The sequence below is a fragment of the Aplidium turbinatum genome, chromosome 6, assembly GCF_918807975.1.
Source record: "Aplidium turbinatum chromosome 6, kaAplTurb1.1, whole genome shotgun sequence".
Taxonomy (NCBI): domain Eukaryota; kingdom Metazoa; phylum Chordata; class Ascidiacea; order Aplousobranchia; family Polyclinidae; genus Aplidium; species Aplidium turbinatum.
In genome coordinates, this window is record NC_137477.1 from 17,516,472 (window position 1) to 17,588,560 (window position 72,089).

General features: G+C 37.0%; 2 protein-coding genes and 1 pseudogene across 2 annotated transcripts in view; 1 reads left to right on the forward strand and 2 right to left on the reverse strand.

Moving 5' to 3' along the window:
• LOC145772639 (uncharacterized) overlaps positions 1–5,081 on the reverse strand; it is a 14,221-nt gene extending 9,140 nt beyond the window's left edge. Inside the window, exons 1-3 of the mRNA XM_082584506.1 lie at positions 4,844–5,081; positions 4,252–4,313; positions 1–32 (exon numbers count right to left, since the gene is read on the reverse strand). The exon at positions 1–32 is cut by the window's left edge and continues 77 nt beyond it. Of these exons, the coding sequence (XP_082440632.1) occupies positions 1–32; positions 4,252–4,313; positions 4,844–4,982 (233 nt within the window). The 5' untranslated portion in view covers positions 4,983–5,081. The remainder of the gene's footprint in view (positions 33–4,251; positions 4,314–4,843) is intronic.
• A 10,239-nt stretch (positions 5,082–15,320) lies between these two features.
• On the reverse strand, positions 15,321–49,601 carry LOC145772454 (uncharacterized). Its single transcript, XM_082584332.1, has 5 exons — positions 49,468–49,601; positions 22,538–22,644; positions 18,948–19,120; positions 18,490–18,567; positions 15,321–17,769 (listed from the first exon to the last, which is right to left on the reverse strand). Exons 1-5 carry the CDS (start codon positions 49,599–49,601, stop codon positions 17,596–17,598), a joined length of 666 nt encoding a protein of 221 aa, XP_082440458.1. The 3' UTR covers positions 15,321–17,595.
• Positions 25,835–25,923, forward strand: LOC145773096 (U6 spliceosomal RNA; annotated as a pseudogene).
• Positions 49,602–72,089: the final 22,488 nt, after the last annotated feature.

Sequence of the window (72,089 nt, forward strand, 5' to 3'; positions counted from 1 at the left end):
GTCTTCTGGACAAAGTGATGATTTCCGAGAATCTGAAAATAAGCAAAATTGACAAACTTAATAATGAATACAGTACTATAGAGTATTTTCTTAAAGTGCCTCTGACAGAAAAATAAATTTGCTAAATTTACCTAAGATACCAAAGAGATGACACTAGCAAACTTCCCTGACCAGCAAATCGTAAAAAATATCAACAGGCTACTAAGTTACACGCTTGTAAACTTTCGTTCACTTTCGGCAAATCCAGCACTCATTCAATTGCAAAAATAAAAACGGCAACACCACTGTGACGTCACCATGGGTGGGAAGGATACTTTCTTTCTCTGAGGTGAGTTGGTAAGGTATGATACGACTACTGCAAAACGTCAATGTGTGGGGCTCTGTTGGTCTAAAGAATGTGCAAAATGAGAATTACCGAAATGAAAAAGTCAACTTATTATTATATTGCTATCAGGTTTAGATCAAATAGGTTGAGTTTATTTTTATCAAACAACATCTCAATTCAATTAAAATTGCAGTTTTTCTAAACTCTTGTAGGGCTACAATTTTGATAATTTTTTATTTGTCCTAATCTGGCCTGGCTATAGCCATTTGCAGTATAACAGCAGTAGGCTATCTCACAAATAGTACCCTTAATTTATGGTTGAGGTAATGCCGGCAAATTGCTGTGTATGTGACAGTGTCGTGACAAAGACGTGTGCTATCTTTTCGCGCTTTCAAACAAAACAAGGTGCTGAGAAGAAAATAGTCAAAGTTTTCTTCAAAAGTTCGAAAGTGGGATGGGCCGTACAAAACCAGTCGTATATGTTCTCTTCACTTCAATGGAGATTATTTTGTTAAAACAACCAACCAGATTTGGATTTTCCCAGCAATGAGTGGCGTGCTGCTGGGAACTCTAGGTGGTGCGTTTGCCACAAGTGCGAGTCTATGCCCCAGCCCAATGAATGTGTATGTTGCCATGAAGTGCCATAGACGAAAGAGCCTTTGAAGAAAGACAAGAAAGACGCATCTAGCTGTGTTACCAATTTGACTGATTTTGAGGCACACTTACACCCTGCAGTTCTGAGGACTTTTTTATGAGGAGCAGGAAGAACTGGAGAAAAACTAATAAACCGAAAGGAGAAAACGGAGACCTATCAAAAGAGTAAGGATGTTACATTAGGCTAAAAATACCCTAAACGCTAAAGAATGCACACTAAAAGAAGTGATTTTATTTCCTTGCAGGCAGTATCAGTAATTATTCGCTTACGGGCATGTATTGGAGTGGATACTACAAGGTGATGCTCTCGGAAGCAACAATCGGATTGTGCTGCCGTCATGCATTGTTTGGCAAATTCGAAACAATTTTCCAAGTCCAGATGGACGTTACACCGGATTTCAATGGCCAACTGGAGGCACATTATGAGAGAGAGAGAAAGAACTTTTATTTGTTTATGAATAGTGATGAATTAAATATGAATGATGATTCGCACGATTTCTTCATTTTTCACTTCAAGTATATTTTAGGTTTTGTAGGAACGTATCCAGTACAGTTTTATTAAACTGCAAAAAACAATAAATCTTTGAAAAAAGCAACCGCTTGTATCAACTCCGACCAAACTGTGATCCACCAATTACATATAGAAAGCATTTGTTGTATCCGTCGCTAACGACGCCCACCCAGTATGACGTAACACCACCAAAGTCGTCCCAGAGCAGTGAAATATAGAGTTTCGTCAGTAGTGGCGCTGCGAAGCAGTCGTTTTGTATAAATTTCGCCCTAACCAGTTGAGCTTCGAGGTTAAGATTAAAAAGTTTGCTAAGCATAATTCTGCGCTAGGAAATGCTTTAAAAAGTTACTGTACTTGGGTCCAACCTGTCAGGGGCACTTTAAGAAAAATAGATATACATAATAGCCTAGTGTCTGTTTACAAAAACAAAAGGACTCGATTGATATAGCCTGTTCAATATTTGTTTACTAAAATTACATAAAAGGCAATTGGTATTGTTATAGTGTCCGCCCGTTTAGCTCAGTCCGTCCAGTTAGCTCAGCGGTTACGCGCCCGGCTCAAGATCATGCGTGCTGGTTCGACTCTCGGGGTGTACGCTTGAGCAACGCATTCTAAGGACTGCTCTCCATTCAGCGGCACCTAGTGAATGGAATAATTTCCCGGCAACAACACTTCAACGATCGGAAAACTTCACTCTGTCAATTTCGGTAACCGGCCCTACGTCAAGAGCCTCTACATTGTAGATCCCTGTAGAGTCTACAAGTATGCGAAACTACCACGAAAAACCTATCAAGGCTTTGTCAGTCCGAGGATAAAGATTCAAACCAACCAGATGACAATATTTTGTATTTTGTTTGCCAGAAGTCATCCTCATCAGACGGTTCAAGAAAGAAAAATGATCTTTGATCAGCTCTGACCGCTGATCTTGAAACAACATCTCGCTTATCGCAAGAAGCAGTATAACCTTATGTGACGTCACCTCATTGAAGTGCATGGTTGCATGGTGCGCGCATTGTAATTTCTAACTCTTTGACGGTCAAACTTTTCTAACTACAGCTCAACACATCAAGAGCTTTCTTTTGTACACTGGAAAATTTTCAAAAACATGTGTTACAAAGATCGAATTTTTTTAAAGTTTGTAATCTTGACATGAAGATTTTTGAACAGAAAAAATTGTTGTGCACAAATGAACCACTGTATGGCGTGATAAGCTAAAAAGCACAAACTGCTTCAAGAAAAGTCAAAAAGGGTCATAAACATACGGAAACCACCGATTATCTTACAGTCAAATGTAAGTGCAATTATAACTTCTGTACAAACAGCGCTGGAAGACTTAAGCAAGATTACTCGGATAACTCAGTTGGGATAGTTGAGCGCCAAACTTTGTGAATGAAAAATAAAAAAACGGACAAATCAAGCAGCGCTGGTTCGACTTTTGGGGCGTGCATTTGAGCAATACCCACTAACAGCTACATTTTAAGGACAGCTTCATTCAGCGACATACAATGAATTAAATTGTGTTGGAGGCAACACTTCAACAACAAGCCAAAAAGTTACTCTGTTTGTCCGGTCTACTATAGTGGCTGAAAGCTTGTGTAAGTATGCCAACACCAAGGGTTAAATCTTTTAAAACGGCTTTCTCAAAGTAAGGATAAAGATTTCTACAATTGCAGAATCAAAATTACCCTGCGTTTTGGAAATAAGCCATGAAAACAACTTTTCAATGTTGATCGATCTTTGTTGATGAAAATATAATCAAAACGTTGAAAAGCAAAGATCAATAAATTTCAAAGACCACAATAAAAATAATGAAAGCTGTTTTGGTGCTTCGCCGATTTTTTGTCAACTATGTTAAAATATATCGAAAAAATATAGCATAAACCAAATTTTCAAGCAACTCATGGGTCAGTAAAAAAAATTTTTAATTGGATTCATTCTTTTCTACAGAAATCTATTTTGTTACTAGACATTTCCTTCACTTTACAATTTGTATGACAAGTGTTTATTAAAAGAATGAACAGATCAGAAAAACAATAAAAATGTAGATAATTTTTAATCAAGAAAGGAATTGAAAATACATAAAAACGTATGAGCTTGTGTATGTATACATTTTTGAAAAGAGGGAATGAACCGCATCGGAGTACAAGATTTACATTTTGAGCATCGATCTCTTTCGTAGATCTTAGATTCTAAGATGAACAAGCTATACGAGGTATAACAAAAATATGTTATTGATTGCTTAAAATTGACAAACGATTTATAATTCTTTATTTTATAGCTGAATGTTCAGCAGTTACGCGAAATGATTTTGACTCGGTGATTATACAATACAGTGGGTTTCAGCTTGAATGGAAATAACCTAAACATGAGGCAAAACTAATTTGTTGAAAAGCTTTGTTTGTAGCCTACGTAGAAAGTATATCGGCGTTTGCGTAAAAAGCTTTTTAGAGGTTATTGGTTGGGTGGATTGTATTTCAGATTATTTTTCAGAAAACGTTTAGATATATTGAACTATATGGTAGGCTATATAGGCTAACGTTATTTTATGGCCTTTAGTTGGTAATTGATTACAAGCAGTAACGCTATTTTTTTAAACAATAAGTTTAGCTTTAATTACAATCTGTGAAGTTCTTCGCAGGAAAACAATATTAAAAAGTTTTCTAAAACCATACGACTTTGAATTTCTAAATGGCAAAACGTAGCTGAATTTACTAGTTACTTTTCAACAAAGGAACAAAAAAGGAACAACAAAGTTTCTCACCAGTTCAATGCATGCTGTTTGTAAAACGTCTTTACATTTCTTGTGAACGTTCACTTCGCAGCCTGCAAGTGCAAAAGTTACTTAGAATGTAAACGTCTTCAACATGACCACTCCTTCAGCTCAATTTTAAATGCAAGATACAATATTCCTTTTTTGCTATTTATGAACCTTGATTCGAGTTGAAACTAAGACCCCATACCTACATTATAAATAAAAATGCTTGTCCACATGTAAACATTTGTATCTTAAATTCTGTCGTCATCGAGAAACTCCTGATTTTTGTACCCTTCGCATTGCTTCACTTAGATCGGCGGTTCCTAAATAGGGGTGCACAAACCAATGGCTCCTTAAAGCAGTTATACCTTCGACTACTACAATGCTGCTTTGCCCAAGTAGAAACCCAACCGTCCATAACCATTGTTAAGTTTTCGTTATGAGCCTACTTAAAATCGAACCTAGGCACAGAAACGGTGACGGTAGGCTACATAAATCACAACGTCACAGAATCAGTGAAAAGGTGCAAAAATAAAAGTGCAAACACAAATGAATTATACTTTAAAGCAGAAAAAACACAGAAATAACAAAATCGTACGCTTGCATTGAAGTCCTTGCTTCACTAGGCCTTTCAATAACTTCCCGCAGTGAGCACAAAATGCAGGCGACATGTAGTTGTGCTTATAAAAGTCATGCTTTCGTATTGAACGTACAGGCGGGCCGAAAAATGAATCCATCCTCTCTTTCAAAGTATCATCAACAAAGTAACTTTAACAACATTTTGAAAAGCACAACTTTTACACAAAGTCTATTTCTATTTTTAATATATTTAGCCTTTTTCTGATGAAAAAATTAAACAGCTAAGCTAAAATTACAAAACCAGTTTTCATATCGTCTTCATAGCTGATGTCTGGAAAAACCAGAGGCAATCTCACTTAAAAGCAAAATCTGCTGCTGCAAATAGAAATTCATTTATATTAGCCCCAGTTAAGGATTTTTTGCGTTTGTGCATGTTTTTGTAGCAAGTTTGTATGAAATTTACAGTCGCGCTCTTTCTTGTTCTATAGTTTCGGGAAAGAGTTTGCTTTCTTGTACCAAAGATAGGCAAGGCACAACAATACAACAGGGTTGAGCATTATAACAATATATTTACATATTTTACAAATAGTCGAACGTTTTCGACTTAACTGAAGCCCTCATCAGGAATCTGAAAATATTTATAAAAATGCAATAAGTTTCAACTTCTTGAACGTAACTCGCTCACTGACTATAATCATCAAGAAATACGCAGCGATTAAAAGCAATAGTGTGGAAAACAGACGGAAAACAAATTACATTAGGAAAAGGCAACTGCATAACTACAAAAGAATTTGCTCCACTTGTTCTGGATAGTAATAAGATTTAATCAGTAAAAATTTAAAAAGTAAAAAAACTATAACGGAGGGCATTTTTGTATCGCGTTAATACGACTCGACGTGAATTAGTTTTGTTTTTACCCACACACTGCAGTAGCCTACCTATAGCCTCTAACTAAAAGAAACTTTTATTGTTTTGGGAACCAAAAGAAGTTGAGGACACGCTTCATTGCGTTTTTGTCACGCTTTTTGTCACGGAAAAATTGCCAAGAGTAAGTAATTACAAAGAAAAGGTATAAAATTTCCAGCAATACAATACAAGGGGATTTTTTGCTTTAACAGCAATTCTACAATTCACTTTGGTAAAGCAAAAAAAATCGCTGTAGCCTACCTAAAGCTGCTGTCGCGATAGGCTGCTTCATCAGTTTACATGAGCTTCCTGTTTGCTAATTTAAATGTTTGCGAAAAAGCGTCGTTATATTTCCTGTCAAAAATGTAGCAAACCACCCGATTATGAAACTTGTGAAGCTGCTTATTGATCGCATACAGGTAATTTTAGCCGCTTTAGTGGTCACAGTGCATCAGATGGCCCACCTTCGTAGCCTAGCCTAAATGTTTTACAAAGTTAATCCTCGTTTGACAAAGCAAAGCAGACTACCTGCTATTTTTTTAAAGTCTGTTATTTGAAATATACAGTATCATTCTTCTCGTAAAGTGTAGCTAATAGGCTACTGTTACTGAAATAGTTCATTCGGAATTGTTAACTCCAGTCTTTACTTTAACAAATGAAAGACAACAGTTCTTTGTAAAATGGTGTAATTAGCGATGCAAACATGCTGATATGTTAGATAGGCTATTAGAATGTGGATATTTGCATATATTTAACAATAGCGTATTAATACGTGATACAGTATATAGGCCTGCTACTTAAGCAGAAAATACATTTGTATTCTCCCAATATTTCTCTATCCATCTAATGAAGTATTTGTCGATCTCCATTGTCATTCAACGTATTTCTGACGGCATGCTGCGTCGGCTCGTCATCATCGATTAACCAATCAATTCCAAAAGCTTAGGGAAGTATTTTAATGGCTCTGACGGGCTACAGGTGATGGACGGACCACTTCATCTCTTACCAAATTTATTCCTCGAGCGTCAACTATTTCTCTTGTTCGTTCGACGTCTTTATTTATAATGATTACAATCATATTCGCGTGATGATAGTACTGTTAATTCTGAAAAATCAACAGCTTTGGCATTCACGAACGCATTCTTGCCTCCTAGTGATAAAAGGTGTCGTAAACATTGTTGTGGAAGTGGTCAACTTCATAAAAGCTGGAAGCTCTATAAAATCTAGAGCGCATAACAGACATATGTTCAAGCTTCTGTATAATTACATTTGATGTGAACATAAAAACATAATTTTATTAATTTTCCCTATACATTTTCATAATATATTTCAATGATCGCCTGAAAGTGAGTGCTAAAGAATCTTTATCAAATACTTTTTTACACCGGAGCAGAATGTAGAAACTTTGGCCATGTGTTAGTCCTCAATCAACAGCTCTTCGAAGAGCATCAGTTTCAATTTTGGACAGCTTCAAAGTACTGAATACCGTCAACCTCATGCTTCAGTGGAAAAACCTCAACCTATGCAGCATCATGACATCATTATGGTGGTTCATAGTCAAATTCGATCTTTAGAACAAGTGGTCTTTAACTTTTTAAGAAGCGACCACAATTGAAAAAAATGAACGTAGCGTTTACACGCGACCCTACTTTGTTTTTCGGAATGGGAGAAAATATTTTAAATCTAATTATACATAATTTGGATTAAAACCCCAACCATGGCGACCCCACGTGGGGTCGTGACCCCCAAGTTAGAGATCGAAACTCAAAAAGAGTCCAGGTAAATAAGGAAATCTAGAAATCTTCAGTGACGTGGATTCTGCACTCACGGATGGCATCTTTAAGCTGAACGAATCAAATAATAACTTATGACATGACTGGAAAGTAGATTAATCACCAACAGTAGATTATTCACCGATTCAACTAATCTGCTGATAAACCAACTTGTTTCACTGACTACTTATCTTTTGTATGTGTCAACCGTAATTCGCTGATTAAAATCAAACGGCTAGCTTTAGACTGCTTAGAAAATTCGTAGTTGGCGGGTCTAACCCTTAAGATCGTTGTTTAAGTTGCTCCTAGTAGAACATACATTATATGTTAGTTACTGACACGTTGCAAGCCAGCTTTTTGCGAAAGGCAGTGGACGACCTTCAATGACCGACTGTGTTAGCTAATTTTAACTTCTCTTATTGAATTAAAAAAAAAAACATCATTTACACCAGAACACCACCCAAAATGGTAAGAAGTATTTTTGACTATTCTAAAAAGTATGAACTACTAATAAACAACAGAAAAACAACTTCATTTGCTAGGCCACGCTGTGCGAAAGGGAAAATTAAAACATCTCTCTCTCACAGACAAAATTGAAGGGAAACCTGCCTAAGGCAGACAAAGATTAACCTACTTAAATCAACAAATCGACAAAACCAACACCTAAACATACACATAGCAAAGACCGAGGATCTTGAAAACTTTTCATAACTTACAAGAGGCAGTCAATGGTTGGAATCAAGTACGACAATAAAAGAAGAAAAAGTAGAAAACATGTTGTAGGCCTAATCTAAAAGATGCAGATTAGCCTAACTTATGGATTTCACATAGCTTTCGAAGGACAAACTTTAAAATTTGACGCTACGCTCCTGTCTTTGTCTTTTCTTTCATTGATACGTCATGCATAAACTTCTACACATTCGTCACGCATGAATACTCTGCCAGCAAGATATATTGTTTTTTAATCCTTTCAAGTAAAGGATGAAGGATGTAATTATAAAGCATGAAAAAGCCTTCGTATTTCTGGCTTAAACCACCGGCCACCGGACATGACCACTATAACGCTTTTGGTGAAAGGAAACTGCATGAAGTTTCCCAGATAGCCTAAGGTTATGAAGTTCACTGCTGAAAGGGCATTCCTTACAGTAGTCAGTTAGCCTACGAGGAAGGCTCAGTACAAAATGCAACTTAATTAAACTTTCCAACTTCCATCTGACTGGTTTACGTATTATCGGATTGTAGCAAAGGTTAACGGATTTTCATTAAACAAAAATAACATTTACCACTGCAATCTAAAGTTCAAATGTTGAAGCTATTTTCTGCTCTTTTGTGTTTTCTGTTAGCTGTATTTAGTGTGCTATGAAAGCTATATTTACTCCCGCAACTATTCCCACACGTCGACTTAGCCCTATACCTACAAGTAGGCCTACAAAGAAGACAATACTTCTAAACGCAATACAGAGAAGAAAGAGTAGATGTTTCTCTCCCAACAGAACAATACTACACATGACGGAATTCTAGAAGACGATCGAGGAGAACGGATACCCCAAAGACTTTTTTAAGCAACTACCCAGACGACGACAACACCAGCAAATAAACAAAACCTCCCAAACACCATATAACCCGATACATTTTGAATTTCCTTTTATGAGCCACGACGCAGACCGTAAAGTAAAGAAGGTCTTAAAGACTTGGATTTGCCAGTCTTCCTCTTTCGACGCTCAAGAACCTTATGAAACACTCTTTAAAAAATGACAAAATCCCAACCTTGCCGGCTACAAGACTGCCCACTACGGAACGACGACATGTGTATCACCAAGAACTAAGGCACCTGCAGCTAATAAGGCCCGCTAATTTTCAAATCTCAATATTTTTGTAAATACCGCATAATTTTGAACGAAACTTGGAATAAGGATACTTTGGGTCTATCTAAACAACATATCTATGAAACAAGTTTCTAAGTAAAAGGGGTTGTAAATTATTAAAAAATTAAAAAAAATCTCAAGCGGGCCTTATTAGATGCACGTGTTGTGAATGAGGCCCGGTTTGAATTAGCACCAAAAGTGATGGAAAAGGTGTATTTTCACAATAACAACACCACAAAACAACTTCTAATCGACAACACAGGCACATAACTAATAATTAAATACACAGAGACAACTATTCCCTCCCCAGTCCCATGCTCCATTTTTTAAAAAGCGACATGGTGTTTTTAGATAGGCTATGGTAGGGATGATAAAGTGTTTTGATTCTGAAATTATGATATTTCCATTGCAATAACAAATTGGATTATTGGTGTAACAAGATTTGTTTAGGTCACTCAAGTCTTTAACCTTCACTTTCTTAACCAGGGGTGCACAACTTTACCCCAGGGGCCCATGGGCCTCATTACCAAAATTAGCCTAGTCTGATCATCATTATCAGTCTTGCTTTAATTAGAAAAAAAGTTCAAATTTATTGGTTTTACTGCATCAGCATGCACATATCTTTCACATAAAATGCAAAAAAACGGAAGTCAAAGCGGTTTGTTAACTGCAGAACAGTCTAAAATATGTGAAAACTAATAAAACCACTCAATTTCGGTCCCCCCACACTTCAACTTTCCGTAACTCAAAAAGTTCTCAACTTTAGACTGTGAAACTTTACCAGTTAGTCTCAATTCACCATAGCAGCAATCAGAGCTTCCAATTTTGTTTAAAAGATTTGTAACAACGGAGATCCAGGGGGTGGGCCTTATTACTATAGCCTGGCCTTATTAGCTGCAGGTGCCTTATGTTTACAAGATCATATGCAAAAAATGCAGAGAAAGCTACATAGGCAGCACGATCCGCCCACTCCACTCCCACCTGAAAGAACACCTTAGCTCAGACAAAAGTTCAGTCTTTGTCTTTGATCATCAACAACAGTGCCTCGACGATTTTAAGTTTGCAATCACTGCCAGAAAAAACGATGCGGTACAATTGCGCTTCACAGAGACTATATTTTTCATAAGTAGACAAAATCCAAAAAGCAACAACCGTGCCAAAAGAGAAGAACTACGTCACCTAATCTATTAATCAACTGATTCAACACAATTTCACAGCAATAATACCTAACAACACAGAAACTCACAGACAGCAGCCTCAAGCTAAACAAAAGAGCCGCATAAAACAACCACTCACTGACTTCAACACCATTCGTCATTGCACATGAGTGACATGACTAAGGAACTGTGTTCCGAAAGCTAGTGCACTCTTCGCTATTACCACAGCGAGCATGCAGTATAAGCCTAAAACAGGCTGTTAATATCTACATTGTAAAGTGAGCAACAATCAAGCTGCTAAAAGCGAAACTCAATCTTTTGTAAAGCCGTATTTACTCTTTATCTAATGCTGTCTCTAAATTGACCTAATTGCAACTTGAGTGTTGAAGCTGAGCTATAGCATTGCTTTTGTCTACTAAACATATTGAGTTTAGTAGGTATTTTTAAAGTACACTTGTCTCGTTAGTGACAACAAACTGCTTGAAACAATACGCAATAAATATTAAACAACCCAAAAAAATATTTTTAACCTTTGGAACTTTGTTTAATTATTTGTACAATGTTACCATTATTTCCGTGCAGACTATTGAAATCAAGCAGTCAAAATTACAGGAACTTTTATATAAAAACTTCCGCTTTTTTTATCGCAAAATCCGCTTTGAGGTATGCTGTGTGATTTGTTCGTGATGTGAGCTTGCAAGAATGTGCGGTATGAGATATAACAGCATTTAAATAAAGAAAGCACCTTTTGAAATCTACAGCTGTGGATCTCACCATTCAAGTGGAACGAACGAGAAAGATAATATAAGTTGATGGTCCACTTAAACCAGAAAATTTTATTTCTATTTTCAAAAGGCTAACCGTTCTTATTAATTCTTTTTATGCAATTATTTATTGTCCTAAGTCCGGCCTGCGGCCAAATCCGTCCTGCAATACGTTTTTCTGTGACCCAGGTATGTTTTTGCACTTGCACCATGTGTTATGTTTAGCCTGCACCAAACAAAAATCATACCAATTCAACTTGCAGTTTTTTAAAAACAAAAAATGACTTCAGAGACAGTTGTCACTAATGGAGTCTTGCACAACAGATTGTCCAGCTTTGCGTGATATCACTATTGGCAGTGGGTGTGTTGAGACAGAAAATATGCCACAGTCTTAGTATCCCTTGCAAGTGAATTTAGTGACCACTTTCAAGATGTTGATAAAGACTTATTGCTATTCACTTCTCCCTTCTGCGTATTCCCTGATGAGGTTTTAGCTCACCGGCAGTTGGAGCTAATTGAGCTTCACTGCGACGCCGAGTGCCGACGCCGAATGCCTACAGCAACATCTTTTTCTCGTGCAATTTTACCAGCAGCTGGATGAAAACTTCCAGAAATGCAAACGTTTGCAAACAACATCTTGTTTGTTCGGCTCAACATACAGTATTTGTCTATATCAGTTTCATCTATCACATTAACACAGCTTTGTTTTACAAACTTTCTGGGTGTTTCAATTTGTGGTGGAAAGCAGATAACTTAGGGTTGAATGTAGAAACTAAACTTAACTAAAGAACTGCTTAACGCTAAGAAGAACTTAGCTAAGCATTGTTTAAGTCCTGGTCGATTTTTTGTTGCAGAAAGTATTCTTAATCTCTTCTTAGTTAAGTTCTGTTTAAGTTTTCAATCAATGACTTAAGTCTACGTACGTGACGCATTGCGTAAGAATTTCTTACGTCGTCGCTGATACATCACCGACACTAGACTTGCAAAGCAGCACCTGCTCATACGAAACTTCTAATTCTGGTCATTTGTATGCTGTAATAACCCTTCCTAATAATAAGAATTAAAAACAATGTATAAAGCGATCCAGTTTTGACATAGTACTGCAAATTACATACTGGTCACTGGGAGCGACAGCCGTTTGCAGTGGTGGATATAAGAATGGGCAAATTGGGCAGTTGCTCAGGGCCCTCCCACTTTGATTTGCGCGCTTTCGAGCCCCCCCCCCCCCAATTTGATTAGCGCGCTAAAAATTTACTGCGGTGAAGTATTTTTCTCTTGTATTTACATAACTGAAGTCTACAATACTTGTGCATTTTTGCAAATTGTAGTTACCCCTTGCAGTGAATTTACATGCCTCAGTATTAAATGTGGTCAACTTTGCTGAACCATCATTGTAACCTCTAAAGGTAACGATGATAATAAACCACTTCAATTCCCTGATACCAGTTTTTTATTACCATGAATCTGAGTTTTTTCAAGCATGCATAGTCGCATAAACTCTTGCCAAAGGGTCTATTAACTGAAAGTATTGGTTTATTGGAAGTATTGGTTTATTAACTGCAAGCGAACCGCACGTCCTTGTAAGCTTGTTGCTGAGGAAGATAAAGGAGCAGCATCATCTACTTCTGGTCCTTGATTGTGGTCATCTTGTTCAACAACATCTTCTGGAAGTGGTAGTCCACGTTTAACTGCATAATTGTGCAGACAGAATACTGCTATTATTATTACCAAGGAGTTACTGAAATGTGTCCCCAGTGGAACGCGAAGACACCTGAAGCGTTGCTTCAGGACACCAAATGGCTGTTCGATTCGAACACGTGTGTTAATGTGACTCCTGTTGTATCTTCGTTCCCTATCGTTAGCTGGGTTCAGCACTGGCGTCATTATGTAATGCTTACATGCATACCCACTGTCTCCTAACAGGAGACCGTTTATTTCATTGGTTTCGAGTCTGTCCCGTATGACGCTGTTTTCAAGAATTCTGGAGTCATGAGTTGACCCAGGCCATCGCGCAACAACATTCGTAAAAATGCGATCTGCTGTGCAGATTGCCTGCACGTTTACAGAAAAGTAACCTTTGCGGTTTCTGAAAACTTCGGCGGTGTCTCCACCTGGTGACTTTATGGGTATGTGCGTGCAATCGATTGCACCCACAACTAAAGGAAACCCAGCAATATTGTAGCAAAAAAAGCTTGCTTGACTTCCGCCAAGTTGGTAGGAAACTTCATAAAATTAGATTTTCTTTTAGCAATACACTTTGAAATCCTGTGAACTGCTCTGCAAACAGTGCTTTGGTGCAATCCCATGAGGTCGCCGTCGGTAGTTTGGAAATTTCCTGTAGTTTTCTCAAAACCATAAAAATTCCAAAGAAAATCAACCAAAAGCGAACGGAGCAACTCTACCAGCATAAAAGCAATCCCCCCATCACCTCGTATCAGCCTAACGTGTACCATAACTTTTAGGCATTGCCAGAAATAATCACAACTTAAGACTGGTCAGTAGCAGTCTTACCTTTTGAACATTTTGATAAGAACTTAAGTATTGCTTAGTCAAAAGTTTAGTTTCTGCATACAGTTTTAAGACATGATTAGTACTTAAGTAGTTCTTATGGCTAAGAACAGCTGGTTTAGTTTCTACATTCAACCCTTAGTCTTATAGCCCAACTTATCACATTTAGTAATACAGTGAGTATATGCTTTTGTAGTTCGCATGCTATGTGAACGTTTGATTTAACATCAACATGTTTCACAAGCATATGTAAGAAGGGGAAGAACAAGTGTTTGATATAAATTAAGTTTTAAAGATCATCGGCGTATGAGATGATGTTTTAAAGATGATGATTAATTACTGTGCGATATATTGTGTAAATCTGCTTTTACTGCATTTGCTTTGTGTTGTCGATCTTAAATGTCTGAGCCAGGTCTTCTAATTTGTGATCCAAGACGTTTAAACTGATTTGTAAGTTGTATGTTTAGTCTATTGATTTGTAATGAGTGTTCATTGGAAATATTAATGGTCAAATACAAGTTTGTTTTTTTCACATTGATTACAAGTCCAATCACTTCAGCTAACTCCTGCAGTCTTTCAACGTGGCTTTGGGCACTTTTGATGTTTTCATCCAGCAGGGCAACATCATCAGCCAATGCCACAAAAGGATTTTTGCTTATTTGAAAACCATTTGTGACCCTTCGAGATCTTTTCAGTAGGTAATCCACTACTGTTATATATAAATATAGAGCCAAACTATCATTTTGTATGATTCCTCTAGTTACAGGAAATTCAACTGATTCTTTTCCGTTTATTAAGACAGAAGAAACTTGGTCATTGTAATGTATAGTGCTTTGATTCCCCGAGTTACTTCTGCTGGGGGTACATAAGCAGTTTCTAAAATGTAAAACATTTGCGGTTTATACTGTCAAGTGCTTTTTGAAAATCCATAAATGTGATAACCAGTGATCTCTGCCATTCAATGGAGTTTTCTTGTGTTCTTTTCAAAAAGTGAATTTGTTCAATGCTGCTACGAGTTGATCGAAATCCAGATTATGTTGATAAAAGTGTATTTTCAAATGCAGGTCGTAGACGATTTAAAATCAATTGATTATATAATTTTGCTACATGGTTCATTAGTGAGATTCTTCAATGATTTTGGAAGTGGTATTATTAGACTTTTTTCCATTCATGTGGTGCTTTACCTGTTTACCACACAGCATTAGGGGAAGTAGGGAACCTATGGTGCCAAATTGGGAATATTTGAAGTTTCACCGAACATATAGGCTACGCAATATATACGCAATTGCACCGTAAGAAAACTGGTATAAACTGCTATGGTTTTTACTTTCTCCGCCTCACATAAATATAGTAAAATTCTATTTGGCAAAAACTTTTGTAAAATCCAAATCGTAGTTTAGTGGTAACAAACAATTTATGCAATTTATTGCTTTCACTTGTAACCTATATCGTTCAAGTCGAATTGCTGACAGTAAACTTTAGTTTAGTACTTTCCTGTCAACAGCAATAAAACAATCACGTACTTTTATTTACAATAATGTTGACGTTGTAACCACAAACAAAATAAAGCGACAGAAAGGTTTTTGTTTGAATCCTAAAATAGATAAATGAACAACTCATATCATGCACTGATTGTACTCTTAAATGAATAGAATGATCTCGCGTGGAATAGAATAGAATCAACGCCATTCTTGAGTAGAAACAAAAAGTCTAATCAATCCACCATTGAACAGATGGATAGCAACATGCAAGTGCCATTACTTTAAAGAGCACTTTTGCGCGGCACTGGAAACACTACAAAGCATTAGAACACCGGTTCGACACCTATCGGGAGCACTCAGCGGAGTTTTAGCAAGATACATGAAGATTGGCTTCTTTTCCTCACGGTAGGTTACACTTGATCTAAATCTTCAAGCGCCTGGTACAAGCTTGAATACGACGAAAGTTAACTTCCGTACTTTAGTAACCAAGTCAGAATCAATGGTTGCAAAGCTCAATGCGAAACTACCAGAATTAAAGTTTAAACTAAAAACTTAGCCAGTCTCTAGCACAAAAATAAAAATTTCTGCAGACATTTACACTTTCTTCAGTGCATTGAAATACTAGAAATATTATCATTATTTGACAATAAAACCAATTAAATGTTTTGATAAAAATCTTATGTGACATTAATTGTATTAATTATATTCATAAATCGACAAATACACTGCGTAAGATTTCTTTGACAACTTTTCAATTTCAAAACAATTTGAAAAGAAAAAGAAAGTCTTAATGCGGCCAAGCTCGCAGATTCAACACCAACGACGGAGAGGGGAATTGGATGTTTTCAGCAAGCTTCAAACACATAACACATGTGGTTTAGTTATTAACGGTTTTTCATATAATATCGAATCATTTTACTTTGATATGATAAGCCACTGTGCAAACTGCAAACCATGTAACTTATGTATTTTAAGCATGCACCATTCTCCACTGGTGAGAGGTTTAGTAATGTGATACTATTACTACATTCGAAAATTTGTATGTTTTAATATAGGCTTAGTAATTTTTTTTGTTTGTTTGGTCAATTTAGTTAATTTATCATGTTTAGTCAATCCCTTCAGAATTTCTATCTTTTGTTTATCTTTTAATCGGTCGGAATCGACAACGATGAATTGGTCAGTTTGCTAAGTTCTTTATCTTTTTTAAATCCATGAAAACTTTTTTTTAGTTTTTGTGTAATTTACTGATTTTATTTACACATTCGAGTGATAACAACACAGCTTTGTTAGCTACTGCAGCATCGATCAATTTCATGCGTGAGGTCCTAATGAAATCCTAAGAAAACAATGGGTAATAATTGGAATACGGTAAGTTATCTATGCAAAAATCTCGTTATGGCAACAGAAGAAGCGAAGTGTGTGACGTATTCTAAAAACATCTTCCATAAAACGGCAAAACTGTTTTGAATCTAATGGTATCTTTAAATGGAAGTGTTTAGAGTTACAAGCGTTAAAGTTACTTTTCTAGGAATTCTTCTATGTCAAGAGCTGTTTTAGTCAAAAATTTCCGTATGATTAAATGAGCAATTAAAAATTACCGCTTTCCTGGGTCACTTGATACGGTATGACCCTTAGTCAATCTTTTAATATCAATGCTGCATTTTTACATTTTATTCCAGGGCTATGTTTCAAACAAAAGATCTAATGGCTTACCGCTAAACCAAATACGAAATTTTGTCGACTTACAAAACAATGTTCATGTGTAAACAATAGTAGATGATTTCAATACTCCTATCTTTGTGATTGTTACTGCATGTGTGTTATTTTTAATATAGTGTGTTGCTATTGTTGTAATAAAAACAAATTACCCCAATTACGTCAATTAAGTGCGTTACGCCAAGATGGAGAGAAAATAATAATAATTAATCGACTTTGAAGAAAATCTGAAGTTTATCGTGGCAGCGTTTTGGCTAGTTTGCGAAATTGGTGAGTTTCCATAATTCCTCAGTTCTTTATCCTTTTGAGATAACAAATTAGGGAAATTTTACTGTGTTTCATTTTTAAAGTAGATTTAAAATAATTAATTACCAAATCAGTATTTCTAAAATGCTTGTGCAAATGCTTAGGGCTTGCTAGGTGATGACAACAATGGTCCGTTAATACTTTGTCATTTCACTCTTATTTTGACCAAGTTTGAAATACATTTTCACGTTTCAAGTTAGATAAAGATGGCCCAATCTAGAAATGTTTGGAAATTAGATATGTTGTATGCACGTAAGCAGACAATACTTTTTTTTGTCATGCACAAAACTAGCGATTCATGTGAGCTCTGATTTGAGAACTACCACCAAAATCACGACAATAATCGCTATCAACACAGCAACCCCAATAGCAATCCATAGCTTCTTGTTCTTGTACCAGTACTTCCGTTGTATTTCTTTCGCTTTTGCCTCGAATATTCTAGAAGATTCTTGAAGCTTTTCCGATTGGTCCTGTCAATCATATTGTGTATATAATAGTTCATGAAGATTAACCTACATGTAACTTATAAATGACTTAAGATGGTTCTATGAGCTACCATTGGAGTAGAAGTAATGCAACAACACAAAATAAACCTGTTTTTCGTCTAAAAATGTTGTTTCTGTTATTTCATGTTCTGGCGTCTCATCGTGTCTAATAACACAACTAACTTTAGCTCTATTTGTGATTGACTTTCAAACAATCATGCATCTGGAGCACTTGCGCTTGTAGGGTTAATTAGTGTGTTGTCAAGTGTTAACTAATCCAGAAATTAGCGTTGGCATTATTGAAAATGTAAAACAGTCTGCTGACTTGTCAATCATCAGAGAAGCAAAAGGATTAGCAGAGGAACATGACGTGTGTGAAAACAAATGACAGCCAACTTTTGGCTCGGAGACGGTACCAGATGATGATTATTTTTAAACAGGAATGTTTATCAAGTGAAAAATGGTTTCGGGATAAAATCTCAATTTTGCTGGAAGGCTTTAAAAAAAAACTAAAAAAAACTGTTCTATTTAGAAGAGTTATATCTTCGTTACAGATTAGGTCCTGTAAATAAAAGAAATTATTTTTTTGTTAAAATATTGCTTTTTACAAAAAAAGTCAAAAGACCTTTTCTAGTTGTTTAGAAAAGGTTGATTTCCTGTTTTTTGCTGCACTTTTTTTTCTCGGTGTTGTCTTGACTTACTTACCTGCAGAGTGTCTAACTTTTCTTCTCTTTCCGTTATTCGTGTAACATTGTCTCTCATAATCCCCGTAACTTGCTCAACCTGAGCATAAATGCAGTCAAGTTAAACAAAAATTGGTTCATTGGTATTGTTTTTAAACAAAATGTTCGGAGTTACAAATACCGGTCATTTATTAATCTTTGCAGATCCAAACTTGAATGAGTAATTTATCTACAAGGCAATTTGTATATCCTGATATACCAATCCCTAAAGCAGGGTTTTGTTTTCCTCCTTTCATTTAGAGCTGCTCACTTTATTAAAAAAATTCCTTTCACTAGCTTTTGCTAGTCAGAATGTTCAAAATTGCCATAATATATATATTTTTTATTTGTAATATTAGGAGTAAACTTGACCAGATTCAGAAGCTTAATTGCTAGGCAAGTTAAGAACGTTCAAACCTTTTGCCGCAGACAATAACATACTTGTGAGTGCAGTGATGCAGACTGGCCAGGTTCTTCTGAGCGTGATCGAGCAAATTTTTGGGAAACTTTTGGAGTGGTTGAGGTGACTGGATGACTCATCTTTCGATCGGTTACATTAGAAGCAGGCATTGTCTCAAATATTGCCGAGACATCGGTAGAACTTTCGTGTGCATCTGCACATATGATATTTAAATATTAAATATTTAAATATCATCACATTACTGTAATTCGTTGCACAAATAATTTCTTTGTTTTTTTGATACACTTTTATGATACCAACAAACCAGAGACTTTTTAAGGGAAAAGTGGCGAGCAATTGTCCCCATTGAAATTTTTGCCCACCCCCAACTGGCATTACCGAGTTTCCCAGGAAAGTGTACGTTGTTAATTTTTTCTATGGTACATTTGCTTTGTAGTTCATAGTTTTCCCTATCACAATACTTAATATTAATCAAGGGAAATTGTTGAACATAATCTACACTCTACAGTAAGCATATGCTTAAAACAAATCTTCTTTTCTTTGTTATTTTAATAAATACGATTGTATTGTGGACTATTCATGGAAGTAAAAAAGAGAAGCTCTAAATCCGGAGTCTGGCAAACGATTTGAAAAAGCTGTATCTGCTTCTCGCTGCTTTTACAGCTTGCGTCTTTGAAGTCTTTGAAGTCTTAAAGTCAATTATTTAAAGTCATATCGGAAAATAAATTCTTTTCCATGTTTTGTGCATTCAGAGATCTTGCATAGTTGATTGATGGAGCCATGCATGTTAAATAATTTCTGTCTATAAATGGAGTTTTATAAGACAACTGACCACAATCTATTGATTTACTTGCATGGTGGGAAAATTTCTTTTATTAGTCAGATACAAACACTTACTGTATTCGTAAGCTATTTTAATGTTTTACCAGCATTGTGGATAATCTAATGTCGTTTCGATTATGATACATGAAGGCAGCATCGGCGTACGGTGATCACTTTTTTGGGTGTTCAATTTTTTCAGCAGGCTCACACGCACTTGGTTTGCAGTTTACTCAATAGATGTTAATATAATATCAAAATAAACTGATGTGATATAAAAAGTCACCTGCAAATCAAACTTGCTTTTAAAACTGTTTAAAAAATCTGAACACCCAAAAAAAAAATGGTTACCGTACGCCGATGCTACAATTACACTGCGTCACAAAAAAATATGGCATGTCGGTAACTGAGATACCAATATCCATTCCAGACGTAGTTTTGAGCGCTGATTCCGAATCTGAACTCGGTTTTGCTCTATCACGTCAGGTTTTTGAGTTATTCCTAATTTATTATTTTTAAATTTTTGAAAATTGGGTCAATTTTGTTATATTGTCTCTTTTTTGCCGCAGTCAAAAAAGTATTTTTAAAATTCATGAAAGAATGTGGAAACTTCTTTTAATCAATGCCAATCAAAAATTCAATTCAACATGAAAAATAATATGCCGTAATAAGGAGCCTAACTTTACGAATATTTGCATCAATTGACAGCTATTTTTAAGCTTGTTGTTAATTGATATGCAGCACATACGAACAAATTAAATGTAATCGCAAACACTTAACAAATATCACAATTAACAAACTTTTGTTAGCTTAAAAAGTCGTCTTTTAGCATGAAGGCTACGTTATAAGACCAAGATATCAGTCATTTTTTTGCAGAAAAAAGGTTCTCTTTGAACATTTTAGAAATGCTATGGGCATCTTCTCTTCCTGCGACGGTCTTCATTGGTGTCTCTTTGAAGAGACCAACAAAAGTCAGCCATCATGGCAGGACTGACATTCCCCTGGTATCTTTCTTCTATGATTTTAATGTCTTGATGAAACCTCTCTCCATGTTTATCACTGACATCAGCATTGTTGGGTGGAAAAAAATCTAGGTGACTATGCAAAAAATGCATTTTCAGCGACATCCGAGCCCCCATCGCTTCATATGACTTTAGCATATGGTTGACAACTTCTTTGTAATTGGTTACTTTGTCCTTACCAAGAAAATTTTCAACAACCAAAAAGAAACCGTTCCAGGCCGCAAGTTCTTGTGGAGTCAATTTGCTTTTAAACACTTCACCTTTCAACAATTTTCTTATTTCTGGTCCAACAAAGATTCCTTGCTTCAGCTTTGCGTCAGATTTGTAAGAAAACATCTCGCAAATATATTTAAATCCATTACTTTGTTTATCCATGGCTTTCACAAATTTTTTGAACAAACCAAGCTTTATGTGGAGTGGAGGAAGGAAAATTTTGTTCGCATCAACTAATGGCTGATGTTGCACATTGAAATTGCTTGGGTTGAAATTTGCACGGGTGGGCCATTTTTCTGTACTATAATGCTGTTCATCTGCCCGGATATTCCATAAACAAAGGAAACACATGTACTTAGTGTAACCTAGCTGCAAACCAAGTAAGAGTCCAACAACTTTTAGGTCACCACATATATGCCATTTATGGTTTTCATAACTGAGGAATGTTAGCAAATTCTTCATTGCTTCATATGTTTCTTTGGTCTTGGTACTGTAGGCCACTGGAACTGACGGTTTTTCATTTCCATTGTGTAGTAGAACAGCTTTTAAATTAGTTTTATTGGAATCTATAAAAAGTCTCCATTCACTGGCTTCATATCTTTCATCCATGAAATGCATAACGCCATTGATATCCGAACAGTAGAAAATGTCTTCTTCAACACAAAAATAGGGAGCCAAGTCTGCATGCCTTTTTAGAAAAGATGTGATGCTGACACCTTTTTGCAATAAATTCCATTGCTTCAGTCGTGACCCAAGTAACTCAGATTTTTCTTTTGACAAATTTAAATCTCTAACCAAATCTTGCAAATCTCCTTGTGATAAAATGTGTGGGAATTGGAAAGTTTCTTCAGTTGCGGATTCTTCAAATTCAGACGCACTACTTGTTAACACATCAGTGCTTGTTTCGGATTCAGAATCACATGAAGTTACTGTTGCTGGAGGTTCTGGAATAGGATATTCGAGGCTATGAGGAACAGGTTTGATTGCTGAAACGCAGTTGGGGTATTTGATTTTTGATTTCTTTGAAAACCCAGCAATGTTTGTCATACAAAAACAGCAATCCGTGAAATGATCTGTCTGTTCTCGCCAAACCATTGGGACACAAAATGGCATCTTCTTCTTTTTTCCATTCAGCCATTGGGTTAGGGAAGTGTAGCAAGACGAGCAGCTTAAATGGAGAGCCCACGACTTATCTTCACCGATTTCAGATTCGGAATCAGCGCCCAAAACTACGTCTAGAATGGACATTGGTATGTCAGTTACCGACATGCCATATTTTTTTGTGACGCAGTGTTATGTATAAATTGCTTCGTATAGTAGTAGGCTATAGTTGATGTTTTCAAAATGTTTTCAGAATGAGAAGAGAAACCTCGGTCAATTATCAGATGAAAATAATGAAATGAAAACGTTTCAACACAACCTCAATCAACCTTCCGAAAAAAGTAAAAAATGTCGTTTTTTTTTACCCAGGCATTACCAGTCTGTAACATGTTATGATGCAAGTTAAAGCAAAATACGAGGAAAAAAGCAGTGTGGAACACAAAAAGTATATATACCGATCGTCTCTTCAAAGATGGCTCCGTCATTATTTTGACCCATAGAAGACCTTTTTTCAGATTTTGTTACTTTCATCAACCCACGTGATTTTCGTTTCGAGGAGTCACTTGAAAAGAGTAAAAAGTTCATCAAACCTTCGCGTTTATAAAAATAAGAAATAAATAAACGTTCATTCTTTGAATTGCAGTACTACGCCTATATAGTAAAATCGTCGTCAACGGCTCTTACTCAAATTCGAGCATTGGCTTGATCTAAGCGTGTCTAAAGAATGTTTGAATATTTGATTAAAGCGATCTTAACAGAATAGGTCAAATAGATACGCTTTATTTAAAGCGTATTTAAAGCTTAATAATAGTGTGCAAAATTCACTAGTGGGCCCTTGTGTTTAGTGATCGCTATTTAAAATAGGACCAGTGGCGGCTCGTGGTATTTATAGCAGGGGGTGCTGCAACCGGAGGTAGCCTATACGTGAAAGAGCGAGCGCCAAAGGCGCGATGCCAAGGGGTCTAGGGACATGACCCCCATAAATTTTACCTTATTTTAGTGGTATTTCATGAATTCTGAGGCTATTTGAGCAATTAATTTCCTGATGTTCATCAAGTTTAAATAGGCTGTTTTAGCATGTGACCTTTGGCTTTAACTTATTATCGTAAGTTAACAATGAACCTAGGTTACATTTAATTTATAAAAAATCAACCAGGTTTGGTAACCACAAAAATTTATTGGTAGAGCTTTTCTTAAATTTAATTTAACAACACTAATGAAAACCTAGTCTAAGCTTTATCTTTTTGTGGAGAAAGCAAAGCACATTAGTCTAACCATGTAACAGCATCAGTCGCAGCCACCTAATATCGTGTTTGAAAACAACAGTATTTGCAACAGTAGCTAGCCTGACCACGTGACCAGCAACTGCAAAATTTGCAGTTCGAAATTGTAGGATTTGAAGCAACCTGAGCCAAAATATGACGTCACAATTTCTCTTTGTTCTTCTTTTATAAGATCGCAACTGCAGGGCTTGCAGTTCAGAGCTGCCAAATACAAAACTTAAAAAATCATCATATTTTTTAAAACCCAGAAATTATGAAACTTCTAGTCGGTAGGATCTATAGAGAACACGAGAAAAAACGTGAAATTAATAAAAAAAAATAAAATACTGAAATGTGCAGGGGGTGCTGCAGTTTTGCAGTTTCTATGGACGAGCCGCCACTGAATAGGACCAAAAAGCGTTTAGGGCTGCAAACTCTTTCAATGTGAGAAAACAATTTACATTCATCATTTTAGCAATGAGTAAACAACTTTTATGATTTTGCACAAAAAAAAAGGAGAAAAAAAGGCAGTTAATAGGCTATGCTGACAATGCAGTAGCGGACTAGAAAAAAGTTGGGAAGGACCAGAGTTCGAAGTAAAATTTATAAACATAAAAGAACAATGCAAAACTGTCCGAAAAAATAAAATGGAGAGTGGGTGTGGGGCACTTGCCCTTCAGAAAATTTTGACAAATATATTCTTGTTTTCGTCACTTTTTATGCATTTTCATTTTAAGGAGCAAAGCTTTTTTTTATCAAGACGTAGGCTACACTTTGTATGTAACCAAATTCATTAAGTTAAAATTGGATTGGGGTAGAAGTTTTGGTTTAAGATTTAAGTGGACCACAGAAGATTTTCAATAATTCATTTCTTGAAAGTTTGTATAGCCTAGTGTGGTGTAACCTTTCAGCAGGCCAGAACTTCGAAAATTTACCTGAGATGTCCCCACCTTCACCGATAGCACTTCACTTCATTATCATAACCTAGCTATTTCAATTCACATTGAAATTTATCAATTTAATTATTAATTACGTGTAACTAGGCTATTGAGTGAGCAGTGTTTACTTCAGAATATTGCATCCTTTTGTTAGTGTTTTGGGCACAAAAAATTTTTCACTCTTTTAATCCCCAAATATGCTTGCCCAATATCGCCGAGATGAACGAAATGTAGTTGATCAAGCGAATGGAGCGAGAAATTTTACAAATATGGAAAAAAAATGTGAAATTACAAAGCCGAAAAACGCTGCACGAACTAAATATGAGTGGGCCCTTATAGGTAGAGATAAGCCTCCAACCAGAAGTTTAGAAAGCAGTAATTACGGTCTTGCATGATTTAAGCTATATTGATTACACTGGTCAACACAATTTTTTGTATGAAGTTCTTCAATGGATTTAGGGCAGGGGTCACCAACCTTTTTTGCATGCGGGCCACTTTGGCACTAAGGAGAGCTGTGGCGGGCCGCACTAATAAAATGTTAGGTAGGTTGACTCTTATGCTAGACAAGTACGCATTTCGTACCCAGTATCCAGCGTTACATGTTGTTCATATTTATGTTAGAATACCGTAGCAACAAAATTAATCGAACAACGCTACTGCCAGGCCAAGCTTCTTTTACAACACTTTTGACTTTTTTAACAATGCCTAATAAATAGAGGCCACTTGTTTTGTGCACTTATGGCGAGGCGAGCGGTTTCATCAGAATATTCATCGCCAAGCAAGAGTGGTGTTGTTACTTCGCTTCGCAAAAGATATCTTGCAATTAACAGTTTCAGTAAACAAGGAAATGTTTGACACATCGCAATATAGGCAACAATAGTGACCTGCAAACATATCAGCGAAAAATAGGCTCCAATAACAGGGAAAAAGAAACCGCAGGTACCATCTTCTCTCGTGTTGACGCTATATGTCAGGGCATCCGTTGGTTAACCACTGCCTGGTGTCGTCATCAATGGAAACTAGGCCTTCCATACCATGAGGAGGTCTGTATAGCCGGCAATCCTTGATAATGTGTGCTGCCGTCTGCATTTCACCACACTCACAAGCAGCACTCTCTGCCGACGAAAGCAAGTACCTCCACGTGGCCGCCCCGCAAGTACCGACTTTGGAAAACTAAACTTGCTACAACTGTCGCTATAAAGTTATGCAGAAGAACTATCATCAGAATGGCACCCCCAGACCAAGCACAGCGCCCTTGTCAGGGCGAACAGCACCAGCTGTTGTAGGTCAGGGAGTGACCATTCTGCAACTAAATGTTGAAGGCACCACCAACGCTAAACTAGACATCATCACACCAGGTACCATGAAACAAACGCTTGTGGAAATCACCGAAAAATCGTAATTTATGAACAGTCTTGCCTCTAAAAAAGCAATGAGTTGGTTTTTCATCCTTTTTGTGAGAATCTATAAAACCGTCTTTCTTTTATTAGACAACTGTCACTTGCGGTGCTCATCAGCGTGGCAAGAATTTGTTGATTAACAACATTTTGCAGTACTTGCTTCGGCAGTACATATACCATAATTGGAACGATACAGAAACGCAAGGATGACACGCAAAATCGTGAAGCGTTCCATATTTCTTTAAAAAAAAAAACGTTTTGCAGTAGGCCTACTAAGCTAAATATTTTCATAATACAATCAGAAAAAGTCTCTAAATTTACATGTAATATATTGCCAATTTATTATAAATTGAGTTGGCACACCGACCCATTTTGCCAACAAAAACTTGCATAAAAGAATACTGCTCGTGAAACACAATAACGGTGAAACTCGCACTAGTGTTTACAGTTTACATGACATTTGCAAACTTAAAACAAGCAACCCTATACTCACCGACAATTTCGAAATTCGTAAACAGACGTTTTAATCAACCACTGGGACAGTGTGGCTGGACATCGCATTGAAATAACTTTAAGCAACCCCCACCTAGAACTATAATCTGATTGGTCGGTCGGTGGAATCGTATGCAATGCGAAAATATGCTTCCAGGAAAGTATTTTTTGCCTTCGTGCTCTTTAACTCCCTCAAGAAAAGTATTTTTGGTGATACTTGTACGCTGATACCTTCCGCGGGCCGCAGCGATACAGCGTGGCGGGCCGCCATTTGGTGACCCCTGAGTTAGGGTAATTTGGGGGCGCTGAATCCGAACCCAGTGTCTTTTTGCTCATCACATCACGTGTTTTTGAGACTTGAAAAGCTTTTTTTTAATTGATATTTTTTACCAATTTAAGTTCTAAAATTGATGCTGCGTTAAAGTACCCATTATTTTTGCAATGAGAGGCAGCTATTCCCTTTTTTCTAAAACTACTTTTGTGATTGCACCCTTTTGGATCATTCATTACACAGGCCAACAAAAAATTTTTTTTTTAAAAGGCACGACAAGTGAAAATCATTTTAGGGTATTTCGAGGCCCCTGATTCCGAAAACGCACTTGTTTTTTCGAATTGGCTCTAGTTTTTTAAATACAGCAAAAACATTTTTTTCGCAATTTTGAGCCCCTATAGATTTAACGTCGTGACAAAACTGAAAGTGATATCAGGCACATTTCCGAGTTGTGTAAACGCTATTTGGAACCAATCACGTTGATTACAACCCAAACAAACAGCTATTTAACGTTTACTGGCCTAGTAACAACCAAAATACGCCGTGAAGCAAGCCTGAGGATACAAGATGTAGAATATATGACTTGTGTTTTGCGTTAATACATTTGTTGACTTCAACAGTATCAGACTTACTAACTAAGCTACTAAGTACAAGCAAAATGCATACATTGTTTTGCTTAACAAACTAGACAAATAAGCAAAACAAAGCTATCGATCAACAAACGCAACTCTTTATTATGGTAAGCCTATGGAGCAACACCCGTCAAGGTACGAAGGCCATTTATATAATTACAGAATACAAAGTAAACAATGAAAACTATTAATACTACAAAAAGTGCTCAATGCCAAGCAAATTCTATTTTCAAGATTCTATTTGAATAAGGACTTTCTGATGATCCTCCTTTTAGGTGAAACAGGCTGTCAAGGGTTTAGATATAGTAATTGCTATATTTGAATACAAAGTTATGTTCTTCAGTAAAGTAGCTGCTTAAAATTTTATCCTTAATTGTTACGGAAGAACGTAATCTTGGCCTCGGAGTAAGAATGCCACGTTGATCGAGATGAGGAGCAAAGATTCCAGCTGTCACTTTTGATAACTAAATTAATAAATCTCTAACTACAATAGGTGGTAGAAATGGTTTTGAGAAAAAACCTTGACCTTGCTCCAAAACATTGCTGAAGGTATTGGAGTTACTCTTAGGGCCGTTGACAGGATTTCGCTGACCGGTACCAATTTATTTTCGGGCCCCCTTCATCGACAATGTTATGAATATAAAAGTTGTGTGCAAACTTTAATTGATGTCATTTAAGCATGGTCGTTTAACAAATCTTGCACAATCTTAAAATTTTCCGAACTGCAAAACTTACTATCTCTAACTAGCGGTTGCTTTTTTGAACTTTTATTTAACACATGGCGCTAGAGTATTACTTCTCGATTACATTGATGTTTTACTGTTTTTTTTAGGCTCACCAGAAGAGAATTTACAGCAAAGTTAGTGCAGGTGATCAAAAAGTTTTCAGTTTGATTTGGGAACGGTTTTTGGGCCTAGGTCAATCATTTGCTGATTCCTGCAATCTGAAAAGCGGTTTTGGTCTAATTTTTAGTGCAGAAATAGGGATAGCAATCTTCTTGCCTGTGCCATTTCAGTTTTTGAGTTTAAACAAATATTAGCCTATTTAATTTGTGTTTCGGTTATTTCACTAAATATTCGTGGTTAAGGAAATCACTACAGCCTACTAGACTAAATTCTTATTTTACTGTTTAGTGGCTGAAGTGGCTATTTTACCACCAGAGATCTGATGTGGGCCCGGTACCCAAAAGGGGGCCCGGTACTTTACCATCTGACGGCTGAATTGGCTGTTGTAACCAACCTCTGATGGCAATTCCTTTAGATCTAATTATATTAAGATCTTGATAATGTTTGAAGTCGAGGGGAATCTTTTAAATCCGGGCCCCCTAAATATTCCGGGCCCGAGTCCAAAAGTACCACCTATACCCCCTGTCAACGCCCCTGGTTACTCTCGATCATTCCCGTTTTACTATTGTTTCAAGAAAATCCCCACTTGAAACAAGAGAGGGCAAAGAAAAAACATAAACGTCCATGCAATGGCCGCCTTGCACACTCCATGTAAACATGATGTTCCAACTTTCTTTGTGACGACTTCATTCGAACATGTTCACCGTACAAAAGTATCAATAAGATGATTCCACGGCTCTCTTTACGCCATGACACTCTGAACTTCTTAACCTTGAGCTCAGAAACGGGTTTGAGTGCAATGTTTGCATACTTTAAGAGGAACCCAGGACTTCTCTTGATCAACCAGTTTCATGTCAAAATAGGCGAATAATAATAATGCTTGTTATTATTTTTTTTATATATAGCGGTGTATCCATCGCAGAGTGCGTTGCTCCTCAGCGCTTTACAAAGCAGACAGTGTAAATGCAGCCGTACAGAGGACAGCATCCTACTTGTCAAAGGCATATTTTATTAGTCTATATGCCATTCATTAGCCTATAGAATACATCAAAAAAACTTTTTGCAGCAAAGACTTGGCCTTAGCAAGGGCTTAGAATAAAATTTCATTTGTACACATATCCACTTCAGTAGACCTACCTTTTCGATATAAAGCTGCATTCATAAATACATGACTTTTGGGCTATTTTTCTTGTGATGTACTGATTCACAACTGTTTTCATTGAATATTCAATTTAGGGTGGGTCGATTTTCACATAACATTTTCGGATTGTTGTATAAATCGGTATTAAGGTGAGGCTTGCCACACTAAATAAAGTTTCTAGCACTAGTTGCAACGTTCATCTGATGAAATTGAAAGTAAAAGTAACATCAAACAAGATAGTTTATTGCTTCACTGACGTTTCGCGCACCATAACAATGTGCATCCTCAAAGCGAATAACATACAAAATAAAATTTCACAAGGTTATATACTGCAGTGCGGTTGAAGGCAAGAAAAAATGAACACTCATTATTTTAAAAATTGGCCAATGATGTGTGAACGGTTACTTTCCACGTTAAATTACGTAAAAACTTCCAACAATAAACACAAAAAGTCGAAGCAGTGACGACCAACAGAAAAAATGCGATTCATCAGATGAACGTTGCAACTAGTGTTAGAAACGATAACTGTCCTGATGAACACCCAAACTTTTCAGTATTCACTAAATAAAGTGTTAAAATTTCAATGTGATGGTGTGCTCCTAACCACTTACCCCAGGTGCAGTGACGATCGGTGAGGGAAAGCAAGGAAAGCAGTGCTTACCTGAGCGAAAACTATGCAAAGTAGGCTATAATGACTGAATTCTAGGTTTAACTTCTTATTATTTTTATCATGTCTATTTTAACTTGAAAATTACTGTATTCGTGACTAGAATTACTCGTAACGCTTGTAGTAGTCTAAATCCTCACCAAACCGCATGTCTTGCCTACAAATGCCAATTAACGCAAACGCTTCTGTCAGAAACAATCACTGAGGCTCCAAGGTAAGCAACTATCAAAGTTGCTTATCCAGATTCAAAAATGTCAAAAAACGCCTTCGTTTTAACCAATCATCACTCGTTTTGCAAAACGTCACCAGCTGCTTAGCCAATCAGATGTGTTATGGTGAGACCAGGTGAGTCTTGCTTTCCCAGTGACGTCAATGCATTCATTCGCTAGAGCGGCTAGACTAACTCGTCAGAATGGTGTCTCGTCACGGTACAGAGCACAGCATCATAATGCCGAAATAATTGTTGCTGTTTTTTGATGTCTCCTCGCCATGTACTGTACTTTAGCCTACTAGCTTTCATAGTCATGCCTTTGCCCTTTTTACAGCGTTGATGTAACGTTACTTCGCCAATGAACGTTCAGGTGCGGATGCAATATTCAGTTTGTTAAGCTTCTATACTATACGCAGGAGGCAAACTTATCCAGCTTTTTGTACAAATTGCTTGCGGTTGTAATGTTTAGACCTAAGTGTTAGTTTTTGTAGTGTAATCAATCAATCATTCAATCATTTTATTTTTCGTCATTAACGCGTCCGGGACGAAAAAGATACTAACTACAAAAATCGATATAAAGCTACCAGCACGTTAACGAACGGGAAAAGGTGGCAAAACCTTGAAAGGTTTAAAACGTGCCTGAATGGAAAATTATGTAGTAGGCTATATATCAGTAGTTAGCACGGCCACAAAACCCAAAAAACAAATAGCAAAAAATAAAACAAAAACAGAGAGAAGCACACATGTAGTAATGAATGACTGCCTATGTAGGCCTAACTGAATATCTATGTAGGCCTAACTGAATATCTCAGAATGAACATTCATGACGAATTAAATATTTAGACAACTATTATTTCATGTCTAACACTGGATTTTGGTCCTGCAACGTTAAAATTAAGATTGTTCATGACTTCTAAACATTAAATGGATGTATGATCACGACATAGGCGAAGCACAATTTGACAGATTTTTATGTTTGATTTGTTTTGAAAATGCTCTCAGAGCGCACCAAATTGGAAGTGTTTTTCAAAAATTTCTGGGGGAGGCCCCCCAGACCCCCCGCTGGAAGTGTTGCCTTCGGCAACACGCCTTCGGGCTTCGCCCGACGGTTACGCCCTTCGTGCCTAGGCCTACTACCTTGCTACAGCATATTTCCAAGTTGCTTTCCCAACGGTTTAAGCCACCGAACGTCACTGCCCAGGTGGTATGGAAAAATACAATTTTCTACTTCACGGTAAATTATATTCAATAGGTAGGCTACAGTGAAAACGAAACACAATTGATATGTAATGAGTTAAAGCCACACCTGGATGTTAAACTAAATAACACAGTCTTTCTTTGATTTAAATATAAGCCGTTGCTTTTGCGCATCTAAGATAGAATAAATCATAGAAATCCTTTTTTCTAAAAAAATAAAAGAACTTCTTCTTCCGACTGTTTTGAGGCTGACCTCAGCGACTACTCGAATCATTCTTTCAACGGCTTGAGTCTGTGGTGTGTATGACGACTTTACTGGGACTGACTTTATTGCATCCCAAAGTTCATCCTCACTCTTAGTTCTTAGATGATAATAATGGTGGTTCAGTAACGTCAATCTGTGTTCAGTCGATCATATCAATATAATCCATTGCGTTAAGATTAAGTTGATCAGCAGGGCGATGAAATCTTTATATTATTGTAGATGAAAGCTTTCGTGCTTTCAGAATTCGCCTAACAGCTATTTCACGAATGGGGCAGGTCTATTGTCATGAAACCTGGCATATAGCAAGTTTTCGGGGTGATGCATAACAATTTGCTTGATTGATTTGTCGATGACAGACTACACTTCTACTGGCTCAAGTCCTCGACTGAGTTGTATCATACGGAAAAGTAGCCTACTGCTGGAGCATCGCTGATGTCTGTGGCCATCTTAGTGCAAACCATACAAGCCCATATACAGTTGCAATGAATTGTGTCAATGTCTTAACAGCTTGTGATGAATGGGTTTGACTGACATAATAGTGGCACGTTCGATTTGCTCCTGTGAATGATTATATTTCCCAGCATCTCTGTGTAAGAGTGTTTCAGAGCATTCCCCAGAACTGATTGCATAGCAGATTTCCAAAAGGTACATCTGGTCTGTGCTTAGATCTTTGAATTGTCCAATTTTGGCAAATGAGGAGTTTCAATTTTATCAAACAATGCGATCTCCAAGGCTATAAGGTTTGACCACAGAGTATCGCCAATTTCCCCAATGAATGTTTCTGGACCAGATGTCTTTCCAAATAATCCAAATGTTCATATTCTCATCGATCATACATTTTAAAATGTCAACTGAACGACTACTATGTGTTGTGACATGAGAGATGTAGATGTCACCAGGTTGTGTCAGTAAAACGTAATGGTATTCTTTTATTTTTCTCCTGTGGTGGTACTCATCAAAGACATATGATTCATCCTTTCTCCCATCGAAATAGAGCTATATAAAATTATTGACGACATGTTGATTTGGTTTCAATCCAGTACGCCTCTTGACTCGGCTATGTCTCACTTTCCGTCGGTCAATAATGATGTCTGTGGAGAAGTCTTTTCCTAACACATCCTGCAAAGTAGCAGTGGCAATATCAGCAACTGTTTCGTCAGAAACCATCTTTTGATCGGCTTCCCTTGCAACACAAGGGATTGGGATAATATTGTAGGCACTGCTTATTGAGGCACTCTCCATGAAACTCGGATCATTATCGGATGAATAAGATAAAGAGTCAGTTTCACAAAGCTTTTTTGTGGCGTGTTAAACCGCACAGCTATTAGAAGTTCGCTCACTGCGCACGATTGCCGGATTGGGCGAAAAAATGAGATAAAATAACAAAAAATTTCGCAACTTTTCGCTCAATCTGGCAACCCTGTTATAGAAACAGAGGGTCATTGGGGTAATGGGTTGCTGTGCACAAAACGATTTTAAACTTTGAGGAAATGGTTAGAAGGTAAAGTCGCACCTATGTTCAAATTATATGATAAATGGAGAAATCGACCAACCCTATTCATGTCTCCATTACATTAATTACAGTTCATTTCAACCCTTGTTTGCGTTTTGAAATTTCGTGAGATATCAACCAATTGAACTAGACAAGTGCAATTATGACATCACAATTGTAAACAGGGCTAAAAATAAGTAATGTGCTATTTGAAAGCTTTTGAGTAACGATTTCAAAAATATTTTCATTGTCGAATATCTCGAAAACTAGAACCAATTCGAAAAACCTAAGTGTATTTTCAAAATCAGGGGCCCTGAAATACTCTAAAATGACTCTCATCTTTTGTGCCAAAATATTTTTGTTGGCCTGTGTCATAGCCGTACGAGCCAGGGGGGCAGGGGGGCAGCTGCCCCCCCTGTTGTTTCAAAACGTCGCAAATTCGGGCAAAATCTTGCAATTATTAGGGCAAAAATTGCTATATGAAAAGCTTCAAAATTGCATGAATTAAGAAAAACTACAAATTAATATCTTTTACCTATCAAACTAAGTACACCCTCTTATTTGCACAAAAAATGTGCCGCTAAATTTTCATTTGGCGCACTCGTATTGATGTATTGTATGGTAATCAAACTGTTGTACGAAATGCATTTAACCAACTGCATCATGCCAATTTGGGCAGCCACCAAAATATGTCTCTAATATTTTTGTGAATCTGCCCAAATCAAAACACAAAATTTGCTATAACTTATAGCTAATTTTATTAATTTTCACAAATGCATCGTGTTGATTTGGGTAGCTGAAAACATGACATTATCTGATTAGTCTGTTTATGCAACTGCCCAAATTAGCGTACGAGGCAGTTTCCCCAAAATGAACAAATTCATTAATTTTTCCCATTTACATAACTGTATTGTTTAGATTTGGGCAACAAAAAATATGAAGTTATCTGATCATAGTCTATTTATAAAACTGCCCAAATTGGCATGATGCAGTTGCCTCGGCATCAAAATTTACATAGTCTTTAATTTTTTTCATAGGCCTAATAACTTATCCATAAATGCATCATCTTGGTTTGGGCAGCTACAAAATATGAATTTATATAAATCTGGTGAATACTTTTATAAAACAATTCGGGTGGAGAGGTTACAGTACTTTTTCAACCATAAATGGACATAGCTAAGCAACACCACAACATTTAACGAAACAATGTTATACTGTACCTGTTAAATGTAATGTTAATGTTGCTTATCTTTGTTTGGTTACTTTTATAAAACTACCCAAATGAAAATGATGCAGTTGCGCCCCAAAATAAAAAATAAATATTTAGTTTGTATATGCAACTGTGTCATGTTAATTTCACCAACATTTAAAATGCTACTGCTGAAGTATGTAATACGTACTACTAAATGTTACTCCTACCTACCATGCCAAAGTGCAGAAGCGTCGAGCAATGCACAAGCAAGGTATATTCAAAGATGAATTCAGTTGTTCTATCTTGATTACTTGGGTAAGAAATTCTAGCTAGCTGGTGATCTTGTTATGTTAGTTTTTCACTGTTATCATGCATCGAATACATTATATTTGGGCAATTTTTATAAAAGCGTGCAGATTTGGGCAAATTTACGTTTTGCCCCCCCAAAATGGTTTGGTCTCGTACGGCTATGGCCTGTGTTATTGACTTCAGTATACTATAGAGACACTAAATAAATGAACTATATATTGTGAAAAGGCACAATTAGGAGCATTATGCTCACCACAGGTAGGCTACGGCATCATTGAAAAGATAATTTTTTCTTAGTTATGCGTCATTTTCATGGAAGTGAATTTGCAGATTTAAACTAAACATATGCAAGAAAAGTTAACACTGTCACCTTAAAACGACTTGTATAGTGTTGTAAAAATCTAATGCAAACCTTGGTACAAATAAACGCAGTCATGTTAAGACAACAATTTTTTTTTGTAGCTTATCTTTTGTGAACTGCATAAGGGACATCTCTAATCAAACTCAACCAGTAATCTGCCATCATGTTGCAGTTCCATCAATCTTGGTAACATTTTTCCAGCACTTTCATGTCCTGATGGAAACGCTCGCCCTGCTCCTCACTTATGTCGCCAAGATTTTTTAGAAACTCGCTCAGGTGGCTGTGCAAGTTGTGAACTTTAATACTCATCCTACTCCCAAGTTTGTGCAGGCTGATGAGAAGTTCCTGAACCATCTCTCTAATTGTCAGCTTTCGTATTCCCAAGGAAGTTATGAACCGCCTCAGAAAATGCACTTCAAACTCGAACCTTGATAGTGGCCATGGTAGTCACGAAGTAGCCTACTAGTCCTTGAGCAATGTTCTAATATCAGGCCTATCAAATATCTCTGCTTTTTTCTTTTTATGACTAATGTCAGGAAATTTTGAGCGTATGTGGCCAAAACAGTTCCCAGAACGATAAAGTGCAATGACAAACTGCTTCATTAGTCCGAGTTTGATGTGTATTGGTGGTAGAGTGATCTTTTTCCGATCAACCAGTGGGTTGCTTATGATATTTTTATCTCCAGGTTTTATTGCATTTCTTGGTGGCCATTCTTTTCTACCCAATGTTTTTCGTTGGCTCTATACCAGTGCTTCTTAAACAGGTGAATGGTTCATCCAAGTGTGAATAACATTTTTGGAGGGGTGAACCAACCAAAAGGGGTGAATAAGGGTAAACCGTCAGAAATGGATGATAGCTTGCGAGCAAGGCGGATATATCGGGTGTTCAACCTGTTCAGTGAACAGGTGAGAATTTCTAACAACAAAATCAAGTCTAAGTTTTTCATTTTTTAATCAAAACTAATTGTTTTTTTATAAATTTCAATTTTTTTTATAAATATTAAATAAAAATATATAATAAAAATATTTTGTTGTATATAGACGAGATAGTTTTATCATAGCATGAGACAAGAGTGAATGAAATCTGGAGATAGATGCTAGGGGTGAACAAAACTAAAAAATTTAAGAAGCACTGCTCTATACTATCCAAGTTATATAAAAAGCAAAAAATACTGGGTGTGGCCTCCTTATTGTCCCAATAGGAAATTCATCATTTTAAGATCCACGCAGAATCGCAGATCAACCATTGGTGATTGCAGTATTTTAATCTTTCTAGCACAACCTTGATATTACCATAATTCTCCTTCAGGGAGACAGAGCATCCTATAGGCATGAATCCATGCTTGTTCCCATTATAGAGCAAGACACATTTTAGGCTTCTTTTCGAGCTATCAATGAAAGATCCCCAGTGACTTGAATGATATGTAGGTAAACCGATAGAAAGAAGAAGCCACTCAACATTTGTGCTTTAAACAAGTTGGCCGTCCAAATGGAAGTACTTTCTCAGTTTGGCCTTGGTCACAGCGGTAAACCATAATCTCTTCGTGGGAAAATTGTAACATAAGATTCTCGGATCCGTTCGTCTGTATGTAATGACCGAAAAAAAAACACTCTTTTGAAACGTCTATTCAAAAAGTGTATTTCTGTAAAATTAGCCCGCGGCTATCGAAAATGAGGTGCAACGCGATACACCACTAACAACCTGTCACTACAATCCAAACTACTTAGATAAAAGACGGAAATTTTGTCCAGCTAGCAGCACTAAGCGAAACAGTTAAATTTGCGACCAACTTCCAAGTAACAATTTTACGAATGGTCAGAATACATTTCAATATCTCAAACTCACGTACGCAGTTATGTGACGCAATAATGAAAGGAATTGTGAAGCAATTCAAACAGGTGTTCAAAGGTGATGATGCAATGTTTCATCAGGTCTTACGAACGATGGTGCAATATTTGGACATTTTCTAGCAATTTCCATGACGTAAGATGCCAGCTAGGTCAAGTAGACCATAACGGTTTTATATGACGTTTGATTTGGTGAACAAAATTGTCGGGAACATAGCGGCCCCTAGTTATGACAGTCTAACATGGCATAACTAAAAAAGAATTGACGACAATTGTGAGCCAATGAATAAAAACACGCGATACACAAATTGTTTGAATTACTCACGTTTAAGTTAATACGCAAATACAAAGGGCATGCAAAGAATGAACAACAATACGAATAATACACTACGATACATGAAATTGGTACCATAGGTACACGCTAAAATGACGCTATATACAATGGTTGCGATAATAACCGACTGTTCTGGGCTCAGACAAAGGTCGGTCACCGCAGACAAAACCAGGCTCAAACCCTAACACTTAGGTGTTCTTTACGTGGGCAAGGCACGAAATATCCCTCAACACGTAGTCTACTTTCACTTTCCCCGTACTCTCATCATAGTTGCAGACGGCAACTTTAGCTCTACGAACCACCGGCTTCCCTTTTCTAATTTGTGGGACCACCTCATGCACCCTCCCAAGTTGATACTTCCCACGTTTACCAATATCTTGGAGAGAACCCACCACTACAAGTTGACCAGGCTCCAAATTTTTGGCCATTTTTAACCATTTTTTCCGGCTCTGAAGCCCTGGCAAGTAAAAATCTATCCATTTGCTCTAAAACTGCTGAGAAATTGACAAATTGAACCGATAATTCCTTCTTAGTTGGTCACGATCATGTGGTTGCCCAACAGCACAGTATGGGTCTAAGTATGGGGTCAAAAATGAGGCAGGGGCGATGACAGTAAAATCCCTAGGGTCATCACTCAAAGGTACCAAAGGGCGTTCGTTCACGATCCGAACGGCACTGCCTGTGTACGTAAGCAGTTCAATAAAATTGGGTTTGCGTACCGAAGCTTCCAAAATGTGAAAAAAGTACTTAGTCACATCTGCAACGAAACCAAATCTACTAAGCCGAAATCTAGCCAAGAGATCTGCCAGAGGGTTTAATAAGTCAGGACACGAAAACATTACATCATTAACACAAGTTCCTCGAAATTCAGACTTGCCATCGTAAACAATACGCTTTTTTAATTGTGACGCCAACACAAAATTGTTAGGTAAATTAATATTTTCCTTCAACAGTACAGGTATCTCAAATCGACCATCTTTCAACTCAATATTCGGTTCAACAAGTTCTCTAGCCAAAATGTCATTGCGAGACAACTCACAGGTTTCATTTTGCAAGGTCAAATCCTGAATGATTTTATTCAGGTCTGCTATTTCCATATCACGAGACTCAATTTTACGCTGAAAGCCAGAGATGACATCCGACTCTGAAGATGTCTGCACTCTGCACACATTAGCAACGCTTTCATCTAAGGATGACTTACCACCACAAGCCAACCAACCGAGAGGAGTGAGTAAAGCATGCGGTTCACTACGATTTTCATCAACACGTTCTTCTTTAGCCCACATCAAATAAGCGTTGTCGTTGCCAAGCAGTACATCTACAGTACTACAATCATTCAAATGAAATATATTCACGACATGAAAATGACGGAAACCACTTAGGCTAAATCCTGCTTATGCGGTAAAGTTTTAACATCGTCAGCCCAAGCTGGGTTAACCACCGAAGTTATATCACAAAACAGTTCATCCGTCTCTAACGACTGAGTATCCATTTTAGGCTAAACGACGCTTTATCATACGGTTTAACGCCAAGTTCGCACACCAAATCACTCGAAACAAAAGTCAACTGAGAACCAGGATCATGCTGACAATACACCAACTTCGATTTGCCAGTCATTGGATTCAAAACACGAGCAGCAGTAATGCGGTTAAAAGCTGCTTTAACATTTCCAATCTTAACATTACGCACAGGAACTCTGGCACCAGCATCATCTTTGCCAATCGAATCCAGAGAATCACGTGACGTCACATAAAAATCATGCAGAAGAAAATAGTATTTCCTATCGTTGTTAGGGACGCACTTACGACAGTTGTTTGCATGAACGCAATCCCTAACCATATGCTGGCGCAAACAATTCAAGCATTTGCCAGCTTTCACAATAACATCTCTCCGATCTTTAGGTGTCAAGCGCAAAAACTCTTTACAGTTAGACAAAAAATGATATTCAACTTGACCACGTGACGAACAATAAAAACATGCCTGTATGTCACTACGTCTGGTCACACCTCCGCGCGGTGCGCCAACAGCAGTCGAGTACTGCGAACTCCCTGAAATCACATCATCATGGGGTTTTACCGACGTCTGCCTAACCGAACATGAAGGCAATTTTCCTTTGCCAAACTTTTTAAAATGCTGCGACTCACCAGAATCGCCCATTAGCATAATGCTAAAATCAGTCGACTTACGCGTTTTCTCCAATACAACAAAATCGAACAAACTCTGAAAAGTAGGCTCATTAGTGCCACCATACTGATCACCTAAAAAGTCAAGATAACGCTGCTTAGCGTCAAACGGGAGTCGCTTAGCCAAATCCAAAACAAAACGTCCTTCTAATTTGTCGCGCTGACCATGAGCTTGCGCGTAAAGCAGACACTGCGACAATTCATCTTTAAACTCTTTCAAATCACTGGAAGAGATCGAAGTCAATTTGCTACCATAGCGATACGTTCTAATTTATGGTTCTGCGAAAAGACCTCCACGAACTCCAAAACGCTGGGACAAGCGAGCTAACCACATTTCTATCCTGTCTTCCTCTGACAAACCAGGAGTGTCAGAAACCAAATTAGCAATCGTTTGAGCAGCTGTCCTAACACAAGCTGCTTGTAACAAAGTCAAACGAGTTCCTTTAAAGGGCGAAGCTGCCATTAAGGCCGTAATACGATTTTTAAAGAAGATAAATGGCATATTATTACCATCGTAACCAATCAAGGCCGCCTTATCAAAAAACGTCCTACTACTTTGGTATTCAAAAAAGCTATCCTGTTGTTGAGAACTCGATTTAGCGGGAGAAGACAAGCTATATCCCTTAAGGGGCTGAGTGGGCTCAGTCACATGCACAGCCCGATCACGATCCTCACACACGTTAAAATCAGGAGACGCGATACGCCTCTCACAACCACCCAAATTACGTGTAGCTGGGCGATCAAAAACTAGCGGCGCAGAAAACCGTGAAGGGGGCAAAGCATTACTGCTATCAGCGGCCCCGTGACCTGTACGCTCTGGGGGAAGAGTTCGGCTAAAACTCGCAGGCTTTGGCTTTAGATCCTTCGGAAGATCTTTAGCTGCGGCCCCGAGACCTCCTGAAACAATTTGAAAACATGTGGATTGTACTGGTCCACCCACAGATTGAACAGGTGTCTGGAAAAGGTTATGTAAATTAAACTGTGATTGATGTTCACTTCTGGAATGCCTAGAAGATCCCTTCTTAGAGCTACGCCGGGAGCCCACCTCTGATCGATATTCAGCTAAAGCTACCTCCTTACGTTGTTCAGCCCTCAACTGTGCGTCTTTGAGTGCAAACTCAGCAGCTCTCGCTTTGGCTTTCGCGGCAGCCTCAGTTCGTACGGCCTCAGCTCTCGCAGCGGCCTCAGCAGCTCTCGCTTCGGCCTCAGCTCTCGCGGCAGCCTCAGCTCGTATGGCCTCAGCTCTCGCGGCAGCCTCAGCTCGTATGGCCTCCGCTCTCATGGCAGCCTCAGCAGCTCTAGCTTCGGCTTCGGCTTGTATCTGGAGCTCCTCTCGTCTTAGCTGTAGGTTAATTTGTGCCACTATCCGAGACGAACTCCTAGACATCCTAGTGCTTACATTTGAGGCGCTATCCTCAGGATGTATGTCAGCATCCAACATATCTGAGAACTCACTTTCTTTTTGTTCGAAGTTATTTTTTAACGAGTTAAATTCGGGATCTACCCTATCACGAAGTTCTGCCAAGAATGCAGAGTTAAAAATTTTACACAAAAGAGCTTGGAAATGCCGTAAATCCTTTTCCAAAGTAGAGAACTTAGATCTAAAAATTAGCAGTTCCTGTTTATCACTCAAAGAACCTAGAGCTACAGAAAGTTCCCCAATTTGAGTCAAAATATCCCGTCTAAGATGCCGGGCCTCTCGAACTGACTTAGCCTCATCGTTACTGGGTCCCTCCCCAGAATGGCCTGCCCGACCGCAAAGAACATCATGAGGCTTAAACTCAATCGAGTCGACGGCGGCCGAGTCCCTGTCGCCACCGAGTGTAGACATATTAAATGTTGGGGCAAAATTTAACAATTAAAAAAATTAAGTTACACAAACACACAAAATTATTATCGTAGTTATAAAAAAACTTAACTGCAAAGACCGTAAAAAACACAAAAAGAATTTAAATGCACAATACCGTAGTTGTAAAGGCATATAAAGTCCTAAAGTTCCACAAAACTTGCTTGGATTCGTCCACTTGAATCTTCAAGCACAGATCGATTGTCTTTAATCTTTTTTCTTGAAGTTCTTCAGTACCAACTGAGAAGAAAAGTCTTTAATTTTCTTGTGCTGTTCTTCTGCACCAACTGAGAAGAAAACGGCTTTAATCCTTTGCTTCTGTAGACTACCAACCAGCAGCAAATCGTCTTTTTTTTTCTCTGCTTCTGCAGCCTACCAACCAACAACTTCGTCTTTATTATTTCTTTAAGTGCTTCTTGGCCTACCAACTAACAATCCACGTCTTTATTATTATTTAAGTGCTTCTTGGCCTACCAACTAACAAGCCACGTCTTTATTTTTTATAGTCACAGCGGTAAACCATAATCTCTTCGTGGGAAAATTGTAACATAAGATTTACGGATCCGTTCGTCTGTATGTAATGACCGAAAAAGAAACACTCTTTTGAAACGTCTATTCAAAAAGTGTATTTCTGTAAAATTAGCCCGCGGCTATCGAAAATGAGGTGCAACGCGATACACCACTAAAAACCTGTCACTACAATCCAAACTACTTAGATAAAAGACGGAAATTTTGTCCAGCTAGCAGCACTAAGCGAAACAGTTAAATTTGCGACCAACTTCCAAGTAACAATTTTACGAATGGTCAGAATACATTTCAATATCTCAAACTCACGTACGCAGTTATGTGACGCAATAATGAAAGGAATTGTGAAGCAATTCAAACAGGTGTTCAAAGGTGATGATGCAATGTTTCATCAGGTCTTACGAACGATGGTGCAATATTTGGACATTTTCTAGCAATTTCCATGACGTAAGATGCCAGCTAGGTTAAGTAGACCATAACGGTTTTATATGACGTTTGATTTGGTGAACAAAATTATCGGGAACAGGTCTCACTGCCCCAATAAAATAAAGCGCTTGCACCGGTTTTGAGAAGATGTTTTTCCTGTAGCCTGGAAGCCAGCAATTCAGCCGATTGCTTTGGAAAATTTAAATCTCGGATAAGATCGTTGAATTCTGACTGGCTATACAAAGAAACTCGATGAGCATCCCTTGCCTCATGTTCTTTATCCTCTTTTCCACCAGAAGTAGATGTAGGCGTGGAAAAAGTAAACTCGTCCTCATCAGAGTTAGGAGATAGGTGAACATGAGCATGATTGATTGATTGGCGTTTATTTTGTTGCAAGTATAAATACAGGCATTCATTCAGCAAAGCCAAATAATGCAAACGATCACGTAGAATGTGTGAATGCTGCAACGGGTGGCTTCGAAGTAACCTGGAAGGTTTTACTGTATATTCAAGCAGCCACCATCAACAAAAGAAAAGGTAACAAATTAAACATAAAAGAAGCAATCAAAGAAGCAAAGCAAAAGAATTGAAACAGAAGTTTACAGCAGGGCTACTCAACTAATGTTAGCAAAGGTCCATTTCGACAAGTTGAATATTTTTGCGGTCCGGTGAATATTTCATATGCAAACACGAAAATTAAACAACCAGTAGCCCCCACGAGCACCGAAACACTTTTCAGGTAGTATATAACATAACTTGGATTTTTGTCTGACGCAAACAAAGAAATAAAAAAGGAAAAATGTATTGTGTTTCTTTGTAGTGTAGGTGTGTGGGTTGCACATCAGAGAAAACGGCAAAGCGTTGGGAGGTGTGGGGGCGAAGCCCCCAGCTCCTTGGATAATCCCAAAAAATTGATTTTCCCTAATAGAAATCTGTTTTAACCCTTTGCTTTTCAACGTTTTTTTGGAAGTTAACTGCTCAAGGGGGGGCCGTTTTTGGATCAAATTCAATCAGCTGTTACGTGTTATCCGCTGATGCTATTTGAACAGAAGTTGCACTGGTGTGAAAGCAAATCATTTGTATATAAGTTTGAAAAGTCATTATTTTAAAATTTTATATGTTAAACTTGATATTTCAATTTTTGCAAAGGTACCCAAAAACGACAATTTTGATTTAACTTGCCGCTATTTAATTACCGTGCTAATCCGATTTCATGCAAACTTCTGAATAACAAAGAGCTCGATCGAACGCACGAAGTGTGTGTGCGGTGTGCCGAATCATTGCATTGATTAGAATTTACGACTTGCGAGCAAATCTTATTGTAAGCTACTCACTGATTCTAAAATAGTTACAATCAAAGTAACATTGTTACACGAATTTGAAAAAAAAACAAAACTGCGTTTGTTGTCTTACATTTTTATCCTAAACTAATGCATTCCCAAACTCATGGCTAGCTTCTAGTTTTATGGAACCAAATTTCTCATAAGTAACACCTTAGCCTGCTTGAATAGCTGTTTACATCTTCGTTTGTGTATTTAGGTCTACAATTGAGTTTGTAGTATGAATATTTTTAGTAGAGAGAAGACAGTTGAACAAGTTGTTGAAATTATCTGAAATTTCTAAGTTCAAATTAGGTGCTTTTGAAATTGTGGATTTGTGTCAAGTCGCATCACAAATATCATGCAGGCCACATCATAAGTCATTTCGCTTACGGGTGTTTATAAACATGACTCATAAATTACATCCACAAAAAATACAGCATTTATATCAACAAAGCTAAGTTCGAAGCTCACTTTTTATTGAAGATTGTGTCAATCAATTCGAAATAATGCAACAGCGAATTGCCGCCAGCGTCGAAATAATGCAACAGCGAATTGAGGAACGTGCGTAAACAAAGGAAATGTGAAATAACCCACAGTCAGCAAATCTACATAAATTTAACGTTTACAAATGTTGAATCAATGTAAAAGGACTGGATTGCTGACTGGGTCCTTATTGTTTGAAGCACTAAAAATACGCGTAATATCGACAACATCAGCAAGGCAGTGATTATGTTTCTGGCCAAAAAAATAAAAATAACTTTTGACTTCAAAGATAAAAATGATTATAACGAAGCTTCAAAGTTTGTCGTAAAACATTTTACAGAGATACAATAAACATAATCATTTTGTGCCAGATTGTGAGAAGACTTCCTAGATTCTTTCCAACCATTTGCATGATTGCAAATTATTTTCTATAACTCTATATTGCTAAAAAATGGCTTCTTTGTTGAAACAACGTGGCTACAATTCTATAAGAAATTCTTAGGCCTACTACATTGAAGTAATGAAATTTTTTTTGTGATTTTGCTGATGACGTTTTACAATATCCGAGAAGTAAAAAATAATAATGATGAATTATTTTATAAAACCGTGGTTTGCAAGTGCTTCACAAAAAATTGTTGAGGGAAAATTTACTATTAGACGTAAAACGTTTGTAAAAGAAAATTGTCGGTTTACGTATTTATAATGTTTATTGCGCTGTTATCGAATTATAAACTGCCTGTATTGTCTACCTTTGTGGTTGCCGGCCAGCTTAGAGCAGCATGCAAACCATGCGTTTTTGGTATTTGCATCGTGTTATGATTCTCGAAAATCTCCCACAAGGTCTTTATTTTTATCGTGATATTTTTGTGCCTTGTCTGTCCTGAACTTGAAGTCATTGTGCAGCACAATCCACACCGGTTTTTAGACTCAGTCTTCATTGAAAATCTTTTGTGTGGTGCATCATTTCAAGTAGTGTCTTCCCCTAAACTGTTACACAAATCGCCCAGAACCAGAACCATCGTGTTATCTTACAGCAGTTGAGAGCCCGTTATTGTATGTGTGGAATTATTACTGTAGATGTCTGACTAAATTCATGCCAAAGTTGAGCAAATTCTGCTTTCGGGATCCTTGCCGTTATTTACGGTATTTTTTGTTGATAAGTTTGGGCAGCATTTTTCCAAGATAAATGAAGACATCGGTATTGTTCGTCACTTAGATTTAGTTTTCTCAGCATTGTTTATTCATTCTTTGATCCACTAGTTTGTCCCACTTTTGGTATAATCGGATCGTTTATAGCCTAAATGGCGGGTCTTCACAATAGCCGGCCTCTTATACATTGGCGCAACGTATTCAGATGTTGAATCAATGATGAAGAAAGCTGATTTGTTGTTTGTCTTATGTGACGCCTAACTTTATGCCTCGTCTACAGTACAAAATATTTTGTAATGTACATTGTGTACATTGTACATTTTGTTTGTAGGCCTACATTACAAAATATTTTGTAATGTAGATGAAGCATTATCATCTTTATTTTGCGCTCTTTGGAACAAAACACAGTGCACTGTGAAACAAAAATACAGGACATAACAACAAGTAGGCGACATAAATCAGTGAAGGGACGCCATCGAGTTAGCTGCTACGTGTAAATGAAGCCTATCTCATAATTTTGAGTATCTCACAATTACTGTTTGCAAAAACGCTATTTCTCCGGCTTCTCCCAAAAGCATTTGCAGTGATACATTTCCTCAATTGCAAGTTTTGTCAATGAGAGCATTTCCATAGAACGTTTATTTCGAAACCAAGTTTTCGTGTCTTTATCCAAGAGAAGATTTCTTATTGTAACGTTTTTTATTCGTCAATGAATATTATCTGCTTGAAACAACTGTTTTGAATAGTTTGTGGCCTCCATAGTCTACTATTTTGATCGTGGATTGCTATTCTTCTTTGTAGAGCTGATAACGCAAAAAACGTTTGCTATTATTGTTTCTAATTAACAGCTTTGCGATCACTGGCTTTTCTTTGTAGCATAAGAAATAACGCGCTTTGTATTATTGAGGTCAAACCAAACAAAAGAAAGCAAGAGAATGCTTCTCTCTGCTCGCGCATATCGATGCACGAAGCAATTATGAGCTTATGGCTTGTCATCGCAATGTAATCCATTTCACGCTTTGCTGGAAGTTAGCTAGAAATAGCAAAAATTCACCAAAATCTTGAATTTACAAGAAAACTACACAACTTTTAGCATCAAATTTAATATCATCAGATCCGCCTGGCAATTTTAGGAAAAGTCAAGAAAAACCAAGTGCATGGCGTTACTGTGCTTCAAATAATTAAAGGAAATATGAGGGGGGGGCCAAATCCGGCCTCCCTTTGAGGAGCAAAGTGTTAAGAGGCTCTAAAATGTGGCAATGAGGTTATTCTTCCAAAAGCTCGAGGTCCACCTTCAACACCCAGAAGGTCCGGATTCGGACCGCGGTCCGCCAGTTGAGTAGCCCTGGTTTACAGTATTGTTGCTTGAATGAACCCAATAGGCCAACAGGTCAGCTAAAAAATGATCTACATAAGTCTGAAGTTGTCAACATTAGTAATACGATGGTAGAAAATTTTTATAAAGATTTTTAAATGAGTTAGTTGCATTGTTTCTCATTTCCAACGGATTGAATTCCGAATTTCAACACCTTTATATTCGAAGCTACGTTGAAGTTTTTAAAATGAGTATTGAAGAACATAAAAATTAGCCATGTCAATTGCACTTTTGGTATTGCGAAAATGCACACTTTTGCTTTTTTTAAATAATTATAAAAAGTACATGGTAGTGAACCATATTTATGCCTCAATTTTGCAGTTTCGTGTTTGAACAAATCTTTTATTTTAAGAACATTTAGTTATTTGAAATAGGCTACGGAGTCACGTGATCCGATCGTATACCTCCCGCAACAGTTTTTATTGCTTTGTTTTGGAATAATTGCAGTTTGTCGACATGTGTCTTAAAAATGGAACCCCATATTGTTGTTGCGTATTGTATAATGAGGATGCACAAGCGAGTGATATAATTGAAATCTGGTTTTCGGAAGAATGAAAAACTTCAATTTAGACAAGATGTCGACGGACCGCGCAAGTTTTAATTTCAGATTATCGATATGGGGTTTAAACGAAAGTTGGTGGTCAATAGTTAGTCCAAGATATTTAGCATGGTCAACTATAGGCTATCTAATTTATCATTGTTGTAGAGAATATGGATTTTATCAAGATTACTGTATTTTTTTGGCAAAATTACTAATAAATTTGATTTGGAAGCATTGATACTTAACTTGTTGGTATTTATTCACCTATTAACTTCAGCTGGTTCCGAATTGAGCTAGTTTTCTAACAGAGTTAAGTTTTTGGCTTTGACAATGAGACACGTGTTATCGGCAAACAATATTGGTATTGATAATATAGATTATAGATAATTAACTTGTTGGCATTTATTCAGCTATTAACTTCAGCTGGTTGCTCAGGTTTTCAAGCTGCACGCCACATTATTTACCATTGTCCTGTATATCGACCTTAGGACAGATATGTGGACCTAACAACGCTCGATGAATACACAATCCATTGGCTGCTGCGCTTTATGTAACAACGTGATCTGTGGCGGCCTCAAACGCAAGAAGAAGCCGTACTCAATAAACTGATGTTGGAACAGTTGTCGTTAATCTCGACATATTGTTGACGGCCATTCAAATAAGATAAGACAAGGTTGTTTGCTACTCCCCGGACATCATAGTGATCAAGTTTGCGCAAGAGTCGTTTATGGCAAACAGTACCGAAAGCCTTTTTTTTAGATCCAAGAAAGCAAGCCCTGTAAAATCGTTGGTTTTCATTTGATTGTAGGAAGTGCTGGTGATAATCGAGAGGGCATGTGTTGTAATGTAGAGCGATTTGCATGGAATCCATATTGCGTAGAAATGAGTACAGAGTTTTTATAAATGTAACAGGAAATCCGAGTATTTCATTACTGTGGAAAACCGGTCGTGTAGCAGATGGTATCCTGGGGTATTGCAAATGATGTTTTGTTTTCATGAAATCCCTTGACGTTTACAAGGCAAAAGTAGCAGTCATCTAGGCCTACGTCGTTTTGCGGTTCTTCCCAAACCATTGGCACATCAAATTTGAGCTTATCATTTTTTCCTTGAGACCAGGATCTCAGTGTTTCCGCACAAGTTGTGTAGATTTGATGAGGCGCTCAATTTTTGTCCTGGTCACCAAGTGGTACAAGGTAGCTTAATACTCTTTTGATAAAAGATTGAGTAGTTAAAAGTTACTTTAAGACATAACACCTCGCTTGTGACTGATATAAAAAATGATTTTGAAGCTACTTTCGTGCGTGATTGTGTGATGTCAAACTCGTGAGTGAATGAGCAACTTTTACGTAATTCATCAATATGGAACATGCAGATTGCAAAATATCGTAATGTGATAAAAGAAATCTGAGCTTCGATTCGGATTCAGCACCCCAAAATTGCCCAAAATCAGTTCTCAAAATTCATACAATAAAAAAAAAGTTTGTAGACCAGTGCTATCGATCTTCTGTAGTAATTTTTTTATTTACTAAACAGTCAAAAACAATAGACAGACTAAAATGAGTGGGCCCCTAATCAACCGTGCCCCCCTCGGCTGGGGGTACTTAACACGGTCCTGTATCTAAGACTCTTAGAAAATCAACCTAAGTAGCAAGATGTCTGGCCGTGTTTAAAGTAGGTAGTGGCTGCAACAATTTTATCTAACTTTACACAATTACACTTCTATTTTAAGTAGATTTTTATAAATTTCCTTTCACAAAATTCAAGACACCGGTTTTTAAATCTATTTCAATTGCTAAGATTCCTAGATCTACATAGGTTTGCAGCGACATAACCATTATCTCAAATTACTGTTAAAATCTCGGATGGCTACTGTAGTATGATATTTAGAAACATCTTTTGTTCACTTGTATTAAAGCGCATGTTTTTAAAAGTTATTTGCTTCTCTATCATAGGCCTACATAGTACATATTTGTTATTAATCCTGCAAATATCAGGATAAACAAATAAATACCAGGTTTTAGGCTACAAAGTGTATTAGACGACACACCCTAAGCAATAGGCTACAAAGTAGCAAGTTACCTACCAAGACAGCCATTTCATCTGGTCCAGATCTGGTAAAGATCTCGTCAGATCTGTACCCGATGTAGTAAAGATCTGGACCAGATCAAGTGGTTGTCTGGGTAGCGTTTAATTTTCCACTCTCAAAGCAATTATAGCCTATTGAATAAATTTCAGGTTAAGGGTGTCGTTTCATCCACCACTCCAATAGCTTAGTTGGTTAGCGCGTGACTTCTGGAACAAAGAAGCTTCAAGATCAAGGGTCGCTGGTTCGACTTTCGGGGTGTGCGCTTGAGCAACGCACGTTAAGGATTGCTCTCCATTCAGTGGCATCTAATGGATGGAATAATTCCCCGGCAACAAGACTTCAACAATCCTAAACTTCACTCTGTCAATCTCGGTGACCGGGCCTGCGTCAGTGATTCAAAGCCTCTACAAGTATGCGAAACTGCCAGGATTAAGCTCTGCAAGAAGCTTTCCCAGCCCGAGGATAAAGATTCAATCAATCAATCAATCAAAACCCCATTGTTCTATGAAGTCAATTTTAGAAAAGGAGCCGAAACAAGTGGCTCGTTTCATTCACTGCAGTTACGGTCTTGCAAATGTACTCTTAATCTTACCGTGCCTCAATTGCTGCTCTTTCTTTCTCCAGTCTTTCTTTAACTTTTTTGCAACTAACTTCTATCTTCTCTTGGCATTTCTCGTGCACGTTTGCACTGCATTCTGTAAGGGACAAGCAGGCTAAACTGTACATATAGCAGTAGGCTACACTGGGTTAGAATTGAAATAACATAGCCTACTTGCAGAATTGCCTAACGTTTGTGAGCGTTAAATAGACATGGCAAAGTTTCTAAATTTTTTTAAAGAAAAAACCTCCTCAGACAGCATTTTACATAAGTCCGACTCTTTGGAAATCAAAATTGTCATTCTTTATTCTTCATATTATTTTTCTATAGAAAAAAACTTTTCAGTGATAAATATCAGTCTTTTTACAATGATTTAGGCTTGCAGATTTAGAAAAATTATAAGCAAAAATGATTTTTTTCTAGCTAGAGTGTCTCTCAAAAAACACTTTTATTGATTCCTTACCTTGGTTGGTCAAACCACTCAAGAGAATAACATAAAAAAAAAACGAGAAAAATTGATTGTGTGAAAATGCAGATTTTGATTGAAAAATCTCTAGTTGTCTTAACCCTTAGGTGGTTGGGCTCCTGAAGTCTTGCTCAGTTTGGGGGGAGGGGGCTGTCGATTCTTCTTATGCTTTAGGAGTGATATCTCTGCTATTTTTTTAGGCACGGTTTCAAAATTTGGGATTCACTTTGTAAAACTATTCACGCTGAGCATATCCGAAAATTAAAACTATGTAAATTTTAGAACTGCTTATATACGTTGAAATGTTGATGTGACTTATGACGTTTGAATTATTTGGTATTTTTTGATAGAGTAATGAAAAACATGCATTGCAATGTTGTGATTAAATTTTTTTTACATAATCTCAATTTAAATCGTTTGATTAACGAGACATGGGCCAAATTAATTACTTTCATCCAGCTGGTGGGAAAATTTTGAACAATAGAATATGAAATATTTCAGAGGATGTGCTGAGAAATGCCTTATATCTCTCAATTTATAACCTTTATTCGCTCAAAATTCCAGCTCAATAGAGGTGAATAAAAGTTAGGAAAAGTCAAGAAATCTCGTAGTCGCAGCCTCAGTGATTTTAGAGATACAACTGTTGATACAAAAAAGTTGAAGTGACAGCCCCCCCCCCAACCTTCAAAGGATTAAACTTGTGATTAAAAAATGATTAAATGTATAAAGACAGTAAATTTAAATGTAATTTTGTTAAGCCAAATCCAAAAAAACAGCAAAAAGGGAACAATGCTTTTGTATAAACACCATGCGTTGAAGAAATAAACAACTCCCTCATCTTTAAGCGACAAAACACATTTCCTTTTACATTGACTTGACATCTGTGAACGTTGAATCCAGGGATATCTAAAGAAGGGGATACGAAGGCTTTTATTACGTCTGACAATAGAAGGGCTTTTGTTTATCGTAAATAATCTGTACTTATTGTAAAATGACAATTGGCACCGATAGTAGTTTAATAAATCTTGTTATGATAACTTGCATTGCGCTATTAGCATCAGGCCTGGATATTCACAGCATGGTCATGTTTGCTTGTTAATTCAACTAACCGTATACTTGCTTTACATCTAGCCTACAGCAAAGGTTTTGTTTAAAAAAAATCAGCTTACTGGTAACTTTTCAACTGTCTTTGTAAACAAGTATTCTTTAAATATGCTCTGCTTAACATTTGCTAACTGTCTCCTGTAGCTGAGTGTACCAGCTGCACTACAAAACTTTCTACGATTTTAAAATGAACCACATGTTTAAAGCACTACAAACTACCGCCCTGGTAGTGTCATGAGAACAAGGCAATCGCTGCAAGCCTTCATATCCCCTTCTCTAGATATCCCTGGTTGAATCAATTTGCAATGAATCGATTTGATGAGCTGGACTTAAACTGCAACAAACCATATGCCTGCGATAGTTACTACATGTCGCACCTGAACACTTCAATCCTTGGTTGACAACACCAACCAGCAGTTTAGTGCAGTAATCGCAGTAGGTGAGATGATTGTACGTCCGCTCTTTGAAGTTATGATGGCCAACGATCTTCAGATAGAAATAAAAAGAAGATATCGTTTGGAACTCGATCAAATAGGCAGAAATCAAGGTAACCGAATCACAGGTTTTCGATTTTTTATTATTATTAGTGCAACAATAAAAGACTTATGTCTGAAATTCACAATTCCCTACATAAAGTTCAGTGGGACTGAACAATTTTCTTAAAAAATAAATAAAAACTGAACAAAATCGTTATCCGATTTAATTGTCAGATTTCGATCATGAACGCTTCACTTTTTCTTTATCAATTATTTATTGTAGAACGAACTTTCACAGTAGCCTATCAAGAAACTAGTCACACCTAACATGATTCATAGTATGCACAAGCTTTAGTACACTAGCAACCGACTCAAGTATGAATTTTTCTCCTTATTTATACCATTGTAATTGCATCGGTAGAATGACTTATAAATTTAATAACCAATTAATAGATTTAGTTGTAAACAACAACTACCAGTAATCAAGCGTGTTGCAACCAAACAATGCTTCTTTTAAGATATACAGAAATAGTCTGGCCAGGCCCCACTAAACGAATTCTCTACAGCTACTTCGCCAATTCCTTAATAGCAACTTTTTTTATCAGAACTTTTTTTTTACAGAAGATGGGTTTCAAGAGTTTTACGTTTCGTTCCGTTATTTACACAAAATGCAACAAAAATTTCCAATTCGCCAGCATTTTAATTTGCTGTTTTTTAAACAGTAAATAAATTATTCCAAAAACTATTGGTATATTAGGCTTACTGTATGTCATATCATAATCACCAGTCACTCCGAACAAACGTAAACATATCTATGCTATCGTAAAAAGAGCAAACTTGAATAGGCAAGCGAAAAATAAAACAACGAGTATTCGTTCAACCAGGCAAATAAGGAAGCATGTTGTTTTAACTGTTTAACAGCAAAAAGGAGGACATTTGAGAATATTTTACGTCGTTGGAAAACATATTATTTTGAAGAAAAGGAGGACATGTTATTGAAAAATAAGATGTATGGTAACCCTAATCAACAGGGTAAGATCAGCTACATCTTTCCATTACAGCAATTTTTGACATCAACTACACTGCATTTGAAACAAAAAAGGTAGTGATTACTTACAACTTCATGCATTATGCTTATAATTACCATTTGCAACTCGATTCACAGCTTAAATCAGTGGTTCTCAATCTTTTTTCTTTCGTGGCCCATTTTTATTTGCATAAAAGTTTTGTGGCCCATTCAGTTTTTATGTAAGAAAAAAATTACAAAAAAGGTTTATAAACAAAAAGCAGCAGAACATTGCCTTTGGAATGTTGCTGGAATCCTCTCGTTGAATCCAGGCGCTGACGCTTCACACTATCTTCTTTTCGTTAAAAAAAGTTCACATCTTCATCCTTTTAATTTGGATGAACTTTTTCCAAGTGAAGTTTCAGTTTTGATGGCCTCAATGAATGATGACTAAGAACTTTACAACATAATTCACGTTGTCCTTTTTCTTCTCTGTTATCAAAAATTGATGCACATACTGAATGTAATTTTCATCAAACTTAAAGCTTCAACTGTTGTCAATTCCTCGCCAAAATAATCCACAAAATAAAATGCTGCGCGTACTAAAAAGCGGTTCTGCAGAAGTTCAACAAGGCTACCGCTTATAAAGATGGCTTAATTGTAACCACAAACTAGTCTATTACATCATAAGTGTTGTAAAAACTGAGTTGATGTACAGTAAAACTGTATGTTGCAATAATTAGAATGATGATTGCCACTTTGTAGCTAAAAACAGCAGCATCATTCATTGTAACTAAACAAAGTACACAAGTGTAAAATTGACTATAGTGACAAAAATGAAACAAAATGTTTCAATAAATCTTTCAATTTTTTAAATATGTCTGAATGTCTGTGGCCCACCTCAAAATGCTTTTATGGCCCACCAATGAGCCATGGCCCACTGGTTGAGAACCGCTGGCTTAAACCAATGCAGACATTATGGTGAAGCAATCGAATCACGCATTTTCGATTTCTTTATGCTACTTCTATTTTCGAGTTATATCTTTATGCTTCATTGTATCATTATACGACATGTGTCTGTCAATGGCATGTAGCTCCATGTTTACTCTTTTCACTAATTTAATCAACGGCATTGGTTAAGGGTTACTGCATCTACATTGCAACAAGTTTTAAATTTGACAGAACCCGATTTAAAACAGCAAAACATGTCGTATATACTTACCACCTCTATGCATTGTGCCTCTAGTTTCTTCTCGCACCCTTCGTGGACGTTTATCGAGCAACCTATCGACAAAAATAAAAATAAAACAAGACAAAAACACAGGCTACTAAACATTTTTAGGCATAGCTGCACCCGACAGAGGAGGGTCTAAGTTAACATCTATACTAGAAGACTGCTTCTGCTCTGAGTTTGATGTCGCCAACTGGTCACCTACCCAAGGTTTACCGAAAGCAATCACAAAGATACAAACCACTCACATATACGTATATTCAAGATCAACAAAGCAAAGAATCAGTAATATTGAATGGCATTGACCACTTGACCAGTGAACGGTCCATGTGCTAGTAGTAACATACTGATAACTGTAGAGTAGCAACGGTAAACTTGCAATGCAGTACAGTATGCTAGTAGTAGACTACTATGTCTTATCCAGGCTGACACCCGGTGGTTGAAGATTTAGATTAAGTGGACGGGAAGGCAAGGAAGCTAATCTTCGTGTCCACCTTCAGGCATGCCTTAAGTGTCCTGCCACATACACAGCCGCATGCTCTTGAGCGGTGTCGAATCGGCGCCCTTTCGATTAACGTTCCAGGGTTCTCACCACTCGGCTATGCAGCCGACAGTGGACTATTGAACAAAGAGCTTTAAAGCAATGTTTTCAGACACCCACCATTAACTTTCTCCAGACCCTCCTCAAAGTTTTCTCAATTTGTGACTATTTCCCAACTTTCACTTACCAAGGTGTTCCTCCAAAAAGGACTTCACTTCCTGAAGACGTTGTGTTTTGCTGATCAAAGCTCATCGATCCGCTACTATTACCGTGTCAAACCTTTCCAAGAATTCCACAAGATTTTCCATTCGTAATTTTATGTTACAAACAGTCTTTTAATTTTTAAACTTGAGAAATGATTTTTCTATCTGGAAACAGTGCTTCAATGTAGGCCAATTACAATGTAGTAAGAAAAGCCCAGAAACGCAAAGGAGGAGTGATAACGAAAACGTTAATTGATCAGAACGCGCTTGGAGCATGTGATTAATTTTAGGGATTTTAGATTAAAGTGATGCGAAAGTACGCCACTTTTGGCTTTCTGTCGCATTAGAAGGGTTAACCCATGTTTTGTGTTTTTTACTTTTTATTGGTTAGGCTACATATGAGTAATGAAGTTGAATTTGCGATTTTGGTGTAGCCGAAAAAGTGGGGCTACGCGTGTCGTAATATAATGTCTCTCGCTTCAACGCCAACCATCAACAACGCAAGAGATGTTACACGAGTTGGAATTCACACAGTTGGATTTTACACGAGATTTTACACGTGGAGGAATTAAATGGATTAAAAAGACGTACAGTAACACATGCTACGGAAGACTGCAACGCACTGAGCTGTTGGGAACACTAACGTCCAGTTTTGAAAAACCTGTCTGCTGCTCATTCACGTCACTAACATACTTTTGAGACAAGAAAAAGTAAACCACCATCTGCAAGGAAACAATCAGCTTCCACGTCTTGTGTTTTGTAAACTGCAATCCCGGCTGTGGAAACATTAGGCTCAACCCTTTTAGACTGATTAATCACTAGTTGCTTGCTGACCATACACGGACGAGATAAAAAGACAAACCCAGATAATAAGAACTTATACAGATTCACGGGAAAACAATGTTGCGCAAATGTGATTATCATGTTGATATAGGGTGTTACTTTACATGTTTTATTTTGCTAAGAGAAGCGTTGTACTGCGTGACTGCCACGTTCGTTTCAATGTGACATGTATGTTACGAGCTATGCTTTTTCAACGTTAACATCGATCAAACTTATCTGACACGCATGTGTACTACTTAAAGATTAGAGATCACAGGGATGTGAAACTACATCCGCTTTTGGCTTATCGGCAACAGTAGAAGGGTTACGTTTTTTATTTATTTACGAAATATTGTACATTTTATAGATTATATAAGAAGAGTGAAGTTGGTTTTAAAGTAATTTAAGGTTTTTAGTTGAAAACAAGCTAGCAGCAAAGCGTAAAAAATGTCAAATTGGCAATTGACTCTTATAATATTGGCGGAACAACGGAGTTGTGCGTCCCGTAATGTACTGTCCAGGCGCGGATCTATGGGGGGGCCCAAGGGGCCCGCCCCCCCCCCCCCCGAAATGTTGTGAGAAATTGTTGAATGGTTTGATATGCTTCTAAACAGTTGATATTAGTCCCACAGCGGACTTACAACCCCCCTTTTGGCACGCGTGTGACGTCACGATATTGAGAATAATGCTTTTAGTCTCTATGTCTCTAAAACAAAGTTTGCCTAATTTCATGGTCACCTGCTAATTTTAAGCGAAACTGCATTAAAAGAACGAGTTTTGCCAATACCAAACATTCAAACATCTCAGCCAGGAATTAGCAACAAGAAAACGGTTATACGCAAATTGTTCGTAAGCAATTGTTCGTAAAGCAATTGTTCGTAAGCAATTGTTCGTAAAACAATTGTTCGTAAACTGTTTTTCGTGAAATGAAATCCGTAGAACAATTCTTCGTAAAGTATTTCTTCGTATACATCAAATTTTAACTGCATGCACGAAAAAATGCTTTAGGAAGAATTGTTTTACGAAAAATTGTTTTACGAACAATTGCTTACGAACAATTGCTTTACGAACAATTGCTTACGAACAATTTGTCGGACACTCAAGAAAACATAGAGACTTAACTTTATTACCGAAAAAATACCGAAGAAAACATAATCTTATCCTTTTGCTATGCCACCGGACAGCACCATTTTACAGGAATATATATACTCATATTTTTGTTGAAAATGCTCTCAGAATGCACCAAACTCAAAGTAATTTTTCAACATTTTCTGGGGGAGGCTCCCCAGACCCCCACCGCTGGGTGTCGCCTTCGGCGAGCACGCCGTCAAAACCCCCCAAATTCCTGGCTACGCCACTGATTGTTCATATCTGTTTTATCTTTTTCTTACTTTTTAATCCATTTCTTACATTTCAAATTTTTTGCCCCCCCCCAAAAAAAATCCTAGATCCGCGCCTGGTACTGTCCCTAGTACTACTGCAACATGGCATGAACGTTCTACAGCCACGTTTATTTGGTTACGGCAATGTGATAGTTGGCCTCAACATCCGTGTCGGCTGCTTGGTCGAGTAGTGACAACGTTCGTGCGACATTTGAAAGGAAGTCGATTCGACACCACTCACGAGCCCGCGACTGTGTCTCGGCAAAGACCCTGGCATACCAAAACAAGGGTAGCAGCTGATTCGAAAACTATATGTCGCTACGTTGCTGCCTGTTGAATTACAAAGCGATGATCGCCATTGAACATACACAAACAACCACGTCCAAACAATTTTTGTTGAAATTTGAGATATGAGTCGTTTTTTGTTGGCATAATTGAAAAAACATGTTCTTGATAAAAATAAAAAACAAAATAGATAGCCTAACATAAATTGATTTTTGATGAACAATTTGTAAAAAAAAAAAAATGAAACAAATTTTTAAACTTTTGAAGTTCTGAAACATCTATTCTGAAATAGTCTAAACAAATATCTATGAATTAAACAATATCAGGAGACCCAAACGCAAATCCTTCAATTATAGTAGTTTTAAAGATTATCCACTCATTTTATTAGGATTTTGTAATTCCCAAAGCTGAGTTCAAACTAATTTAAATCACACCAGTAAAATAATTAGCTGTAGTTTTGCAGTGTTGCATTCATCTCCACCTTTGCAATTTTTTGAAAGCCATTGTTGCTTGAAAAACCATGAGATTATTGCAAGGGCATAAAAAAAAGAAAGAAAAAAAGAAACAACTATAAACGACAATTTCTAATGTCTTTAGTTACAGTAAGAAAGCAAAGATTAATTGCAAAAACAAACAAAATTTCTCAACAATTGACGCACTACTGGTTGCTGACTTTAACAGTGTAGATTTTAACTTACTTACAATTACGAAAACTTCAACTTACGTTTGCACTTTAATCCCTGCTTCATAACTCCAACTAGTAAACCGTTGCAGTGGCAGCAAAACGTTGGAAGTTTGTAGCTGTGAAGCCGGAAGACATGCTTGCTGATGCATGGAGCGGACTCGGGGCCTAACAGAGAACGGCGACCTTCCATTTGCAGATGTTGTTTTCAAAACGTTTTTATCTCCTATCAAAATCTGCGGCAGAAGCACAAAGGAATAATTGAAATGACCACCAGTATAGGCTACAAATAAAACAAACACCTTGCTTAGTAGCCTATATCGTTACAAAGTTATTTACTTGCCTATCAAGATATTACTAGTTTATATGGATGTTCACTTGCTAGATCGAACAGTTATCACAGCACGCCGGACATAAAAGTCTTCAAGTTAACTTATAGGTTAGCCTACTTAAGAATGACCTTTTGACCAAAGCGTACGTTTTCTGTTGGAAACCTGTCAACAGATCTCGCTCACTAGATGTCGACTCGAGATGATTATTTGGTTCATTCGTCTTTCTCTATTGCTCTTCTTTAATTCGATATTTTAAATTTTCACTGCTCATATGACATCTTGAATACATTTCATAATTAATCTTTTTCCATGTTTGTTCCATCCGTTTTCATTTCTAATGACTTAGGCTACTACATTTCAAAAATATGGGGGCTATATTGAACCTACCAGATTCTTGAGATCAGTAGCTAACACTATTTACCTAGGCGTTACATGTTTGCTTTGTTTCTAGTTTGCATTATGAGTCTATGACTCCGTATTTGACGTTACATAAATATAAAGTTCCAAAATTGTTAAAACTGTGTCAGTTGTGTAACTTATTGAGTAGGCTACAATAAAAAGACACTACGCTCACAAACTGCCCAATACTTTCAACAATAGGTTAAGAGTATTTTTATATCAACAATACGCAATGTGGAAACAATTGTATTTTCACCCAACACAGATCAAAATCAGTTAAATACAAATTTGATAAATACTTGAATAATAGGCAACAGTATAAATGTCGTTATGTTTTGTTTATCTTTTAATGACTTGACATGGCAACACTACGGCAAGAAGTTGGTTATGGTTCTGTATATTCTTCATTTTAACAGTTAAACGTTATTCTAACAGTTACATATTCTTGTCAATTGTTCAATATTATGCTCTGAGAGTCTAAAGAGTCTAAACATTTTCGAATAAGATGAACCATGAACATAACCTATCCAGCAGACAAAAACTACTTTATGTCTGAACGCTTTTGATAAAAATCTGATCAGGGTTGGCGCTTTGATTCCTTGAGCTTGACAGCATTACTTCTCTAAAGTTAATTTTAAGACCTTTTTCAACAGCCTTTACTTAACTTTACCTTTTGTAAATCAATATATAGGAATTACGTTATATGCAGTTTTTTTATGTTCCTACAATGTTTTTGCTTTCTTCTGTCTGGAAAAGTGATGAGAGATACCTAAAGCTCAGCGGAAGGAAACTTTCTAAATAACGCCATACGCTTTCAAAAGCAACTTAATTTAACCACAAGCTTAGACAAGTCCTGGTGCTATAAAACGTTTTCTTCTCGTCAGGCACAAAAATTTCCGAATGTTCTCCTGTGCGCTCATGGTATATAAGTAATTTTATAGAAGCAAAAGCATCACGAGCTTTCGCCTGCTTTTCTACTAAATTTAACAAAAGTATTTTGAAGACCAGTATCGCAGCTTTTTCAAATTGTAGCAATAAAATAAAGCATTTGACGTAACAATCCAGACAACCATTTTATCTGGTATAGATCTGGTCAGGTCCGTATTCGATATGGTAAAGATCTGGACCAGATAAAATGATTGTCTGGGAAGAGTCCTACCCCATCTACGAGTCTGCGACTACATGGAGAGCGTCGCTTTGAGATTATGTAAAAAGTGGTCTTTGACAACGTTACAAATAGACATTGTGGGCTACGAGATGCTAACACGTTTTCTAAAACACGGAAGCCTTAATCTTTCAGAAGGCTTTTTATCCAAACACAGAACCTGTTATCCTCTGTCTATGGTATGCAAGAATTAGCTCTCTACCAAAGCTATATATTGCAACAATTACTGTTAAGAAAAGTTAACTTACTGGACTCCGCACATCACCACAGGGTACAAGCATATCACTGTCAGTCTTTCTACATCACCCTCTACACAAGGGGAACAGCTGTTGATGACTGCTTAGCTTTTTGCTGTTTCCTATCTGTTGCAGAGCTTATGTGCTTTTACGTTATAATATTATCGTTGATAAGCTATTGCATCCCGATGTTGTCAAAAACTACTAAACAATTTCTTTATCTTTCACTGAACAGCTGACCTTTGTGATAGAAATCGTTGATTCATAAGCAATTAAAGAAACTTGTTCCGGGTATAGCAAGGTCGTTACATTGTGTGACTTTAAAACGAAAGTTTGCCAAGTTTTATTCTCAGAAAGAGAAAATTCTTCTATGAGAGAAACAAGTTTATTTACTAATCTGATTTTATATAATCGTACGGTACACAGTAAGATTACATTACAATAGGCCTAACATACAACTCATTAAGATAGAGGATCGTATAAGTAAGCTCAGTGTCGAATAGTTCAATCTGATCAGCCAGGAGCAGCGAAAGACCATTTGGCCATCTGGTCAGTTGCTCTCAACTCCCAACCGGTCATGTTAATAAAGCAAAAAAAAAATGTTTAAAGAAAGCACTCGAATTGGCTAATGGTAACAAAATAAACACGATGTAGCAGTGTGTAATTTAATCACAATGACTCCAGAGGTAGGCCTAAGCTAAGTTGTTTTTCTCTTGAACATGATCGGCAACATGCCTATAACAAAGCTGCAACAAAAAAAGTGAATAGGCTTATATCACTGTGACCTATGGCTTACAATTACATCTTCAATGATTCGTTTGTTTGTATAAAGCAGAAAGTTTGTGATTTGCAGACTAGAAAGACCTTGAGCTAATTTTTGTCAGGTTGTCAAGTGTGCCGAGGCCTGTTATTACGTTAGGAAGGGAAAACATAGGACATCTAAAGATGATGTGGTTGGTTGTTTGTTCTATCGTACCGCACTGACACGCAGCCAGGGTAGTTGAGAGGATATTTTTGGCCCGGTAATGATGAGATCTTTGGGATCCAAATCAGGACATTTATAAGAAAAAAGCACTACATTTAGAGAATATGCTGTGATTTTTTCATGTTTCGGGCCCCTTGAAGGGGTTCCGAGCCCCTAAAATTATCCTGGGCCTCAGTCCAAAAGTATCCCCTGGACTCCCCTGTCAACGCTACTGTACACAGCAGAGGCCCTCCGCAAGGGAAGGCATCACGCTGCTACAACTAAATATAGAAGGCCTAACAACAGTCAAAATCTTGGTCACTGAAAATTCTTTATGGTTTGCATATGTGATAACTATTTAGATAAAAACGAATACTTGTATTGAGGGTGACTTTCCAAAATGAGCAAAAGTAAACGATATGATTCTTATTCAGGGTTATCAGACAAGTTATGTTGAATCTGGGCTTCGAGGCAATAGCCTAGCCAATGAGTGTGTCAAACTGTCAACAAACCTTTGAGGTATGCTTGACGTCAAGACAATAGTGTAGCGGTAAAGAGCACAGGCAAGTGCCCCCGTTCTTTATGAAATTGCAGTAATTTTTTTATTAGTATTAAAACAACTTTTTTGATAAGTTAGGTTGAAACATTTCTGGATGAAAGAAACTTAAAAAAGGTTAGGGGGTGGGAAAGGGGTTCACAGGTCACTTAAATTACGCAGTTCATACATTTGAAACGTTTCTAGTTTCAAAAATCAAATGCATAATAAGGGATAAGCAATCGCACTCTTAATACGTCACTAATGAGTTCTGTTTAGCATTGTTAGCTTTCAAGTATTTACATACCGTAGGCCTACTTGTCTATAAAATCATTATCGTCTCTAGTCACATTAAATAATATTGTACTCCAATGTATGCATGTCATCTGTGGGAAAATTATCATCAACGTGACATTAATTGCTTGCGTGTTGCCTTCAATAACGCATTTAGAATTATAACACAATTTGCCTAAACATTATAGCGTACGTGAACATCAAGTCTTGTGCAACATTATAACATTTGATGCATTACTTCGGAAATATGTTTTTTCTTTTGGTGAAAGATGCGAATTATCGTCAAACTCTATTGTTACCTCCCTGATGAGGTCCGACTGCCATCGTAAATCAAATTACCGTCTTCATTACAATAATACTATGTATCAGGGGCGTATCCTCAATGGAAGCAAGGGAAGCATTGCTTCCCTTGTCAAAATTGAAAAAAGAGAAGCTGATATTTTTCAGTAAAACGATTTCGTAATTTCTTTACCTAAATGCGATTTAGAACGGTTTTTAACTCATGCCCCCGTATGATTTTGAAATCGGTTTTAATTTTAAAAAAGTTGGAAGCCAACGGAAGCGAAGATTCGTATTGCATCCGTTGCTCTCGTTTTTGCAATAAGAAGAAACAAGTTTGAAAGAAAGGAAAAAAGCAGAGCAAAGTTTTCGCAATTTACGTTTCTTTTAACTAATCGCTGGAAGCGATTTAAAAATTGCTTCCAGTCGCGGAGTTGCCAGATTAGCCAAATTCCGCGAATTAGTTTTTTTTCAAATAACTTTTCAAAATGCATAATAATCAATATTTCTCTAATATTGTAACCTTACCAGATGAAACCATATTCACCATTGTTCAATACATGTTCCATACTTGTTTAATACTCGTAATGTGGCGGATCAAAACTCATCCGCTACTTTTATAGGCTAACTTGCTATTTTTTGGGCTACTTTCAGAATTATTTTTGCTACAATTTATTAAAATCCACTACAAGTTATAAAATATATATGTAAATTTTATTATTTTTGATAGAAACAGGTAAATATATCCATTTGGCCTTTTTTGTCTAATATTTTCCTTGTTTTGGCCTTTTCTTTGTATTATTTTGGCTTTAGGACTTTTTTATAGTCTGGCAACTCTGCTCTGTTGGATGTTGTGCCAGTGAGCTACGTAATGAGAAAATCTAGGGCACTGTTATGATTATAATATCGGCCTTGTAAGCAAAAGTTTGAGCCAAATGTTGGCTTTACACTGTTATCCTGGCTGGATAGACTTTGGAATAAGACAGGATATGTGAGGTCTAAGCTAGACTTGACTTTGTAGCTGAGTTTTTGGTGTTCTCTAATTATAGTCGCATTTTTGCCCTTTGCCCGTTCGTGTGTAAGAGCTACCTTTAATAAGTTAATAGCTGTTTATCTGCTAATAAATTTCATACAAAAATTACCCTAAAAGTGTTTCCAGAAAGCAGTATAATTCATTATTTGAGTGTAATTTTGCAAAATTTTTCCGGGGGAGCATGCCCCCGGACCCCCCTAGAAAACACGTGCCTTCGGCACGCTCTATTCCCCCACGAGTTTTATTGCTTCCCTTGCTCAACCAACCAGGATACGCCACTGCTATGTATGCTGTTACTTAGTCTTGATGGCTGCCATGGCTCAAAGATATCAATACCAGGTATTCATCGTTTGATAATGTTAAATTTTACTGGTTGGTTGTCTGATCAGAATGAGCTCGTAATTTCATTTTGAATGCTTTTGCGTTGCTGCTGTTTGTATGCCTCTTATTTTTATACTTTATTTGTGTTGTTTCTTTTGTGATTCGAATATGGGCATTCTTGTCTGATACAAATAAAAAAAAAGGCAGGCAAGACACAACAATAACACAGGGTTGAGCATTACAACAGTATATTACATATTTACAATAGTTCAACATTCAAACGTTTTCGACTTAACTTAAGTCCTCATCAGGAATCTGTAAATATTTATAATATTATTTCTCGATGTAAATATTATTTCTTGATGCTTTTAGTTAGTTGTTTAGTTAATTAGTTACGGTAGTCACTATCAAGAAGTGAAATTTATTGTAGTTTATAAATATTTACAGATTCTTGATGAAGACTTAAGTTAAGTCGAAAACGTTTGAATGTTGAACTATTGTAAATATGTAATATACCGTTGTAATGCTCAACCCTGTGTTATTGTTGTGTCTTGCCTGCCTTTGGTATAAAAAAGCAAACTCTCTCCCGAAACTATAAATAAATAAAAAAATAAATAAAAAATAAAAAAATAAAATTTGTGTTCGTTTTTTATCTTTTCTGTTGCCTGTAGATATCAGCAAGTTCAAAATTTAGAAATGTTGGCTGCTTTATGGCGTACAGATTTTGATAATTTATTAAAGATAAAGGTATAGAGTTTTGTTAGTTTCTTTATCACGGTGCAAAAGTGGCTATAAATCTCTTTACGAGATGCGAAAGTGCGTTGGGCCAGAAGGATAGTAGTTTAGCAAACCGCACAGATTGTGCTGTGTTATTTAATTATGCAACTCACGAGGTAAGTTATTGCATTGAGCTTTAATTTAAGTACTCACTGAGATTGAGATCAAATAAATTTATTTCACTCGAATTGATTAATGTTATGCTTTTATTTTTACAAAACGACAGCTTTTGAGAGATTGCAGACTAACGAAGCGACGAGTCATTGCTGTGCTGCAGGAATAAGCCGGAAATGCAATGCTTCTGCTAAAATTCTGTAACTTGATCACGCAAGGATTTCCGCATTGTTTTTGATTGGTCGTTATCTTGCTGCTGATCTCATCCTACTTTTATATGGGCGATTATTTATAGGGTTTTATTGTACTGTATTAATGAAATAAAAATCAAGGCGTTTATTCAAAAGCAGTGACTTGTTTTGTGCAAACCATCTCGCTCGACTGCCTCTTTGCGCCAGCCAATAAATCCCCCTATCGCTCTATGCTGCATACACGCAACAAACATTTTTGGGAAGTAGGATACATGACTTTGGGAGAGTAGAATGAATAGATGTGAAGAAAATATAACAAAAAAAATAAAACAAAAAGATTTTGAATTGACCCTTTATAGCCCAATGTTCCAAATTTACAACAATCTGTACAACTAAATATTCTGTGTTGGTCGTAGGCCTACTACATCTGAAAAATTCTGACAATCTGATTTTTTCTTCAGTGCTGCTGGGTTACCTAATGAAGTAGGCTAGTCTAAGAGACTATATAAACGATGAGTAGGCTATGCTATTTACTAATCTATACTTTAGAATAAAGAAAATACCTATCATTTGCGTTGTTTTTACTGGTTTACAGCACTTTTTAATTTATTGATATAAGCCACACGCGTCGCTTTGTAAGTCCAATTTGGTCCTGACCCAAAATGGGTACATGAATTGATTGACTTTTGTATTTTGATTTTTGTCATACCCGAGTTGGATGTATTATTTAACCAGTTTCGTATAACAATTTAGCATGTATCACAAAATAGTTTCTAAGCCATTTTGAGTGGATTACATTACCTGAAGATTTCACATTACAGAACATTCGCATTCACTGCCGTGGGCCGTGGCTGACTCTGTCTATAACTTCACTAAGTGATTGATGACACCCATTGACATGACAAACGCTTACAATGTGTAAATGAAATAAAGATTAAATTTCATTGCAAATGTTTGTGATGACGAATTGAATGACGAACTCAACAGTAGGCTACTATCAAATTATCATGTGAAGAAAGGCCTATGACAAATAGAAAAAATATCGTCAATATATTTTAGAGCAGTGGTTCTTAATCTTTTCTTAGACACGTCTCCATTTAGCAATGCTTAGATGCTTTGTTTAACAATGTAGATTTTAGCAACCTGTTTTAGCCTGATGCTGCGAGTTCGCTGTGTAAATAGCGGAATGCACTTGCTTTTGGAACACAGTTCCCTAGTCATGTGCTATGACGAATGTCAGGACATTTGTCACAGCACATGACTACTTGACTAGGGAACTTTGTTCTGAATGCTAGTGCAATCCGCTATTACTACAGCAAACTCGCAGCATCAGGCTAAAAGAGGTTGTTAAAATCTACATTTAAGCAACGATCATGCTACTAAAAGCGAAAAGGGAAAAGGGAAACTCAATCAATTACATCCTTTGTCCTCCCTTCCCAAGTTTGAACAGGTTCTTGAAGTGTTGTTGCCGGGGAATTATTCCATCCACTAATTGCCCTGAATGGAGAGCAGTCCTGCAAAGCGTTGCTCAAGCGCACACCCCAAGAGCCGAACTCGCGCCGCGTGATCTTGAGTCCAGCACATAATCACTGAGCTAACGCGGCGGTCTTCTGTGCAACTAGATATTCAATGCGAGGTTTAACTCCGGAAATTGTGCAACGTCGCTTTTTCAACTCTCAGCTTGTCCTTGTTAAGCAACTGCATCAGGAGACAATTAACCTTCACAAGGATATGTGGATCAGAGCACGGATATTAGATGAATATCCCGAGAGGTAAGGCAAGCGAGTTAATAGAAAGATAATCTCGAGTTTTACTTCAAAGTATTAGCCTACTTGGCAGTGGGGTCGAACTTTAAGACTGACTGGATTTCCAGGATCTCCTGCAAGCTAGCCTACTATTAGGAAATTATTTCATGATTTTTGCTATCAAGACATTTACAGTAGATGAGTTTTGGTTTCTAGCACTACTGTAGTTGCAACGTTCATCTGATGAGATTGAAAGTAAAAGCAACCATAAAAAGGATGGTGTATTGCTTCACTGACGTTTCACCTCACCCTTGCGAAATTTTATTTGTAGCCTATGTTATTCTCTCTGAAGATGCGCATTGTCATGATGAGCGAAACGTCAGTGAAGCAATAAACCATCATAGTTAATGTTGCTTTTACTTTCAATCTCATCAGATGAACGTTGCAACTAGTGCTACAAACGAGCAAAATGGTTGTTATTTATAAATTTCTTATGGTCAAAATCATAGAAAACAATGAGAGAAACTAAAAAGAATGAAAATCTTAAACAGGTCTAACACATTGGCTATCTAAAATTCTTTACAACTTAATGTTTGCTTTCCTAACTGGCTTTTCCTCGTGAGAGGTAGACTGCTTTTGTTATACGTTAAGTATCTATTATGAAGCTCAAACAAACAGTTGTTTGCGTGAGCCAAGCTTCATAGACCGTCTGTTTCAATCTTCATACTGTATCTTAACTTCCACATCGTTGCTGTGTTTTAGAATTTCAGTTAACAAAAAATTGTTACTGGAGTTGCAATATAAAAGTCAATATAACCTTCCATCCTATTACTATCATGTATCACGGTTTGACTGTTCTAAAGTATCACAGCAACTTGCACATCATTCTTTGGAGCAAACTTAACTTTTAGCAAGTAACCGTTTGTAACAATAGGCCTAGCTATCAGCTATTGCATCCTACGGCATAAAAACGGCATATGCAAGCAATAGCATTTGTCTACCGTGAACGGTAGCCTACCGTAACAGTGAAAGAACAAAACGCTTTGCTTAAAAAAAAACTCTAGACGACGATGTTTTAATAACTTACAGTACATAGACCAGGCCATAGGCTACTTCGATTGGGTTGAAAGTCCAATCGTAGATGAAATGTTCTTTAAGTGCTAGCATAATTATAACTCGGCACACAGCTTTATCAACAGTAGACTGTATGTTTTGAATACACATTTCTTCCAAAGATCGTTTCTTCAAAGACTTCCTGTTTGCGCTTCAATGTCGCTGAAGCTGTCATGCAACGATGCAAGAAAATTATTAAACTCTGCCAGCTCGCACCCACCGTCAGACTCAAATTAAACTCAATACCTTGACTTTGTTGCCTACTGTTTTTTGTGCTTCAACTTTTGTCAAAAACTAAGTAGCTTTACAATATATTTACCAAGCAGGTCAACTCGAAATGGAGTTTATTTTCAAAACAGTAACAACATACAATAGGCCTGCATAGAATAAAACAAAAGGATGATTAAAAATAACATAAACACCACTCTAATGTTGCATGCTATGCTTACTACTGAAGGTAGCCTACAGCCTACAGGCAATTATAGATCATACTTGCAGCTTACGGTAACCAAAGTAGAAGTAGGCAACGCCAAATCGCCTTTTCGAGACTATGTGATGACGTCCTGTTGATGGGTCTGCCATGATTTTCTGTCTCATAGCAAGAAAAACTGGATCAAAATGTAAGATCTTTGGATATCTTAGAGAATATAATTTTTGGGCATGGCGATAGCGACCTATGCAGGGTACAGAACTCGCCAACACGCGAATCAATAGCTAAGCTTTCACATTGTTTGCTAGTTATTTTTTCAATATGGTATTACAATACATAAGCGCAATCTTTTGTCTGTACTTTTTTGGTTTACACGCAGCTGGAAAGTTTCGAAAATCCTTTCAAAATACTCCCCACTTTCCCATCTACTAATATTTTTCAACATATTTTTGTCGCAGCCACAAACAGCCAAAAATACACTTGTTTGTCTTCTGATCAGGGACGTGCAGTCAGGGGAGGCAGGTGAGGCAGTGCCTCACCTTCCAACATCTGGCAAAGCAAAATTTATATCAAAGATATGGTTATTACAGAATAAATATTATTTGTTAAAAAGTAGTAAATATTGCACGTTTTTAGGTGCTTTTATTTGTGTGAATTGCTGTAGTCGTGCCCCCCTTCCCTCAAATTTTACGTTTCTACACCCAAACTGTGCTTTAATTTTTTCTGTTTCTGTGGATCGATTCATATCGAGCTTTCACGTGGTCTAAATCGTTGAAATACGCGAGAAGAGGCAACCAGGGTTGCCAGATACTCAAGCTATAGTAAGGCCAAATCCATTATAAAATAAGGCCAAAAAAAGGCCAAATTTTTATTTACTTCTAAGGCTAAATAAACGCTAACAACTTAATTGAAATAATTTTTTGAAAATGCCATTTTACGATCAAATATGACAGATAATAATTTAGCACTGTCAGAGCATAATGACCGGTTCGTTTGCATAATTTGATTAATGAAAAATTACTGTAGTAGCAGATAAACTAGAAACCATTATTACTTCTAATAATAATAATCATGCTTTTATTTGCACCCATTGCGATAACATACAGTAGGCCTACACTGCGATCACAATTCGGAACATCTAGCTAAGAAATAAGCATGAATTTGTCTTATTGAGTATATTTACCAGGGATGTCTACAACTACAGGATTGGAAACTCTTTTCAGTGCTATACATGACTACAGAAGAAAACACTGTTTGTATCAACTAAAGAATGTATAAAATTCAATTTCGCAATAACAATATAAAATATAGCCTACACTCACATCAAAACTTATTTGATGTATAGAAGTTTAAAACCACGAATCTAAAAAATCAAAAATAAACGAATGCAAAGATTCCCTGTCGTTCTGTAGCATTTTGCGTATTGCAAACCGGATCAGAAGTAAACGTGGAGTGTTCAACAATCAGTAAAATGTGTTGTCGTAGGCTTTTATAATAAACTTATTCACAGACCAACCCAGTACGAAATCAATACGTTTAAGATGTCATAAGAACTAAAACTAATACCGGTACTCGGTTTTGAAGTTATTTAGCAGCAAACAAAATACGACAAGATTGCATAAATGGAATGCAAACACATCACATTAACAAACAAGGCAAGTGTATACTTTACGGTTTACGGCAGGTGCAACTTAATAGAACCGCCCTGTCCACCGCTAACACATTCTCTACTCTCTAGTCTCTACCTATGTCTCTACTCACTAATTAAAATTAAAACGAATATAGGTTAGGCTCTAAGTGATGATAAGTGATACTTTTATATTCAGTTCAGTTCAGTTTGTTTTTATTTCTGATCATCACAACGAAAAAAAACAATATATGACAAACATAGCAGAGGTCTAGAAAAAGGTAGAAGCGACAATTATAAAAAAATTATAAAATATTACAATTGAAATTGAATTTCCTTAAAGTAATACTTTCTAAACCGGTCAAAATTTGCAGCCATAAAAAGGGCCAAATAAGGCCAAATAAGGCCATCAATTTTTTTAGGCCAACTGCAATTTAAAAAGGCCAGTTTTCTGGAATTTGGCCTAAAAAAAGGCCATCTGGCAACCCTGGAGGCAACGCCAAGCCTTGCCTCACTTCAGATCAGAAAACTTCCATACACTGCATTATGCGTGCCTTTTTCTTTCGCAAAGTCGCCCAGCAATCATCATGAACGATTTAGCTACGATTTGAGGCTTGCCTCAAGTGTGACGTCACAGCTATGAAACCTTTTTCGTCAAGCTGGAATGCCGCATAGTACGTGGTATGTGACTTCTTGCAGTGTAAACTAAACTGTAAAGCAGGGGTCGGCAAACTTTCTGTACTACTGGGCCAAATCTACAAACTTCCAGTAACGTGCGGGCCGCATAAATTTCAACCTATAAACAATCGCCACATTATCCTTAAAATCATGGCGCACCTGCAACTCCTATTCCTGTGTCTATTGCACAATGAGACGTGTTTGTTGCCGTTTCATATTTATTATCAAACACGTATTAAAACGCAATGCATGGTTTTTATTTACTTATCATTTGAACCATAGGCATACGAAGCCAAGCAACGTTATCAAGTTTAAAATATTTAAATATTATTATATTTACAAAAAACACAAAACTACGCAACAATTAAATATCGAAAGTTTTCGACATCACAAGATGTCCTCTTCAGGAATAATATACATACAACTTAACTACATCTGAATAAAATACAATGGTTAACTAAATCTATAAACAGGAAAAGACAAAAACTGCACAGTACTTCTGACTAGCTCAAACTCAACGATATAGGCTCCACGAGAATCAAAGGTAACTGCATCAAAAAGTGTTAAACAGATCACATGATATGGTAGAAAGGCAAGGTGCGAAAAAACTAATTTTAAAATACGGAGAGCAAGAAAGACGAGCCGCAAGCATACAATTGTCTGTTCAAAAGTGGATTGTGACGTTTTATGTACAAGGCTTCCAAGATCTTAGTCTGATACTCAGACCTGCCTCTGGACATGATCTCAAATTGCTTGATAGAAACGTTGTTTTGACATTCTGTACATGAGAAAATGTGATCTTTAATTGCGCTTTTCTGTACAGAATTCAAATTGAGGTGTTCCCCAGCTCTAGTCGATAAATGTCTTGTTGACATACCGATGTATGTCAGGCTTGCATCACGCAAACAACTGAATTTATAAACGACATTAGAACATAGAGCAAAGGGCGTAAGCGACTTCAGCTGGAAATATCTCCCTACTTTGAACGTTCTATATACAGGGTAAATGTCACAATCAAATTTCTTTTTGACAATTTTAGCCAGATTTTTTGAAAATCTTACCGAATCTTTTCCCAAGAATGGTACATCAAAAAAGTTGCTAAAATCGTCTTCTTCGGGTTTTCTTTCGGTTTCGTATCCAAAAAAGCTTTTAATATCTTATGAAGAAAGTATGACGTGTATCCATTTAAATGTAGCATATTTTTCAACTTGTTAGTTTCATTGTGGAACAATAAGTCCGTCGAGCAAACCAAACGGGCACGAGATAAAAGACATGAGATTAATCCAGATTTCCACTTATATGGGCAAAAAGCGTTGTAATTTAAAAGTAGGCCAGTGTTGGTGGGTTTTCTCCAGATTTGTGTGTCAAACGAGTCATAATTTATTTTTACTTCAACATCTAAAAAGGCAATAGTGTCATCAGATTTTTCAACTATAAATTTGATATTTTGATGTTGAGCATTTAAAAGGTTTAAAACCTTATCTCATCATTTATCAATGTGAAGGATGATGTTGTTTGCTTGTTTCTGTGTCATGGCCAAGGTGTTTAAATCAACTGGCAACTTTGTTGATGATATTTGCAATACGTCATTCAAATGACGATCTGACAGGCGAGTGCGAAGTTTATTCTTCGCGTAATTCATTTTTCAATTTTGAGAGATTTTGTAGCGTACATAGGAGTTACCGAGTAATGTCGGGACACATGTTAAAAGGCTTTTAGGCGGGTCAATATAAGGTTTGACCCCAAAAAAATTTATACAAAAGGTTTTTTTGTTCTAAGTGTATGATTAGGTTGTACTATACCCCAGAAAAAAAGTCTACAAAAATCTGACCCCGGGAAAGTGGTCAATTTACATAATTTGAAAATGGTGACCCCCCCTAATTTTTCAATGTACACAAAATTTTTTTTAGTTCAATTAACACACTATAAATGTATTAAACACATATAAACATGATATCTATGCACCAAGTGAACATATCAGAAACCGTCTGTGATGTCATTATGATGTCATGGAAGACATAGGTGTCGATTTTTTAACATTTAAGAAAAAATCTGAGGGGGCAAGATGATAAAAAGTGTGAAATATGTACCCAAATTTGAACAGTTCCATAAAGTTACACTGTCAAAGCTACAAAAGAGAACAGAAAAGCAGGGTGGCTGCCCCCCAAACAATTTCTACTGGGGG

Bases quoted from the DNA above. Each gene is read 5' to 3' on its own strand.
- LOC145772454 (XM_082584332.1), bottom strand. From the start codon at position 49,601: ATGTACAGTTTAGCCTGCTTGTCCCTTACAGAATGCAGTGCAAACGTG. The intron at 22,645-49,467 runs GTAAGATTAAGA...ACTCTTTTCAAG, and splicing joins AGAGCAGCAATTGAGGCACG to TGACTCCTCGAAACGAAAAT. The intron at 19,121-22,537 runs GTATATATACTT...TCATATGTGCAG, and splicing joins CATCTTTGAAGAGACGATCG to ATGCACACGAAAGTTCTACC.